The sequence below is a fragment of the Rhea pennata genome, chromosome 2, assembly GCF_028389875.1.
Source record: "Rhea pennata isolate bPtePen1 chromosome 2, bPtePen1.pri, whole genome shotgun sequence".
Taxonomy (NCBI): domain Eukaryota; kingdom Metazoa; phylum Chordata; class Aves; order Rheiformes; family Rheidae; genus Rhea; species Rhea pennata.
In genome coordinates, this window is record NC_084664.1 from 16866360 (window position 1) to 16938448 (window position 72089).

The window sequence follows — 72089 nt, forward strand, 5'->3', positions numbered from 1 at the left end:
GTCCCTCTCTGCAGAGCTGCTTCCCAGCAGCTCTTAGCTTTCTTCATTGCCTCCCTACATACTCTGACAATGTTCCCCTATTTCTCGAAGTGGCCTGTTCTTTTTTCCACATTCCCTCCTTCAGCTTGTTTTGCCAGGAGCTCCTTGCTCATACACGCAGGTCGCCTTTGCTTGATACCAAAAGACCACCAAATTAATTGCTTTGCCTAACCCCATTTCTCCCCTTTCTTCTGCTTCCACTTGCCAAGAGCTGTGACAATGCTACTTCACAGACTCTTTGTTCCAGCAGTGGTCAGGGTTCCCCCTCAGCCCCTTACTTCAGCAAAGTGTGACAGCACGACAGAACTGATATGTGGTGTGTACAGCCTTAGTGGGGGTCTGGGCATCCTGGAAGAGCACATACGAGAGAGATGGTCCTCTATTACATGATCATAGTGGAAAACAAGGTGATCCCTATGCCAATTAATCTTTGAAATCATGCAAGTCTTTTCCCCTTAGAAAGACCAGCTTTGTTGAAGAATGTGATGAAAGACTCCCTTTTTCCGTATGTGTCCTACGTTTGTGTCCTCTTACCTGTATTTCTGTATCTTCATAGCATCATTCTATACCTTTCTTCATTCTGCACCTTATCTCCCTCCCAATTCTTTTTTTCCATCTGGTCTTCTCTACAATCCCACACTACCCTATTTTTTCATCACATTTCCTTCCTCCTCCAGCGCTCTCTGACTCACTTCACATACTTCCCAGCGCTTGTAGTTCCCTCTTACCATTTCCCCCAACTCTGCCACTTCTATAAACTCCCTTTACCAACCCGCCTCCCTGAAATCCCCAATCCCATCCCACTCAAACAGTTGTTTCGGTGCAGCCTGGGGCCCAGCTCCCCACTTGCGATGGGCCACCGGGGAAGGCCTCAGGCCAAGTGTGCGCCTCGGCCCTGGCTGCCTGGGAGCCAAGGGCAAGGGCGGCTGCCGGGGCGGGTGGCGAGCGCCCGGCGTGCGGGGTGAGTAACTCGCGTGAAGCACTTGGGCCGGCGGCGGAGGCCCTGCGCCGCGCCCCGCGGCCTCAGAGCAGGGAGGGCCGGGGCGCCGCGGCGAGGCACCCGCGCAGCGGCCATTTCGGGACAGCGCCGCGGAGGCCGCGCTCGCCCGCGCGGCTGCCGCCAGCTCTGCGCCTGCGCCGCCGCCGCTCCCGCCTACGCCCACGCCCACGCCCACGCGGGCTTCCCGCGCGCTGTGACGCCACAGCGCGCCGTCGCCGTGACGCAGGCACGCAGAGGGCAGCGCTGTAAGTTCCCTTCCCCCCGCGGCGGCGGCCCCGCGGCGCGGCCGGGTGCGGAGCGGGAGCGGGGTCCGGGCGGCGCCGGGCCCGGGGCGCGGCCGCTCCTCCCCGGGGCCTGGCGGCGGGGCGGGCGCGGGAGCTGGGGCTGGGGCGGCCGCTCCGCCCGGGGCGGGGGAGGAGCCGGCGGGCAGCGGCTCGCGGCGGGGGCGGCCGGCGGGGCCCGGGCTCGCCGCAGCCCCCGGGCTCGGGCGCTTTCCCTGCCTGGCGGCCGGGATCTCGCGCCGCGGGGCCCCGGGAGCGGCGGAGCCCGGGCGCAGGCTGCGGAGCTGCGCTGTGCGCTGGCGCTGGGCAGCCGCGGCGCCTGCCTGCGGCGCGCGGAACCGAGAAACGCGGGTGCGGTTGTAGCACAAGCGGTGGCGGGCTGTAATAAAGGCGAGGGGCGGCCCTGCGTGCCGGCGCTTCCACGCATCCTGGAAGTCAGCGCTCCCGCGGTTCGTGCTGACGCCCCTGAGGTGGCCGCGGAGCACGCGCGGGGCCGCGGCGGCAGCGCTGGGCGGTGCCGAGGCGCTCGCCCGGCGGGCGGTGCCCTGCGCCCCGCGGCCTCCCTCGGCGCTGGGGCGGCAGGTGCCGCCGCCGCGTTTGCGCGTAGCCGCGGGGCCGAGGCCGGGCGGCCTCTCAGTTCCGCGGCACCGGGGATACGGTCACCGGTGCGTTAATACCAACGTGAAGCAGTTTTAAGTGCGCTGTGTGGCAGGCGTTGGGGAAACGAAGGGCTAAGCGTGAAAGCAGCGCAGGGGACAGTTTAGGAAGGACGGCCTTCGACGTCTTCGGTGCGGGGAGCTGGGGCGTGCTTTCCTGAAAGACGTCCCTAATTCTGTGCCTGGCTTAAAATTTATTCGTTACAGCTAATCTTGCCATCCTCTTGCTCATCAAGTCATTTTGTGTTTTGCTCAGTTCCGTTCTTCATGTTAAGTTTTTCACCCTGAAGCTTTTTAATGAGGATGTAGGATAGAGGTCTCTGTCAACAGCCTGGCCGTCAAATACTGGCTTAGTTTAGAAATTACTCTTGAATTTGCACGTATTGATTTATTTAACCTTGTAATATGACATTATTAGTGGTCTTTTGTATAATTATTATAATTATAAAATAATTTTTGTATAGTTATTCCATAACAGAAAAGGAAAGAGAAAGATGAAATGAGGTAAATGCACAGCTCCTTTATATCACAGGAGGTTTATATGCAGTTTTGTATGTTTTTAATAGGCCTGATCAGCAACCAAAATACTGAACTTCCTTCTTCTTTAACCTAGTCATAGGTAGTTATTTTTAGTACTAGTTTTGGGTGAAGTTTTTTTTTTTTTTTTCTTTTGTCCCCTCAATTTTTTTGGTGCAAAGTAAAATAAAAGTCTCGGGGATTGGTGCAGAGCTTCTTCTCCTTTGGTAGATAAAAGAATCAGATTTTCTTCAAAGTTAAAGTTAGTTAAAAATCCTGAAGAGTCAGGAAAAGGAAGGAAGGAGACTTACGGTTGTGGTGCACATTTAAAATATTCTTTATAATGGTCTAGTACAATCTTGTGAGTGTTAGGTTAGTGTAACTATTGAAAGATATTTCTTGGATAATGATAACTGAAAGATCAGAAGATTGAAATGGTGTAAAGTATAATCCAGATTTTTTTTAACTTCTGCACAGGATGTTATTGTAATAGATATTTAGATAACTAATTAAAAAGTTACGTAATTAAACTATTCAAAGAATTAATGAAGGAAGTGTTGTTTTCCTATGCATCCTTTATATTTTTGTGAATTTTGTAATGAGTAATGACAGTGACAGCAAATGATAATATATTTCTGACTTTACTATATGAAACTTCAGATATATGTAGTGATTTTCATATATATTTTTAATGCACAGGTTCAGTGGTTATGCTGAATTAAACCAACTGAATGTTCTCCATCTATGACTTGGGCTGTTTTGAGGAATTTTGTGTGCTGAAGGTAATATGTCATTTATGGAAGTAGTTTAATGTTTTAAATATATATATGAAAATGGTGGTAGTTTTTATTTGCATCTAATGAGATGCATGTTGTTAGGCCATGAGGATGGTGAAGAGATGGTGAAAATACCTTTCAATGAACATGGTATTTTAGCTAAAAGTGTTAGTGCACTTACAATTTTAGAAACTTAAAGATATTTTAAAAAAGCTGTCAAATCAGGAATGTGTTAACTTCATCAGTTATTTTAGCTGTATTGATTCGAATATGTATGACTGTAATTTCTAATCTAATGTACTATTAGTGTATGATAAGCTTTAAGGGAAATGTTACTGTGTTTGATCAGCTGAGAACAAACAGATATTATTAGGATTATTGCTTAAATATTTACTGTTTTTTAAAATTTATGCCTCTGTGTTTCTCATTTAATAGAATTTTTGTCCTTTCCTAAATATATTTCCTTAGATATTGGGACTTCTGTTTTTTGTTTTCCTTAAACAGGAATTAAGATGGATGAAATGTTTCTTTGGCCATAGCAGCAACAGGATGTGTAAGGTAGGTATGTTGAAAGAATACAGTTAATATCCTTGCAGAATATTCTGGTTTTTGTTTCTATAGCTCTCTGAACACAAAGAAATGGCATATGGTGAGATGAGGTTTGAAAGAGGTCTGTCTTTCAGAAATTTCATGACAGGCACCTCTTTCCAATGGTAGATCTAGGTAGCTTACCTCCTGGTTCTGGTAAACTGCCACGTTTTTATCACAGGTTAATGGAGTACAAGCAGACAGCCTTAGGTGCCTCATGCATTTCAAGTTTGCATTCTTTGAATGAAAAATTTTGAATGTGTCCTTTCTGTAAGGTTTGTGTGCATTTGCTTTTGTAAAAGTGGAAGGAGAAAATATCACAAAGCCTGTGAGTCTTGTTTTCAGTATTCTGTTTAAATGGGATCAAAGAAAAAGACTCATTCTCCATGTGTTTTAATCTATTTTCCTTCTTAAACAGACAATTTTTGTTTCTATATTTGATTTGTTTTTTTAACATTTCTCACTTTAATGTCAGTGAGGGTATATTCCAATGGGAGTGTTCCCCAGTGAAATTATTTGTGTTCAGAATTTCCATAAAAGTTATTAGCAGTTCAGCAGCAGTAAAATACTATTTTTGATGCTTATCCTCATCTGAAGTCAAGTTAAGGTTTTGTTCTTATTTTCTTAAGGTTACTGCCTCAGTTTTATCTGTATAATTGACTACTAGAGAACCATGAAATGATTTTGTGTAAAAATATTTTTAAATAAAACTTTAAATATGAATGTATGTTTGTACAAGGCTAACATTGGCAAATAACGGAACAGTTATGCTTGGATAATACTTGTTAGCTTTCTCGTGAAGTGTATTTGTATGTTGTTGTTACCAAAGTTGAAAGAAATGCGAACCTTGCATAGTGTAAATGTTAAAAATATGTATGTTGTGTATATTCAATGCTTGAAAATTTGAAAATAAATTTTGAAAATAAAAGGTTGTAATCGCTCTTGCTTCGCTACTTTATCTTGCTGGTGTAACAAACAGACTCTTACTATCAATTTAAAAGGAAGGTCATTTGTGGAATTATGTTGTCTTTGCTGTCACCCTTCTGTATCATATCGATCTTGTCACGGTTCTTGAAAATACAAAGAATAGCTGGGGGTAAGCCATCTTAGATTTCATGTGATGTTTGCTAATTGTGTCTTTGACTTACTATAGTATAGTATTTGTGGATGTTAGTTTGTCCTTAATAATATGATTAAACTGAGTGTAAGTAGTATTCAAGCTATTTTTTTTAACTGTTTTCATGGATATTTATAACATAATTAAAAATTGTAGGAAAATATTGTCACAGTTTGTGGAGCAACATCTTAACTCTTACTGACTAATACCAAAAGTGTGATCAGAACACTATAAACTTTACTGTGGTACAGTTGTTGTTATTAAGCAAGGGTACAAAACTTCAAGTTAAGGAGTGGCTATCTTTGGTTTGTCTCTTGCCTTTTTGCTAAATTAGGAAAGAACGAACTTTTCTTGGGAAAGAACCTAAACTTTAAAATATTCTTTTCATTTTTGGTTCTTTCTGAGATCTTTTTGAAGGATGTAGAGTACTGAAAGCCTTGCCTGAGGGAAGGCTAGCAAGTGTCCTGCAACCAAAACAGGTTTAGTATTGAGCAGTTAGTGTACTTCATAGCACAAATGGAAAGGAAAGAATACAATATGCAGCTCGATGCGTCTTGCAGACCAATAATGCATTGTGGTCACTTCATTTGTGGTTATACTTGTTTAAAAAACAAAAAACTCTGGTTTGCTTTATTTTTTTCAGAATAATGAATTATTTTCTCATGAGATCATATAAAGAATAAAACTATGCTGTTTTGAGGAATAAATATATATTTTTCAAAGAAGTGGCTTTCACTTTCAGTGCATATTAATTTCTGTGCAGGTCTTCTGTATTTTTATTCTCTAGCTAAAGAAATTGGTTGTTCTTCAGAACAACCAAAACCAAGATTGTTGGTTTAGGAAAAAATTATCTTGCTTAATGCCAAGAGGGAGTTATGCACTGAGATAAAGTTCAAAGCTGGAGTATCTCTGTCCTGCTGAAATGCCCCTGTTACAAGTCTCTGGAAAGAAGGGGAGTATTCTTAGGTTCTACTTGGGTGTTTGCCAAGAGCAGCAGGTGCAAATGAGATGGGAAAGCAGATGAAAAAGTATGTTTACTTCAAGTAGGTGTAATAGCTAGGGGGAAAAGAAATTCTATATGGCAGGTGTACAGGACATATCACTGAAATCAGTTTGGAATATTATGTTGCTTCTAAATTCAGGCTTCATGGAGAATTTCTGCTGTTTGGATGATGTTTGAGTAAGGAAATGTTTCTGTGACTGACCTGCCAGTCAGTCTGTCAAGTTGTAAAGTCAGATGTATCAGCAACTGAAAGTTGGAATGTCTGTGAGAGCTGCTCAGGGGTTGTACTCCCCCTCGCTCCACCAACCCCCACAAAAAAGCAGAAACCAAACCCAGCAACCTTTATTGAGGATGAGTGTGCGAATGTGAGTGTGCGAATGCTTGAGTCGTTATTCATCCACTGTAAGAGACAGTTGTAAGGGACTCTTTCCTCTGTTAAAAGAACCTTTCCTTAGGAAGAACTTTCCTCTTGAAAACTATGTATGCTTACTCCAACGTGATTAGGTACAGGTTACTCCAGTGTGATTTCTGTCACAGCTATACATTTTTGCCATTTCAGTTTTCCTGTGTATATGTTTATAGTCCTTCAGGACAAACCATGGGAACAAAGATGTTCCAGTTATTGCTTTGTGTGCTTTTGAGCATGCTTGTGTCTTCTGCGTGTATGTGATCTTAAATAATAAAGGATACAGAAGTTAATACAGGCCCTGCTTGACTAGTTAGTTTCCTCAAGTGAGGTTACAACCTGCCAATTTTTTGCAAGTACATGTAATCTCAGATTTTCATTAGCTTGGTGTTTCAATGAAGTAGCACCGTGTGTAGCAAGACACGAGGTTCTAAGAGATCTTACTGTTCTTAGCTCAATCAAAACAGATGGTGAAGAAATAAAGTAGATCCTGTGTATTTAGGAAGCATGGCAGTAAAGTTTAAATGTTGGCATTCTGTCCAACATCATTCTCTGTTAATGACATACTTCTGCCTTTAAGGGACAGCATATGAACCCCAAAATACTCTTAGAGTCAGTCTGTAAGAAGAATCAGCCTGTAAAAATTGTAGGGCTCTACTGTGTATATAAGCAAGATCTGCATATGATGAAACAAGTGCTTACCAGGCTACTAGAAAAATATCCCAAACTGATATTATAGCTGTTTAGTGGGGTTTATCGTTGTTGTCAGCAGATTTTGAGGCTTTACTGAAGAAGGAAAACAAATTGTTACAGGATTTAGGCAGAAAGCAATCTTCCATATTTAAGGACTGAAACTGAGACCACCCAAATGCCTTTAGCGCTTTTTTCTTATTTTCAAAAGCAACTTGTTCTTTTTAGCAAAGTGTTTATGAATGGAGAGGTGGGGGAATCGCTCTCTTACCTTCTTCCCAGAATTATGATTTCAAATAAATGTTATAATGCTCTTCCTGATCATCAAAGGAGAAAGTCTTAGACCTTTGATTCTCTTATTTTTAGCTTTCAGATAAAAATGGCTATAGGCTGTTATGACTGAGTATCTTCAGAGGAACGTTTTTCTTGGAAACTTTTAGCTAGTTTGCGCTGAATATTTACCCCTTTAATGTCAATAGGGTGTCTACCATATTTTAGGATATTTTAGTAGTTAATTCAGGGATGTTATATGTTTATTGTAAGTTATGTAAAGTAAATGGGATGTGGAATGTTTTTCTTTTCTGTATTTACATGTGTTATGTTATCCATTAAAATGTTAATAGATACAAACGTAGAAGCCTTAATTAAAATAAGGGTGGGTCAATTTTATTACATTACCTGCCTGCTTCTGCGCAGAAGCATACCTCCTTCCTCATTGAAGGCCCAGTGGCGAAGAGTCCACTTATCTGCTGTTTAGGGTAGTCACCTTTGTTTATTCTGCCTTTGTCTACTCCTGTAAACCAAGGGGTTTCTTCCCAGGAAGATGTCCTAATTGGCATGTTACAGAGTTGAGGACTATGCTGGGTGGGGTGTAAGCAAGGTATTATACTGAGGGAGAGGAAAGTAAGGACTACATGGCCTGAGATGATAAGAGTCTTTTAACATTCATGATGGTATATAATCAAAGCAGAGGACTCTGTTAGGAATCTTGTTTTTGAGAGCTCTGCTGATTTCTGAGATCTGTAAGAGTTTATACTTGGAATCAGGGTAAACAAAATGTTGGGTTAAATAAAAGCATGTTAGAGAATAGCACAGGAAATAAAATGCTATGGTAAAAGTAAATATCTTGCTGTCATATAGTATGCCATCAGAGTATATGTGGTGGTTAGTACCTCATGTAAAAAGTAGGGTGTAGAGTGAGAGGAGATTTGGAGAAAAGGCTAAAAGTGTGATCTATGGAGGTGGAAAATTGATAAAGAGAAATTTAAAAAGTTAGATTGTTTACCTTTTGAAAAGCAACAAATATGACGAAATGTAGCACAGATGTACAGAATGATTGACTGTTTTGGAAGAAGTGATTTAAGAGCTTTTGTTCTGTTAGTTTATGATGGGGATGATAATTCCAGTTCAATAAGGGGACATTCTGTGAAATTAAAGTGGCAAATTTACAACTTGAAAAAGGATATATCTTTAAATACATTGATAAAAACAGTTCTGCCATGTAGGGTTTTTTAATTTAAGAAAATTAAAATCAAATTAGGATAATTTGGAATGCAAGTCCATTATATGGACTCAGGTTACTTTTTTTCTAAAAGGGTATACACTTTCAGCTTTTGAGTCATTTGTTATTTTTTTTTCTGTCCATCATTTTTCTACTAGAGCTTATCTGAAAACCTTGATGACTTGTACTGAAAGTGGGAGTAGAGGAATTCATTTTTTTCCCAGCACGTTTATAGGAAAGATTCAAGGATCTAGCATTCAAGGAAAGATTATAGCATCTTACTAATTCATTTACTTCCTAGCTGTTTGTTAGGGTACACGTAGGTGAAGTATCAACTGGGTACTATGGCTAGTTTGGTGTGGGAATGTTCGCTGATGCACTTTTTCTTGTAAGTGGGGAGTTCAAAGAAAGTTTTGGGCAATATTGTTGGAGTCCTCATGAACTTGAGCAGAAAGTATGTTCAGCAGTTGTTTTTACAATTTTTGCCTTTAATCAGGCAGATTCTTCTGGTCCCTGGGTTCACATAGTAAATAGGTGTTCCCAAGCAAGTTTAATCGAAGTTAGTTCACAGGTTTGTTCTGTTTTTGCCTGTGCCTAGACTGATGGAGTGTTTATGGAGGGTGAGTTGAACGGACATTGGCCTCTGTGTCATTCAGCCAACTTCCAACAAGTTTGTAAAACGTCCTAAGAGCAGTGGGGATATCTTAATTAAATGAGTAGGCTTGTTACTCTGCCAGTCTTCTCTCTAGCATGGTTCAAGTCCTAGAAACTACATTTGTTTTCAGTCTCTCAAACTCAAATACAAATTTCTGTGATAAACAAAAGCATCAGAAGCAGTGCTCAGCAGGAAAAGATACACTAACTATACTTGGACCTACAGAATCAACTTTTGTTTATTCCCACTGAAATATTCTTTAGTATCTATTATAGTGTTTATAATATCTAGTACAGACTGCAGGTTTTAGTTTTGGTATGTTTAGCAACAGGCTGACTTAAATTTGTCATATTTGGCTGAAGAGCAACAAAGAGCAGGTGTCAGGGAGGTGCTGTGACAGGACTAAAAAGATTCAGAAAGCTTATGGAAATTCGGAGGGTGAGAGGGGAATCTTCCTCCTGTTTTTTCCCTGCTAGAAGCCATACTCTAATGTTCAGAATTGTGGTTCAGTTTGAACATGATGTTGCAAGGGTTGATGCATTGATATAGGTGTTCTTTTTCCACAATCTTTTAAACTGTGGGAGAGGATTTATTTTTAAAATAAAATATGCCTGTGCAATTTTAATTGATAACTTAATTACGGAAAGCTTGTCTGAAAGGTGGTTGCTTAGTGACCTGTGCAAGATTTTCCTGGCTTAGAATAGTCAAGATTCATAATGTAATGTTTTTTTATGTGAATCTTAAAAGTGGAATTCTCCTATTAAGAGAGGAGAAACTTCAATGGTTGAAGTGCTCTGTCAGGAATAATAGACATAAAAGTAACAGTTAAATTTAAAATATTGTTTATGGTTGGAACATCTAAATAATAAGCTTTGCTTTTCAGGGATTGTCAGTATTTCAAAAATAAGGATTTAAAAGCCACCACTAAATATTTACCCATCTTTGCATAAGCAGATGGGTGCCAGATGTATGTGGGGTCCTGGAGAATTTTGTTGCATTGGTTTATTTATGTTTAATTTTGTAGTTAGCAGAATGCTTCAGATGTTCATGGCTTTTTTTTTTAAGGCTGGAAGTACTTTATCTTTGCCTTAACTATTAAGTTATATAAGAAGCCTGAAAATTGGCCTCGTTATTAAGTTAATTACTTGTTTATCTTTCTCATGTTTTAATTTATTTTTTACTCATCATCCACCAGCACTTCAAGAATACTTATTGCCGCAGTACAGTTTGTAAATTATAAAAGTACAAAGACAATCAAATGTCTAATTTGGAGTAATTTTGATCAGAAGCTGCTAAATTTGAGAGTTGTGCCAATTCTCCACTTTATGTGTATGAGGATGTACTGATACTTTGTGAAGCCTGATGGATTTTTTTTTCTTTTGTAATGGAAGTGTTACTTGCTCCAGAATCTGAGGAGGATAGTAATAAATCTTTTCATTTTTCTCCTTGAGATGATGCTCTTTAATCTTGTGTTAGTGCTTTAGAAAACCATGCTGCCTCTTGCTTTAGTTCTGATAGGCTTGGTAGTTGTAGCAGCTCTTATTGTTTCCTACAGGGGAGATAGGATCTCAAATAGAGTGGATGTGTTTTATTGTGCACTTAATCAAAACACAATGAAAAAGTCTTTTTTTACACAAATACTGTAGTGAGATATGTTGTCAGAAGTGTCATGTGTGTAATGTACATGTTCTGTTCTCGTTGGGGCTTATAAGGTCTTGATTGGAGTATGCTGTTAGGTTTGGGAACAAATCTTCACATATTTTTTGCTGATGGGCAGTGTAAATGGAAGGCTAGAAGAAAGTAGGACAGACTAGACTGCTTGTTAGCTGTAGTGTTTTGAATTTCTATTCTAGGTAGCTACTTTCAGTGTCTTGAAAATGACGTGTCCTTGAATAATTGTGGTCAGATCTAACTTGAAGAAGATGGAGTGAAGCTGTTTTGATTCTCTAAATGTAAAGGAAGACAGTTTCTATCAGTGGTGCTATGAAGTTTATTCAGACAGTAGTAAGTCCAGTATGCTTCAGGATTTTGCACTTCTAAACGTTTGAGACTATATTCTTCTGATGCAGGTGAGATGCTGGGACTTTAATACAGTTTGGTGTTTTATTATCATCATTTGTCTGTCTTGAGCTTAATTTTGTACAGGTATTTTTCACCTGGGATTCAAATGCCTGCCTTTACTGCAGTGTCTGAAAGATTTTGTGACTGAATAAAGAACATTAAAAAAACAGATATATTAGGTGTTCTGTATTTAAAGATTTTATTCTGGATCATTTAACTGTAAACATTTCTAAAGTTTCTTTAAAAGAAATGTGAAACTGTAGATTTTATTTAGGCTAGATGAGGACCTGCAAGGATCATACCTGTTGTTCTGAATGTTCCAATTGCTGAATGGAGATTAGGTACAACTTCATAATCTAGATTGATAGGATGCTGTCCCAAGACCAGAGCTGTGGTGTGATGATATGAATCATACTCTGCAAGTATGATTCTGCAGTCCAAAGGACCCTATTTCCACCTGCCCCCAATCAGTGTTAAACCTGTCAGGTATCTCTGGTTGTGTGTTCTGACATTTCCATTGAGCTGTGAGCAATTTGCTTTCTGGTTGAATCCTAGGCAGAGTACCTGTCTGTTGAAAAGCAATTCAGTATCCTTGCATTGTAGAAGAGCAGACATGGGGAAGCTTAGATAATACTGCTGGACTTTGTAATTTGATGCAGATAAGCTCATTTCTCATGGAAGATGGAGGACGTTAGCAAAAGCATAAATAAAACATTGCCTAATGATTAGTTGGAAGTTACGTTTGGGATTACTCTTCAAATAAACAAGGGAGCGTATTTTTGCTGTAGACAATAATGTAAAACGTTCTTGTCATATTCTGCCTCCTGCGGAACGAAGGAAAAGGAAGAAGGCATTTCCAACATCTACTTTAATTGTTGTGGTTCAGGTAAATCAGAGGCAAAGTTTACAATTCTTTAGTTTCTTAGGTACTTAATTTGCCCTTGAAAATGATAATTCTGATTACTTTGGGTATAGTTCTTTGTGACTGAGATAAAATTATTTTATACATATATATATATATACATATATATATATATATATATATATATATTTTATTATTAGGGAACAAGTGAATTCCAGACAGGTGAGGCTATATATATTTATATTTTAATAGCCTTAGATTTTAGGAGGAAACTGAAATTTTTGCACTTCTTAAATCATAATTTTTTTGGTCTTGTCTTTACAAGGTATTTAGGTACAAATGATAACATTTCTTTGGGGACTTTTTGCATACTGTTATTTAGAGAAATTGCCACATCCTTTATATATTGTTGCAATACCATAATAATTGATTACATCTGGTACAAATGAATGCATAATTTTTGCTCTAACTTGGCTATATTCTGGGAGACTAAACTTCTCGGGGTCTCTGAACTTTTCGGAGACCTTTTGAACAGTAGGCAATTTTAGGGTAAAAATGTCTTAAATTTACAGGAGAGTGACCAGTTCTCCCTCTAATAATGTAAAGTCTTTTTGGTTGTGCATAGTTCTGAGGCCTAGCTTTGGTCCTTGCAAATAGTGAGCAGGACTTACAGAAATGTTAAGACTTGAAGCAGCCCATTGGTAGCTGTGTGATCTTGCTTCAGTGAAGCGGAAAAGCACATTTCATTTTAAAAGTCAGTCAATCCTGAAGCAGTAATATTCTCATACCTTCACTCTAATGTTCTTACGTCTTTGATAGGCTGATTGTTTGTAAAATCTGAATATAACAATGTTTTGTTTCTTAGGAGTTTTTTTGAAGTTAGTAGGGTAGAGGGAAAAAAAATTACACTAAAAATGTATTTTACATCTGATTTGTGTTTAGTGGTAGAAGTACGCACGAACAGCCTATATCTTAAAATGACAGACTATGCCAATAACCTAGCCTTTGGTGTAAGTATAAGCTTGATTTCAACTGTTCATTCTATTTGTCATGCAACCGTTGTTTAGAGCAATTATTAATGTGTAATTGATCTAATGGATTGTAATAAGCATTTTTGGAGTTCTGCATTTAAAAATCTTCAAACCTACAATCTGAAATACTGAAGGTCATTGGTATTTTTTTTTGATTTTTGAGTACAGAAAAACGTCTTTTCATATTTGAGATTAGAGTAGAGTGAAGTCTTTTTTTGTTTTTAATTGAAACCACTTTATAGAAATGCAGATGTCGGTGAGACATTTAGTTGATCAGGTTTTAAAAAGTGGAAAATTCCTTTGGATTAAGCATACTGCCATCTAAGTTGATGCTGATTCTACTGACTATATAGCTGATTCTGTTGACTACAGCATTGGCTTGTTTTGCATAGATTTCTTCCTGTTTCAGTTCAGAAAACGGCAGAGAAATAAAGAACTGAAAATGTTGATCTGCAGAAGTTGAGGAGTAATAGCTGTAATTAGAGTATGGAAAATGAAAGCTAAGAAAACAGAGTAGTTTCCTGATGGTGATATCTAATATTTTCTTGAGCACCTTCCTCCTTAAAAAAAAAAAAAAAAAAAATGGAGAGGAGTAGGAAAAGGATCCTTTCTTGTGTATTGGATTGTACATATCTGCTCTTGGAACCATCCTACCTTATCAGGGACATAGAATGAGCTAATTATCCCAGGTCTTTTTTTAACTCAGATTTCAGTGATGGGAGAACTAATCATCTTGAGCAGTGTAAGCTTTTCTTTGGTCTAATTGGAGTTTTTGAAACAATTTTGAAAGTGTGTGCTGTTCATCATTGAAAACAGTCAAGTTGTCAATTTATACTGTTTAGACTTTAAACTCTAAAAAGACCCATTTAATTTCTAAATTGCTGATTAAGTAGTCAAAGCTTAGTAATTAAAAGTTAACGGATAAACTTCAAAACTTTGCACAGGTTAGTATTGATTGTCACAGAATACCATCGTGGAGTATATTTACAAATAATGGTTTCAGATTTTTTTTTTTAGCAACTTTTTTCTCTGATACTCATCTGTGAATAGTATGGTTGTCCTAAGGGAAGTAATTGCTTTTACTCAGTCTTTAGTTGTATTTAGAAAGCTGCTTTACATTGTGATGGAGAAAGTGTTTAGGATACATATTTCTTTTGCTTTTGGAACAGATTAGGTAAAATCATTGACATACAGGTGCTGACTGTCCTTAGATGCCCGAAAAACAGATAATATTTTAAATTTTTATGAAGTGTCTAGTCACATTTAAAAACTTAATAACTTGGAAAGTTATTATCTTTGGAATTCACTTTTGCATTATAAACTGGATTCATGGGTCCAGAGTATGATTTGCCTTTACTTTCAGGTTTTTAAAGTTAGTTATGTTTGTATCTGGAAATAAAATGAATGCCAGTAACCTCTTCGTTAAAAAAAACACTGGTAAATTACTAGTTACCAAGTAATAAATCTAAAGAGTCCCTATCAAGAGCAGATGTAATCAGGAGGAAAATTTTGTTGATTTGCAAAAAATATCTTTTATTAATGGTGCACTCTATCGTGAGCGGCAGTGCTGCCTCGGAGTCCAACCAACAAACCAATTAAATTACCTATTGCACGCTCAGCTTCTGGTATGTTGCCTGCCCTAGGGAAGGCCGGCAATGTTTCCCTCTGCCATTGCTGTCAGTTCATTTGACTTGGGCTCATCAAGAGTCCATGTAGCCAGCTCATGCCTTCCACCTGGCTTTCAAACTGGGCAGTTAACCCTGCTAAACCACTGAAAAGCTGCAATTTTATCCACATTGAGTATTATAATTCAACTGAAAAAATGATGGCAGTATTACTGGAAGTATTTTTTGTGTTACAAGTACAAGTCCTTTGAAGACAGACTGTCTTATAACAGTACTGAAGTATTTTTCTGACTGATCTAGACGAGTGTTGTGTGCTCTGGATAGATTTGCGCTGAGTTCATGGGCATGTTGTGTGCTCTGGATAGATTTGCGCTGAGTTCATAGGCATTGCAGATTTACTGTAGTTGAAGGGTTTATCTATCATTGTACTTTCTTGGTATATTATCTTGTATGGACGTTGTACTGCTGAATAATTAATCTGCTTTGGAGCAGACCAGCTTGGAAGAAGTGACTGTAATCTCAGAAGAACGTGTGTTCCCTGGAAGAGTTATTTTGATCTGTTTTTGCAAATAACCAACCCTTAAAAGTAGAATTAAGTTTTAGTATAGCAGAAAATGGAACTTTCCCCTAGTAACCTTTTCCTCTGAAATGAGGACGCTTGTCCCTTTTCAGCCTCTGTCTCAGTAAAATGATAGAAAATATAATTGTTTCATATTTCAGTTTTGTTTCCAGAAGAATGGCAGTTAGGTATTTATGCAGGCCCTTGTGTCACCAATAACTTTTTGGCCTTGATTGTTAGCTCTTCTCTGCATCATACCTGCCCTGTTTGCATGCCCATACTTCGAAATTGCCTCATGTGCTTCTGTTGTGTCTTCATTTTTTGCTTTTTTTGTAAGTTTTTAGTTTAGTGATTCTACTAAGCTGGCAGCTGAATAGATTTCGTTCATGCAGGAGTTTGCTCTGCATGCAGAGTTAGTGATGACAAAGACAGGCATGAGGGCAAGGAAAAGGAAACAAAATGTGAATCAGAGCAAATGGTAGAAGGAAGATAAAGGAAAACAGAGGGGAAAACCTGAATGACAAGATGAGAAAAAAGAAGCTAAAGTGCTGGTACTTAAATGCCATAGGTGGTGCACTGCAAACACTTGGAATGTGTGATGCTGTTCTGATCGGTAATTTTAAGGACAGGGAAATAATCTGTTGAAGTTTTTAATCAGAAAAGTATTCTACCTCTTTTTTTGGTAAATCAGATATACACTAATACTCTTTGTAGGGGAGCATGTTATTTTTGTTTAGTATGATGAGAATATATTCATCAGTTTTTAATCAACAAATTCATAAAAACAGTATAGTGCGTGGTTGCTTTACTGCTTATTTTTTGTATGATCAAGGTTGTATTTTGCAGCATTACCTATCAGTTGTTATAAAGTCATGCAGTTTTCTCCACTGGAGAGCTTAAAAAAGTCTCATACTTAATTAAAATGATTCATAGGACTGTGTGAAGATCATGTATGTATGATCTCTTGTTCACTTTTCAAAATGCTACTTGAAAGCTTTGTAACTGAATTCAGCCACAGTCAGATTACTCAAATTCCGTTGTGTCTCTAGGGAATAGAAATCTCTTCAGTATCAAATATATAGAATAGCTTGAACCTATTCTGTTGAGTGTTGGGGTTTATTTCAGAGTTTGATTTTTATGGAATAGATAACTGAGAGTTAGCATTCTTGCTTGGATAATGTACTATTTATTTTGGAAGGAGGTTTTCCCTGGCTAAATAAGAACAAGATGTTTGACCACCTTCTAGGGAGGAGGCTGTTTGGTCAGCATAAAAAAAAAAAAAGATCTAAAGAGACTACTGACTGTTCTTACATGTTGTTTGAAATGTTTTCATATTTCTTCTGGGCTTTAATTATACAACGTATACATGGTAACAAGATCAAGGATTCTGTTCTGTTCATGGAAGTATAGCTTTATCACATCATTGTGAATTTATAGGGTAGTAATATATAGTGTTTTTTTCCATTCCTGCATATTGCAATTGGTTTGTACAGCCTCATAGTTTGGCAGCAGAGAGCTCAGTTTTTCATGATTTTTTTTTTTTTTGGCATGAAAGGGTTACTGTTCACATTTCCTGTGTAATTCCTTCTGATCTTGCTGGGCTGTAATTACTTTCTTGATGTTAAACATTCCCAGGCTCCTATAACCTTCCAGCCTGCTTGCACTGGCCAAGTTTGTCCCAGGTGATCATGTGGGCGAACCTCCTGTTTTTAAGGATAAAAATCTCTCCTTCCTGTGTAAGATAGGCTACATACTCATTCCTTTGCTGCGCAATCCCAAGAGATATCCTTTTAAAAGATAATAATAAGGTAACACATGAGTCTTTTAAAGTCAGAGTTAACAGCCAAAGAGTTGACAAATCAGCTGTGTGGGTTTAGAATTTGCTGAATCCTACTATTTCACATAAAAGATTATCTTTTTTTATATCACAATCTATTTTCCAAATGTATTAAGAAAAGTCAGATTTTGACTGTAGCATTTCACTTTTGACCAAATAATTGGCAAATTATTTTAAGCTTTCTAGAATGTACAACTACTTAGTTGAATTTGCAGGACTTTTTTTTCTTTCGAAATCCTTGCAGTAGTTGCATATCCTGTAGAAAAGGAAAGAATATTACTCAATTCTGGCTCGTCTGTGTAGTGCAATTAACTTACATTTCTTCAGATTTTTAGTTTGTGGTATATAAGCAGTAAAGACAAAGTATTATTTTCTCTTTAGCAGAAGTTACTACATACTGCTGAAAAATACTGTGTTTGGAGGTGTGGGAACTGTTCTGTTCTGCAAAGGCACGGAAAGTTTCCGCCTGCTACCTTTCAGCTGCTCTTCAACTTTAATCTGGAGGAACCAGCTGTAAGAAAGCGAGTGAAGTTCACTTTCCCTGACCTTTATGCCATTTTCTCATGGTTCCAAGAAAGATGTAAGATTGTAAAACAAGGTTTTTTTAGAATGTGAGCAGTTACTATGTGGTGCTATTGGCATTGACTTTTTGTTACTAACAGTGTCAGACAGGGTAGCTGGAGGTTCTGTGCACCATTGATTCAATAAGTACCCCAAGTTTTGATACTTCATTCAAGAGCAATGTCATTGGCTTATAATCCTGTCAAAGATGAAACATTTTTCCTAACGCTAGGTCTTACTACACGATGCTAATTGGTTGCTGTGTAAGTAATTCTGTTTTGTTTAGATACAGTTTTGTGCTTGTAACTCGGGTGCTCAAAGACTTCCCAACTGTTGCAGGGTTGACAATTTGAGACATACATGGCCTAATTTTCTGCGATCTTATTAATGTGTAACTGCATTTGAGCTCAGTGGGGTTATACATGGAAGAAAACATCAGGAAGGTAATAAATTCTAGCAGCTCCAGCCCTATTCTTAGTTTGATTCTCATGCATACCAAAGTATGTGCTTTACTATATAAATAGAAAGTTGACCAGTTGCTGTTCATGTTAACTGTACCACTATGCTGATGAAGGGTGAGAAGAATAAGTTTCAATGGAAATATGTTGTCCTAATTTTTAGCAAGAATTTTTCAATTTGATCACTTATTTGTAGTTGGAATACAGTCAGTATACTCCTTGGCCTTGATTACATTCCATGTCATATAATTACACGGAATGTGGCTGTCAAATCTGCATATTTTTATTGTTAAAACTTGAGGATCTTAGTGGCATGTTATTCAAGCAGACAGCAAACAGATTCTGGGATGAAGTATTTATTCAGTATTCATGTGAACAAAAACATGAAGCACCAAATGAGTATAAGTGAATAGACAGAGGAAGATATTGCTAAATTCGTGAAATTGAATAGTGCCTTTATCATTTATCATTGCCTTTATGTGATTTTCAGTTACCTGAGATTTTTTAGGAAAGGTCATAGAAATGTCGTATAACTTACCACTTGTGTCTGTGTTAAACACGTTGTCAAGGATTCCGGTCTTCCTGTGCAGCAAAGCAGCAGGGGTTAGAGGTTTTGGCTGAAGCTTTTTTTTCAAAATAGCTTATTTTTGACTTTGTTACAAATACACTGGTGATCTCAAAGTTGGTTGAAAGTGAGTACAGCTGTACCATTTGCCTGTTTGCCCTCTAATAGATTTCTTTTAATTTCACTACTACTCAGATGAAGGCAGTGAGGAATTACACATTGTATTGTAATTAAAGGTAACCTGTTTTGAATTTACTTTTAATTTATGAGCATCTAATGCTCAGAATGTAAGAGACTTATCTAATACAAATTTCACCTTTGCAATGAAAAATTCCCTCAGTGGTGATGAATTTTCTTCTGATGAAAAGTATGTGGTATAAGGGTGCAAATTACCTCATGCTTTTTGTATAGAACGCATGTTAAAGGATAGAGGCTGGTGCTGTTGATCTGGTGTGCTCGCATGTGTGTGTGTGTGTGTGTGTGTGTTGATCTTTTTGTGGTTTAATTTAAAATAACTCCTTTGATTCAGACATCTCTGATATGCTGTAGGCACAGTGATCCTGGTAGCCACATTGCAGGGAAGAATTGGCCCAATCAATGTTTTTAATGCAGAGAAACAAGCTTTGGTTGAAAACAATGCTGTAAAATAAGGGAATAATTTGAATTAGGTGAGTTTTTCTAAAGCTTTCAGACAATGGATACAATTCAGTATTTTTATATTCAGTGTTTTACAAGCTCTCTCCTTGAGGAGACATATAAATTGCTGTTATGACAAAATGCATAAATATGCCTAGGATTTGATAGTAATTAATTCATTTCACTTATCAAAGGCAAGATTAACTACCTCAGTTTGAAACAGGCTATAAAAAGTAACATGTAAACAAATTTAACACACATCAAGTGTAATAGCACATTTCAAAGAACTGCAGAAATTTTGTTTTTAGATGAAGTGGTTTCTCACTTTCAAAGTTCATAAACTGAAGTCTAGTCATATCAAAGAGTGCCTCTTGACTAGATTTTTAAGGGCAATTTTTATGTCACCAGGCTGTTTTGAGAGACTTCATTTTAACAGTAATTGGTTTTATATATAATAAAATATTTGGATTATTACTCTGCTAGAATACTTATTTACCACTGGAGCTCAAAAACAAAAGTTAACTTCTTCAGTTTTCTCAAATTTGCCCTAGTTCTGAGGATGCCATATACCGACTCTGGTGGGAGAATCACAGCACGTACACTCTTTGTGGCTGAATGAAATTGGAACACAGTCATTTTTTGGGATCTGTTCTCTAGATCTTGGATTCGGTGGACTACTTATATGGGAGTTCAAAATAGATTTATGTGGCACCTGGCAGCCTTTTTGCAGTATACTTTTCATTTTTGATTCTTTATACATGCACACACACACGTGCATGCGTGCACACACACAAACACGTTAGACTTTATATGGTCAGGCATGATTTGGCCTTCATAAATCTATATTGACTGTTCAATAACCTTCTTGTCCTACATGTGCCTAAATGCAGCTTTTAGTAAAACTTGCTCCATAATCTCTCTAAGGGCTGAAATATGGTTGATCAGTCTATAGTACTTTGGATCCTTCTTTTTGTGCTTAAAGGTAGGAGTGATGTTTACCTCTTTCAAGTTATTGAGAATCTCCCCGGCTTGCTGTGGCCTTTCGGAGATAACGGAGACCATCCTCACAGTTTCACTGGCCAACTCTGCAGCACTCTCGGATGCATTCCTTCTAGTCCCAGTGTGTACATCCAAGCTGCTTCCAACTCAGTCTTCGCTACCTGTGAGTAAGGCTTTGCTTCCCCGAGACCCAGCCACTAGGCTCTGGCACTTGTGAGGTCTGAGAACTGACCTTACCAGTAAAGACTGAGGCAAAGGCGGCATTGATTACCCCAGTCTTCTCTGTGTCCCCTGTGCTGCTGAGCAGCAGGCTTACGTTTTCTTCTTTTGCTTCCAGTGTATCTTCTTGTTGCCTTTCACATCTCTTGCTAGTTTCAATGCCAAATGATCTTTGGTTTTGCTAATTCTGTCTCTGCATCTCCAGGCTGTGTTTTTGTATTCCTCCTGTTAGGTGGTTCTTCCTCTGCCCTTTGTACACTTTTTGTTTGGAGCTCAGGAGTTCCCTGTTTATCGATGTTGGCCACCTTCTATGCTTGCTGCATGTCAAAATGATGGACTGTTCTTTGAAAATGTCCTTGAAGATCAACCAGTTCTTCAGGACTCCTTTACATTTTGGGGTAGTCCTCTCAAGGGGTTGTGCCAGCCAGATCTCAGAACAAGCTGAAATCTCTCCTGAAGTCCAGGACTGTAGTTTTGCTATTCATCTTTACTCACTTCTCTCAGAATCTTAAACTTCACCGTCAGCTAAGGCTGCCTAACACCCCTAACCTTTCCTTAGCTTCCCCCTGTCCCTTGCCATTTGGTTTGACATCTGTTAAGAAAAATTACCTGAGGAGAGGGAAGGTGAAGGAAGAAATCTGTTTGAACATGTGTGTTGAGCCTGGGTTTCTAAGGACAAGACTGATACAGTTTATTAATAACTAGTCCTAAATTCGCGTAGGAATTTAAGACTAATTCTCAAGAGTCATTGTCCTGTAATGCCTATGTAGATGGCAAATTGCATATCTGAGGCTATTACATTCTTTCAAAATGATTTGTTGTTTATCTGGAAATAATTGAAACTGGTGCATGTGTTCATATTTGTTACTAAATTTCAGATGGCATGGCTTTATTCTGGAATGGAGAACAAAAAGATTTGGTATTGGTGTGATAATTTTACCTTTTTTTTTTCCTTGCATGTAACAATTGCATTTTTTGTTTGAGTGGTTCATATATTTTTGGAAGCACTTCTTTTCAAACCATACTTTCAGCTTATATGACTTTGCTGGATTTAACTAAATAAAAATATTGAAGCTGGGCTTGCATGCAGTGTTTTTTGAAGGAAAAAATAAAGCTGTAAACATTCTTGCTCTCTGAAATTATTTATTCACATTTATGGTAGTGTCACTACCAATATCCCAGGTAGCTGTTATTTCTGACCATTAATGGAGAGCATGCAAGTTCAGTGACAGAAATAGCTTCTTTGCAGCTCTTATTGACTAGTTGAAGCAATTTCTGTCCTCTGCAGATAAGTATAGGAAGAAAAGATGCCTGATAGGCTTAGCTAATGTTAAATTATACTGTCAGGCTTGCCAAATTTAGGGAATGCTGTTTTGTACGTGAAAAAAGATGGATGAAGTATAGTGATAGGCATGCTGGCAGTTTTTCTGTGCCCAAGGAAAAGGAATCGTCCTGACATTTTTAACATTTGAGATGGAATACCTCTAGAATTTTTTGAAGTTCTATCAATATTTTAAGGTTTTTTAATTGTATAGTTTAGCTTCACAGTCATTGAGACAAAGAACTTGAAAGGGTATTTTACAATTTGAAAGGAGTTAGTAAATAGGAATAAACTGCTTCTTTGTTTTACATGTTTCTACTGTTTAAAAGGCATTCTATTTTTGCCACTTGGTATGATACCCAAAGTACTTTTACTTTTTTTGTGGGATCTGTTAAATGTATGTATATCTATGGTTTAAATTTGTTACTTTGTTCTAGCTTCTTTTAAAAAAAAAATCTATTCAAAAGTTTGCATTTCAAAAACTGAGTTATAGTTGATTCTTCCACCTGCATAAAATAAATTTGGTTTCTACTTTGTAGATTTTTTATTTTCTTTAACAGCAATAGGTGTTACAGTAATTGCAGAGGAGTTTTGCAAATATTTACAAATTATTGATGCATCTCAAAATATTGAAAAAAGTGAGTGGTTTTACCTGTTCACTTTTAAATGTAATTGTCATTAATGGAAATAAATATATGGATAGATAGGTTAATCAAAGGACTGGTGAAGTGAATAGAACTGTTAACGTGATTGAACTGAATTAAATTTTAAAAAAGAACATGCAGACTTGGAGCATGATCATTGATACTTTCATGCTATGGATCATGAAGCCTGCATATAGTAAATGAATTCAGAGAGGTCAGAAATATCAGTAGAGGAAAAAAGGGAATTGTCTTTGGCAGTTTTCACCATTGTGTTTTATCTCCCTTCCAGTGCTACAAAAAAGTAGTTGGGTTGGCTGAATGGCTGATGCAGAAAAAAACATATCGATTGTTGTCTTACTCCCAGTGTATATGTAAAACTATAAAGTTTACAACATGTATTTCAAGTTATTTTGCTATTAGTGAAAGGTGAGTGAAGTTAATAGAGGGGGGAAAAAAGTAAACGTGGTAGAAATAGTATGCAGGATTTTCCTGCTTTGTTGCAAGGGAAACATTGATTATTTTTCTTCCAGAAATACATTCAGTAATGTACTTTTATATTTTAAAACTCTACCTAAATCTTAACTGGATATTATATTCTTTGCCTGGAGTGGTATGCTACTGGAATTTAGTGCTAAATTTTCGAGATAAAACCAAATGATAAATTAAAAAAAAATACAAATCATAGCTTCAATATGAAAAATGGTAATGGATCCAAATAATTTCAATGTTAAAACGTTTTTAATAAATGTTTACTGGAGGGCCCCTGTGAAATGTAAAATGTCGCAAAAAAAAAACCTTCTAGACTTTCCCATAGTCTTGTATATTTAATGTTCTTGCCTACATCAACAATTCTGAAACTCAGAATACCAGTTGAATGGTACTGTCCCAATGTATTAACGGGCAAGATATAACAGAGGCTTGTTAAAAATTTAACTCAGATATTGGAAACATTAGCAGTTCTTTAAAACTTAGTAAGAAAAAGGAAAACTTGGAGAATTCAATTGTTGCATGTATATGGACCTTTTGCTGCTAAATTAATTGCCATTGATCAATTTTATGAAGGTTTTTACTTTTTTGTATTTATATATCATATATAAAGTATTTTATATTTTTTATATATAATATATATATAAATATATATACACACATGCACAGACATATATGTATTGGACAGTTTTCTTATATACAAAAGCCATGCTGTTCTGGTCAGTTCTACGTAGTATTTATTTCTGATGCACGTAGAAAAATAGTGCAGATGTGCTAGGAATTTTGATCTAATTTTGTATGTTGTGTTCTTGGCCCGTATCTTCTATTTTAATCTTCAAGATGAGGAAACATTTAAAGCAAGAAATACTTGAGCATAAAAATCTGAACGAATGTTAATTGTTTGCTGATTAGATACTCCCTGAGCAATTCTTCTGTTAGGAAATGTGATTTGTTTGGTTAAAACAAATTAAGAAGGGAAGGGAAGTTAGCAATACAGTTAAAAAATAAAAAAAGGGGGGGGGGACCTGCTGATGGCAATCACTACATAGCTGAGAGATAGTTGTTTAAAGAAGTAAAGTTACTAATAAAATCCACTGACAGGAGAGTAGAATAGGAAGGGCAAGGATGATAAGACTTGCTGGGCAGAAAAATGCGTAAATATTCAATAAATAATATGTTCTGTATGCAGAAATAGGCTAGCTCACGCATTTATGTCTTACATTTCCTCTGTTGTTAGTAATGGAAAAGTGAGTATTACGACTGTAGCAGCAACTATTAAATGTTTTTAAATCTACTGGTGTGACACCTGCAAATACCAGGAAGGCCCCAAAACAACTTTAGAAGCTGTCTGAATTATTAATTTGAGTTTCAGCAAATTGTGGGACAGTGGAGATACTCCTGAAGACTAAAGAGTAAGGGGAGCTAATGTGCCCTGATTTAAAAAGTATAACCCAAGCCATCTATAAGGTAAAAGGCAGACTGTAGTATACAATCATGAAGATTTAAGGAGTTGCATAATTAATGCTGAACAAAATAGTTTTATAAAAATAAGTCTTGTTAGATATTCTTGTTTTAATTTGAGTTAATAAAGGTAATAAAAAGTACAAAGTATTATAAAATACTGCCAATTTACAATAGGACAGAAAGTACATACTAAAAACCTTTCAGAAATTTTCTTTTCTCAGTCAGAAATCTGTATACAATGGAACTAATATTAGCAACATCTTTTTTTAAAAAAATGCACAATTAAATTTCATGCTAGAGTTCTGAAAATGTTTGGGGGATTTGATGCCCTAATGTTCAGTATCTCTGGCAGTGTTCTAGGAGAAATTAGACTACATCTGCAAATTCTAACAGCAGTGGTTAAGGTGACAGTCATGAGCCCAGAGTGATCTAGACATTGGGTAATGCTGGTTCACTTGGACCAAATCTGTTTTAACACAGCCACGTGCATCTTGGAACAGGAGTTGGGGGACCCCTTAGACAAAGGGATACTGTTTACTGGAAGTCAGTTGATCTTAAAAAGGATATGAGTCGTGTCAAAAATCAGTTGAACCTGTGCTTTTGCTGTGGCTAAAGCGGTGGGTAAGATTTGGCTGTATAAGCAGAGGAATATGTTTGTTTGCATTGTTCTAGCAGGTAGGACCCCTCGTTATAGGTTAGGGCCATTGTTCTGTGTTGCTCTAAAAGCACAGAATTAGCAAAGATCCATGACCCAAAGAGGTTAGGCAGACAGAAATGTAAAAGAAACACAAGACAGTATTGGTCAGTATGATTAACGTATTAGCATAATCATACCCTTGATAAATCTGTGGCTGGCCTGCATTTTAAATATAATCTGCAATTCTCATCCCCTATCTCAAAAAGAATATGTTAAATGTGGAAGGGGTGGTGAAGAAAAACGGGTCTGAACAGAAATATGGCTTCTGCACAACTACCAATGATTAAGCCTAGGACTCTATAACATACAGAAAAAAGGGGGGAGGGATCGGGGGGGGGGGGATAAAGTAAAGCTTCACAAACTTAAAATTGGAATGAAGAAGGTGCATAGCAGTCTACTGCTCATTCTGTCTTACATGTCAAAAACTACAAATCATCAAATGAAACAGTTCGAAGAGGCCAAATTCAAAGCAAAAAGATGGCTGTTATGACTACTTCAAAACGTTGATGTTTATAGCAGTTTAAATGTTATCAAATACTGTGTAAGCAGTCTGGAAGAAGGAAGATTGAGAAGACTTTTGGAGGAGAATAATGAGAAACCTCTGTAGATGTTTGAGAGGAATTCTGCCAAAACTCTGTTATCATGGGAGAAAAATAAAGTTTAATACAAGACAATAGAAGTAGGTATTGTGGGCTAATTGGAGGTAGAAACCAGTATTTTAATAGTGATTATAGTTGAAAATATCTGGTATGTGTAATGCTATCATGATTGTCTCTTGGCATTCAGTATTGCCAAAAGAGTAGAGAATGATTAAGCAAAAGAGAAGAGATTATCTACTAGCAGTGTTATAGAAAACAGTAATTCAGGATTATGCTTTAAGAAAAGGGGAAGGGGAGAGGAGTCTGATAGGATCTTTATAGCATGCTCTAAAAGCAACTAAAATGAGGTTAATCACAGCTTTTGTAGGCAAATATATTGTGTTATCTCTTGACTTTGTGAGGTCTCATTGGGTGCATCTGTGTTGTCAACTGGTGAAGCACAGAGAGACAAGGATCATAGGCCAAGGTTTAGTTTGCTGCAGTCTGTCTGAATCATGACTTTACTGGCAGTGAGGTTACCAACCACGTGCGAGTTCCAGGTGCACAGTGCACATGTGCAGAGCTCACCATTATGTCCATGTTGTGACTATTATGTGCTTGATCGTACTTCAATATGTGACTTCAGCTTTAGTTTCTTTACGTCATTTGTACCAGCTGACTCCAGGGAAGTGGCCTCATTTGCTTGCTTTTCTTATTATGGGCAATACAACAGATGATTTAGAAGTATCAGACAAGTGTCTTACAGTAATAATGGTCACAATTCCTAAGAGAAAAAGTGGATGATAGCTTATGGAATGATGACTTGTGGAAAATACAATAATTACGTACAAGCTGAAGTTTAAGGTGCTGATGCTAGTCACTAATATTATCTTTCAAATCTATACACTATCAGAATGTTCTACCACATATCTATCGTACTGTATTGCACAGGAGCTAGCTGCTGGCTCTGGAAAATTAGAATCATTGCAAGTACAAAGTTGTTGGCAGGCCTAAGAGTTGTACTAGGATGTTGGTAGAGTGGTAGCTGGGGTTGGGTGGAACGATGTATTCTTGTCAAAATGACTGGCTGATGGAAGAGAAATGTTCTGCTCAAATATTCAGAGATGTTTGCTATAGTGAAAAAACTTACTCTGTTTAGAAAACTCTACTCTTTGGGGCTACTCTTGATTACATCAGATGTGTTCCTTCAGGAGAGGTTACAGAGTACGTAACCCCTGATCTCACAGTGGCAGTCTGGCTGTAATGGCAAAAATTTGCCTCTGGCCAATGGGAACTTGTTCTACCAAATGCTGTACTGATTCATGCAGTGCTGGTGAGATCAGTGTATGTTACAGAAGACAATCTCTGGATGTGGTAGTTATGATCTTTCTACTGTTTAGATGTATCCAACGAGTGTCGTCAGAGGAGTCTCTTTGCCCCTTTGCCCCTCCCTTACCAGTGCCCGGTGGAGTGTATGAGGAGGACTCTTATGACCCGTAAGAGACGGAACGACAGATTTAGCTGTCGTTTTCTATATATATTATTGTGATGGAGCTCAGAATAATCTGAGGTCTGTATATTCTTCTTGCAATACATTTAAGAACAAGACAAAGATTATAGTGGTTACCATGGCACTTGTCTTGCATCACAAAACAGAGCAGTGTAAGGAAAAGAACAAATCCCCCTGTGCCAAGAATAATTTTATCTTTACTATAATACCAGATTAGGAGACAGTCTCTTAAGGAGACAATTTTTTTTCAAATCACGTGATGGGAAGTAAAAGACTAGCTGCTTTAAAACTGAAATCATCCTGTCTGTAGTTCCACTCACTGAGAAGGCTTATTGATGAAGCCATTCATCTAGGATCCATGTCTGGTGCCATTTTAACATCATAGAGTAACTGTGTTTACCCTTTTAACTTGCACATTTTTTCACAAGGTCAAACATGAGTGAAGCTTTCTGCTGTGCAGCCCTAGCTTGGCTGATACGCTCCACATCTGGACATTCTGCATGTCTCTTAGGTTCTTCGTAGTCATAATATAAGGAGAAAGGCCTGGTCATTCCTATCAGAAACTTTCCAAACACGTTTCTGACTGTCTAAGAGCAGCCTGTGAAATAGTCAAGGCAGATATTCTTAAAGCGTACTTTAAGCAGTGCTAACTAAAAACAGACAAGGTGCTTTCATAGTTGTCTCTAGAAGAGGAGCTATTTAGAGCTATATTCATAGGCTTATGAAACACTATACCAACACTTCCATGTCTTTTCCTTATAGCTGCTTTCTAGTGAGTCAGCCCCCACAGCTTGTACTGCTAGGTGGAGTTATTCCTTGCAAAAACATTTGCATTTGCCTTTGCCTTTCAGAGATTCCTGATAGCCCATTTTTCCAGGCTGTCTAGGTCCTTACGAGAAGAAGCCATGCCCTCTGGCATTTCAGCCACTTTTTCCAATTCCCTGTCACCTGCAGACTTGCTGGGAGTGTAGCCTGTTGCATTATCCAGATTGTTGATAGAGATGTTGCACAATACTGATCCCCGTATTGATCCCTGAGGTGCATAACTAGTAACTGACTGCCAGTTGAACTTTGTACCAATGATCACTGCTGTCTCAATCTGACAGTACAGCCAGTTTTCTATGCACCTTACAGACCATTTACCCAATGTATGTCTCACCAGTTGGGTTGTGAGCGTACAGTGGGAGTCTGTGTCAAAGATCTTCATAAAGTCAGAGTGAACAAGACCCCCTGCTCTCACTTAATCCGCTGTGCCAGTCTTATCATAGAAGGCAGTCAAGTTAGTCAGGTACGATTTGCCCTTGATGAATCTGTTCTGGTTGTTCCCAGTCTCCTCCCTGTCCTTCACATGACTGAAAATGGCTTCAAGAAAGATTTGCTCCATAACCTCCCTGTGCACTGAGATTAGACTGACCGACTTGTAGTTCCCCAGATGCTTCTTCTCGCCATTCTTGAGATGGATGTGCTGTTAGCCATTTTCCAGTCACTAGGCATCTCCCTTTATGCCATGGCCTTTCAAAGATGGTAGCAAGTAGCCTCACAGTGACACTGGCCAGCTCCCTCAGCACTCTTGTATACATCCTTTCTGGTCCTATGGATTTGTATGTGTCCAGTTATACTAAGTGTTTTCTAACTGAACTGCATGTTCCTCTTCTTTGGATAATGCTATTTTAGTGCCTCAGCCTTTTCCATGCCTAGGTTATTTGGTTATTTATTTACCCTAAGAGGATAGAACTTCTAGAATTCAAAGAATTGGTGTAATCTAAATAGTAGAGGTGTCCCGTAGCATGGTTTGTCTGGGAAATGAGTGAGAAGGTACTGTTTGTTAAACCACAAAAGCCTAGTCACTTTGACACCTTGGTCATTTTAAATTGCTTTTCTGTTGAAGTACTAATTCAGTTTGGATTTGCTAGGTTTGAGATTTAACTGGATGAATTAGGAATACAGATACCCTTAGGAACAGAAGGCAAAGCTGGAGGCTCATAGAGAATGAAGAATATTCCCAGGGTTAGCATAGTCTGAGAGCACCACAGCTGGTTGTTGGACAATGGCCAGGAATAATTTTGACATATTTATTTCACATTTTTTCACCATGGAAATGTTTTGAGGGCACTTCATTAGGTATGTCCGATAGTCTTTGAAACTCAGTGCCTTTAACATATCTCAAACGAGTGGTGGTAGATACAAAAATGAAAATTACATTGGCAAGGATTATTTGCGCAATAAAAACAGTATAAGAGAGTTAAGGCAGTGAAGCCGGACAAGCTAGAATTTGATTTATTCTTTCATGTGTTTAGCTGTGTGAAGGTTTTTGTAATAAGAAGTTATGTTTCATCAGTAACACAGTGCTGACACAGTAATAAATCCTGAAAAAAGATATCTTAAAGGAAATCATAGAATATGGATATACACTTTATCTTGCAGATGATGTCCTGTATACTGTATGGAAAATAGCTTACCATTTTGATAAAAAGAAACTATTTTATATTTTTTCTGAATGCTAACCAATCAAGCAATGTCACCAACACTAGATATACCTGTGGGATATTCTTGTCTATCTAAATTTTAAGATTGGTATTAAAAAAATAGTCTGGGTGCATCAGGAGTGGGGAAGAGGAGGAGATGCTGCCTTCTGCACATGTGCTCAGCACACAGCTGGGTGATTACCTCTCCTGCTGCAACCTTCACAGTGGCTCTGTGGTCCAGTTCTTCAGCTGTGGAAGTTAACTGCCCTTAATTTTGCAAGATAATTTTGACCAGATTGATTAGGTACTGGGAATTCTTTCCATATACAGTGCTAAAATTTATACAGTAGTCTTTAACGCTTAAGGTACTTCCTGTTACAATACTTAGTAAAATAGGATCTTTTAATTTTTGCTTTAAACTTAGAACTCTGAAATTTATTTCAAATGAGATTATATTCTAAATTTCAAGTTTAATATTTGATGTTTTTTCCTCTTTAGAACAGTTTGTTATATGCTGAGGGAACAGTAAAGTGGAATTCATACAGGATTACGTTGCTAAAGCCAGTCATTAGTGGGTTTTTCATTTGTTTGGTGGTTTTCTCCTTGTTTTGGGCTTGTTTGATTTTTTTTTAATTTGTTTATTTTTTAAAAAATTATTTGTTAAATCTGTATTTCTTTCTGTTGAGTGACCATAGGGCCACGTTTGGGGAATATAAGATATAATTCACAGTTGGACATGTTTTTAATGTTAAACATCACTTAAACTTTCAAAACCAGAGTTTTTTTTTTTATATGTTTTGAAAGTGTACTAGGCAATCAGGTCTCCAGAAAAGTCCTTAACCCTGAAATGAAATACTTACAGCCTAGGTTAGATGCAAAATAGAGAAGGTCTAGGGGAAAAATCAGTGTAGCACAAAAGCAGTGAAGGCAATTCTTAGTCCAACATCTGATTAGTTATCTGGTTTATTTTTTAAGTACAGTGTAGTCTTCAAGGACCAGCTGTGCCTTACAGCAGTTGCACATTTTCTGTTTAATTGTACTTGTTTTGTAGACATTAGAGATTTTTTGTTGAGTTCAACTAAAGAAAATAGTTATTATTTCAATTTAAGAAACTAAAATTTTCAGTAGATGGTTTTTATTAACAGCATTTTTATTGAGGAAAATTAGACCTGAGAATCTAGCATCATTTGCTGGATCTTAAGCTTTGGACAGTTATTTTTTTTTCTCCTCTTCTTTGTTCCTTTAATTTCTGCCTTGTAAATGTGTGTGTTGTGAGTGAGTCCATTTTTGGAATCTTGTACAACTAAACATCTTAAAAGTCGTTAGTTGATAGGCAGCTTGAATTTTAACATGCTGGAAATACTTACTGCCCTGGTTGACTAATTTTTGATCAGACACAATGTTAGGTTTACCTTCCCATTTTCCTCTACACGATATATTAGTGTGCACCTTTTTCTGAGTCCTTAATGCTTGTTTTGCTTATATCTCCTAATAAGACACATTGGAGTCACTTTTTAAAATGTACTATTTTTTTTGTATGGAGGGATGTTGTTACGCACACGTTATAAATGCATTTTTTGAGTAGCTTTCTGACTGAAGTTGTCTAGCTGACTTTTTAAGAAACCCTGTAAAGAAAATTCTTAAAGAAACACTATAATTGATGTTCATTTTACGTACGTAGTACAGTGGCAAAATTTAGTACTATGCTCAATAGTACTGTAGTATGCTTCAAGCTGTGAAGTCAATGAGTCAGAGTTCTTGCAAAGGCAATTCACCTTGCAAAGTTGGGAGTGGTTTTGTGCTTGCTAAATTTTTGACAGCTATTGATTATCTGTTTCCTTAGGAGGATGTTAAAAACATATCCAGACTTTACTAAATAACAGGAATCTTGTACAAAATCCTGTGTGAATGGTAAAAGAAGTTTTATCTTTTTTTCCATCCCCTGAGAGATCCAAGTTAGTGTCCAAATAACCTAAAGTGCCATTGTCAAACAGAAGAAGTGATTCATGCTTTTTTGTTGCTTGCTTAGTCTTTGCATAATTTGAGGACCAACTATGCTTCTGCTAAGCCATTTCAAACTGAAGTAACATCAGCTGCATGGTAAAGGTGAATGTGTCATACTCATGCCTTAATCCTTACGTTATTAACAGAACTTTATGGCTGTGTTAACTGAACCATACTGAGATGCATTTTCACCATGCGTTTATATTGTAATACTATATATATTAAAAACCACTAACATGTGAGTAAATTCTGAGATATCTCTAAAATATACTTGGACTCCTAAGTTAAGAAAACAACAACTCTCCTTTCAGCATTTTGGTCCTGGTTGGTTATTTCTGTAGTCTAAATTGTTAATTAACAGAATCCTAAAACTTCATTTCCATGAGAAAATTGTCTTTATGCTACCAGTAATAGCTTATTCTTGAACTGGCAAAATTGAGAAAGATGGCAAAAGCAAACAGTATATAAGTAATTGTTTCTTGGCCTTTATCTAGTAATCTTTGTTTTTGTTCATACATCTGTCATGTGCCATGTAACATCATATGTTAACCTCATTTTACTCTTTGAAATACTCTGTTTAATATAAGAGCAAGTAAATGCAAAAGGATATAGAGCAATTTAATATAAATATTCTCTTTGTCTGCCACTCGTAAGGGCAATTGTATTTAATCCTTCAGCATAGCGTGATATATGGGATTTTTCCACAGGTTTTTAGAGTAACTCTTCAGCTAATTCTGAAGTGTGGTAAAAGCATTGGAATAATAATTGCAGGAACAATCTGTCTTGCATGCATAGGTCTGATGTTACTGTGATTTTGGGGTTATTTCTTTTGTCAAGTGATAAATACCATCTGACTTTTTTTGAAAGGCATTTGCTGAGGTTGAAAGTTTCCAAGACCCAACTGGGCAAAGACGTAAGCAACCTAGTCTCAGCTCAGTGTTGACCCTGCTTTGAGCAGGAAGATTGAACTGAATGACTTGCAGAGGTCTCAGCCAACCTGAATGATTGTGTGAATATGGGTACACAATTATGGATATGCATCTAATGTTATGTAACTTTTAGCATAACTGTAATGAAATTGCTGATTTGTATCTGTGATGTTTATTTGAAAAGAAAGCTAATGTGTTATAACAGATGTAGAGAAAAGGATAAATTCTGTATTCTGTGCAGTCATTAATTATGAACAGCAACAAAGTCGAAAAGTCTCACAATTTAATCAGGTATTGCAAGCTGCTTTCCTGGCTCAAAACCATGATAGTACACTGCAGTTCCACTATGAATGTCATTCCATATGGCTAACAGAACAGTAAGATATATAGATTCTGTCTCATGAAACTACAGTATTGTAGATCCTCACAAAACTTCTTAGGAGTTTGGATCCAAACAGTGAATTAATGCTTAATTTGTGACTGGGGTAAGAGGAGAAGAAACAAGAGTAAATGGAATTGTGCCATTTTGAATTTTAGACTAGTCATTGCCAGCTAAACATGTAAGATGTCTCATATCTCTTGATTTTTTAAATATTAAATTAATTTAAATTTAAATTGTTAGAACTATTGATAGCATATATTTTATATAGTATCTTATAAAAAGAATGAGTGGATTATACTTCCAGAACTGTTGTTTCCAGCTGTCCTCAGAATCAAGAACAAAATGCAGGCATCTGTACTGATTCAGCTTTTCACAGCTGTTTCCACAACTGTAAGGTCCTGACCTGTATTCTAAAATGAGAAGCTTTGACTTTGTAGAACAGTAAAATGGCAAAGGTGTCTCTCTAATACAGAATTGGAGCATACGCAGGACTCTGGTTAGTGGCATTCAAAACAGTATTACCAAGAGGGTATTTACTAAGGAAAATATGAAAGTGAATATCTGTGGAATTATGGAAAAAGTATTAGTTTTTGACATTTTATTAAATGTCTAATACTAGCCATAACAACAGCTTTGCTGTTCTTTGCTCTCCTTTTTTAGCTTTTCAGAATAGAAGCAGTATAAATATTTGTGCGTGTGTATGTATATATATATGTGTATATATATGTGTCTGTGTGTATAGCAATATATATAAGAGTAGAGGCTGTTATATAATTCCTCACAGATTCTTGAGCTCTCTAACTTGGAGATAGTTACAACTGTAAAACAAGAATTGCTGAGATTGTATGCTGATCTATCTGGAATGGTAGAAAATTTTTGGAGCATTCGGATTTCTCGCAGTGTATGTGCTAGTCTTTATTCATATAATTGAAAAAATTTAGAAGTTGGGTTCAAAAGATTTATCTCCTCAAGAAAAGCAATCCTCTTTAATTTGCTTTCTCTGTTAAGCAAAACAAAGCAGTTGAAATACTGTATATTGTTCCATAAATAAGCTTTTGTTATCAACAAAAGGTTATTGAAAGTAGCAGAGAACCTGCCTTGCAGGCACAGTTCCATGCTGACAGATGGCCATGTAGGCGTGCCAGGGAACCATTATACAGATCACGTAACAGAGTATGAAGTGAAGGATTTTTACCCAGGATTGCCACGGTGGCAGTCAGTGTGTGTGCGGCTTCAAGGAAGTGTGCTCTGACTGGTCCATTTAATGGGATGACCAAAAATTTAAAAATAGCCTGGGCTGGCATACGGTATGTTTTAGGTTCTGATGGGTCTTTACTGGGAGAAGTGACCAGTTGCAAATGAGGCTTCTGTTTCTTTCTGGCTGTCTACTGAAGTTACCAAATGGACTCAGCCAAAAGGTGTCTGCTATAGACACACATTTCTCCCTGAGTAATTACCTATGGATGGAAACATAAGCAATGTATAATTTCTCTTCTAAGAAAGCTGTACTTCATTGGTATGTTTGCATATATAATGGAAGGATGAGGATCTGCTGATAAAAGATGAGATCATAATATGAAAATACCATTTAAAATAGAAAGATCTTAATTCAATTGGCCAGACTCTTGAAATTGAAGATTTGGATATTGAAATACAGAATATTTTTCTTATTTTCAGAAATGCAGGTCAGCTATTGCTTGATTGTTGGGTATTATTTTTTATTTTTTAAAACAAATTGGCTTAATGCCTTGTGCTTGATTTATAAAGTAGCCAAGTACTGCAGGGTTTTGGCAGATACACTTGCTCGAACAAATGCTTTTGTTTGTCACACCAGTCAGTCTTTAGGTTTGTCACTTTTACCTTCCTCAGGATTTTTGTTACATTTCATAGCTTCAGTGTTTTAATCCTTTGTTTTGAGTCTAATTCAGCCTTAAAATATTTACAGATTTCACTGTTTTTTCTGGGAGTTAAAATGATTATATTGGTAAATTCCATTCATTCACACTTTTTGAAGAATATAATTTTTGTTGAAGGATTTCTAAATTTCAGGCAAGAACAGTTGCATGACACCCTCATTTTTGAGGTGGCACAGTATGTAAAAGGACAGTTGTGAAAAATTAAGTGACTGAAATTGCTTTTGAAATATAAATGGATACTTATGGGCCTCTATTAGGAGAACATATTTTCTAAATTGGAGCAAGTCCTTAATGTTTCTTTTTAGCTGAATGTTTTGCTTCTGAAATGAAATTATATAATATTATTTAATAGTTCTTTACATGTCTAGCTTTTAGTCACAATTTGTAATTAACTATAATATGAAATTACAAGATTTGATTTAATGCCTTCTTCCAGTACCTGAGCTAATGTTCTCTGTATTTGAAGATACAGTCGTTGTCTTTGAGAAGCTTTGTTCTTCTAACAAAAGGCACCAAAAATAAATTCTGTTAGGGTCATAGTGGTTTAGTTTAATACTATTATGATAATAAGTACTATAATTACTTTCAGATAGTTCTTCCTTCCCAGAGGATGAGATTTTTAGTTCTGAGCCTGCTTAAAGCATGAGAATGACAGTAAAATTAATGTCATAACCTTTGCAGCCTATTTATCGTTTTTTGTGTAGTATCCTGAAGAATTTTGTGTAACATCTAAAATAAATGTCTTAGTATGGCCAAGTATCAAATTAGGTTAATTGGGTTCACCTGATAGACATGCTGAATCTGAGTATCAGGACACCAATTTCATGTAAAAGACTGTGGATATCTTTCTGTGAAAATTGCTTTTGAATTATTGCATGTATATGCTCTGCTTTCTTTGATTGTGTGTTAAAGACCATTTTACAGTACACTTTTAAGATTATTTTCAGTTTATTTGATTTTTTTGGAACTTTTTTTGTGTAGTAACATAAGGATCCATAAAAGCATGAAAGAACACATTTGTGGCTTTGAGATAAATTATATTTTTTAATTTCTGTCCAAGACAACTTTAACTCCACTTTATTGTAATCCTGGTAATAGATTTCTTTTCATCTCTGATCAGTCAACAGTAGATTTCTAGAGAAGTAGTTTGACTTCAGGAGTAATTCATCCTGAATGATTTATTTATTGTTCTGTATTAGTATTACAAGCTGAGTAAAACAGATCTAAAGATTATATAGAATTTTAAAAGCCTTGTCATTAGGATAGACTTGCTGGTAGATAAAGTGAAATTGATGATAAGGCTACATCAGAATAATCAGTGTCATCTTTTGTATTTGAAAAGAACCTGTACTGAAATCATATGCAAGTGCTATGAAATCCATTCGTAATTAAGGAAGATGCTATATCAAGCCAGATTTTTTTTCATTTGATTATGAATTCTGCTGAGGCAAGTGTAGGAAGCTGCATAGATGTTATAACCTTGAACTTCTATACTTCTGTACTGTGCACTGTCGGAATTTCAGAATTTTTTGATAAAACGTCAGTATACTTTGAGGACATGCATCAAATGTATGTAGATATTAAGTATCCATTAAATATGTTACAACCTGGCTGAAAGATCTCAGCAGCTCTCAATAGTGCATTAACATGAATCATTTTATTTTTAGTATGGTTGGGGTGGGACTGGTTCCAAGCCTAGCACTGGTCAATGATCAGAAAGATAGACTAACCACCAACAAAGTTTGAAAATAGTGTGTAAACGCACAGGGCAGTTGCACAGAGTTATGCAGTTTGCTTTGTGAATTGTGTTCATATACAATGAAAACATGCTGTAGGATAAAATTCTTCAATTTGAAAGAAATTTTGCAATAGAGTGATCTGTAGATAGCCTTTAAAATGGCTGAGATACATTTAAGAGTAAGGAGCTCAACATGAATTTCTAATGCAGCACTGCAGCAAATGCAACTAATACAGTCTTTGGAAATATGTGAACAAGATTAGCTTTATCTTGCTGCGTATTATCACTACAACTGTGTGAAATACTGCGAGCATACATTTAATAACAGAAAAGTTTTAAGGGGTGGAAGAAAGAATCTTGCTTTGACTTCAAGCTCTTGGGCTGTTCCATTTTTCTGAGGGAAGGTTACATGATGAAACATCTGTAAAAAATGAAGAGAAATGAAAGACTCTGCAGTCTAACAAAATCATTCATGAATGGCTAAAAGATGAAAAGTTAATTTGAAAAAGCTTTTTTTTTTTTTTTTTTTTTTTTTTTCATTGACAGTAGCTGATCAATGAACTGAACAGTCAAATGAGTGCATTTTCTAGGTCAAGAGAGATACCTTTCTGCAATTAGGGTTGGATTCCAAACAGGGATGTCTGTACAAAATGTTTGGTTTTTTATAGCCCCTCGTTTTAGTGTTAGGATTTGTGAATGCTTGGAAGAAGATGTACAGCTTGTATTTCCATGCAGTGTTGTAAGAATTATTGATCTGTATTCTTAAATCTGGTTTATTTGTTATAATCCTAAGAGGAACTAGTAACTGTGAGTTAGACGTCCTCTTAAGTGGTTTAATGTGCCATACAACTGAGAAGGCATGTGAAAATCTATGAAAATACTACTTTGAAATAGTAATTTTGAGAACCTTAGTTTGAACACCTATTTCCTAAAAAGTTTTTCACAAGAATATGTTATTATAACTTCTTTCTCTGTGTTTTCAAGTATTGGCAGCCCTAAAATAGAATGAAAGCTTTTGGCCTTGGTTGGTTCTGTAAAAAGAAGGCCTTTGAGCCTTAAAATTGAGCAATACGGCCTTAAAAAAGAAAAAGTGGGGGGGGGGGGAGCGTAATAGTCTAGGTGACAAGTTGAAAATCCACACTGGTTCCTGGAAGTGTTTTGCCATTCCAAATTAACATCAGTTTGGTCTGTTCCATTCTTGTAGTTGAAAAGGAAGTTGCATATATGTTAGCCTGATGCGAAACGTGAGTTTAGATGACGTGAAGTACTCTTGTACACTGTCTGACTCATCAGGCATTGGCTGCATAAGCACCACGGACAGAGGCCTTGTGAGCCACACCAGTATATGCTGATACACACCAGGAAACCTATGCCACTAGGCACGGCTTGAAGTACAAGAGGTGTGGTGCGTGTTGCAGGTGGCTCAACACAGAAGGTAGGGCTACCAAAGGTGATTAATCTGTTTGCTGTGCAAGTGCCCTCATTGCTGCAGCCATGACCTGCTTCCTTTTGTCCTTGATGTTGGACTTCCTGGAAGAGTTCTCGATTTTTCTTTTTTGTACACTACTACAACCCACAGAGCCTTTACCTGCCTGGAAGCTTGCTGTTGCTTTTTCAGAGTCATGAGTTGCAAGAGTGACAAGAAATGTATTCTAGACTTACATTTATGTTTGGTAATTGTAACAGAAATTGTCCTAAATACTTTTATATTTAAAAACCTGTCTTTTCCTTCTTATGTGCTTAGAAGGAGGCTCTTGAGCTCACATCTCGAATGTTCTTTGTTTATGATTCTGCTAACTGTTATAACCAGGAAAATAAATAAAATTCACATCCTCACATTTGGCTCTGCTCATGGAAGGTTTTTGTAGATACACAATGGTAGGGACTGCTTGTTCCAAGTAAACTTCCAAGTAGTTGGAGTTTCAGCTGTATCACGTCAGTGGACTTGTCTGTTGCCTTCCTGAAGTTTCCAACCACATCAAGAATTTTGTACCCTGAGTGACTTGTGACTCTTACTTTATATGTTAGTGAAATTGAGCAAAACCAAGCTATAAGGCAGACTTCCAAAAGCCAGACTCTCTTATGACAATGAACATCTAAGTGAATAACACGACAATGTAACATAATAATAATATTAAATGATGATTATGTAAGATTATGTCTTACATAATTGACTGCCAAGTCATGCTTGACCAAAGCTCAAATGACACACTCTGACTACACTGGAGGGAAATATGCCAACTTCTAAGTCACTAGGTGACCCCTTGATAAAATGCTAGTTTATGTCAAACATTGTGCATCAAATACTGTGTAGAAACAATAGCAATTCTGGAGAGATGGCAGTATAACGTCTGTTTTGCATACGTGAGCTAATACTCTTCAGCTTAGGTTCTATGGAAGATTCTGCTCATCAGTCAGCTACATGGGATCCATGCAGGCAAATGTTTGAAGGAAAAGGATTGTCTGTGGTTCTTCAGAATGCATTATCACTTTGGAATTATCCCCCTTTTTTGCTTTGAAAGGGGTTTTGAATTACAAGAAAGCTAAGTTAGTTGTACCCACTATTGAACTATGAAGAGTACGTATGAGCATATATGTAACTGAGGAACACTTCATGTAAAACTCTAGTGTTATTCATATGAGATATGGGCATCCTGGGATCCATACAAAGAACAGAATTTTGAAAAATTATTGCTGTAGTAGGGTTGCTATTCTATTTTTACGGGTCATAGTCTTTTCTCAAAAGGAGAAAAAGATAGTACTTTTTTCATAGGAAACATAGCTTTTTTATATATAAATCAATAAAATGTTTAAATCAATAAAATCACTAACCATAAGGTTAAAATTTGGAAGTGAGTTATTACTGTATAGCAATACTGATATTAGTGGGCTGATGAATGCTGTCTCGGTACATATGTTGACTAAAATTGAAGACTGAATTGGTATACAACTGATGTACATGTTGATACTTAATTTGTTGTAGGTTTGTTGAATTGGATAGGTCAGAGTATGATATGATAATCATGTTGGTTGCTTGAGACCTATGCACTTCAGCAAAAGTTGTTAATGACCAAAATTACCATCATGTAAATAAAGTTCTAGAGCTATAAGACATTTATTTTTCAATATGAGCGTGTTACACTACAGCTTGAAATTCTTAGGTGATAAAGTTATGTTTGCATTGTGCCTTATAGGATGATAACAGTAAGTAAAAAAATTGTCACAGGATCTGTGAACAGTCATAGAAGAAGTGCATACTGAGTTAATAGTGTGATCAGGTGGTTCTGCGACGTTCTTTTGGAATTGAATTGTGTTGTCTTCATGGTTTTCTTCTGTCATGCTGTGTAAAGCTAGAACAACACCTACTATAATATTGACTATACCATTTGATAAAGCAACAATTAAATGGGCTAAATTACCACCGGCAAAGATCGGCCTTTCATGCCAAGTTTGAAATAGATTTGCTGGGACATGTGGAAGTTTTTGGTTTTGCATTGATCAATGCTTGTACTGTGTGTGCTGGAATTAATTAGAGTTGTTCACATTTTTTTCAATTACTAAATTGAGTTGAAGTATCAATATGTTAAGAAAAAGTATGATAAGATAAAAAAAAGATCGTGTATTTTAGAAAAAGATTTACTTACCATGACAAATTTTGTCCAGTTCTTACAAAATAGTTTGAGATATGTCAAAATATGAACATAACACAAGATTTTATTTTATTCTTTTACCAATATAACCATGAAGTTAATTAAATAGCACATAAAAATATTTGGCTTGTGCGTGTGAAAATAAATAGCCTTCTTAATTGTGATTCTTCTCTTAAATCATACTGAAGTTTTCAAATATAAAGGATTTATTTTTTGGTCTGGTCATACTTTAACATACTTTATTGCTAACTTAGTTTCTGAAAAAGTGTTAAAACGTCTCAGTATCTGTATTTCTTCTTTCCAGGAACATTGTCATACCTATTAGAGGGCATAATGCAGAATCCTTTAACTTTACCTGCAGGTACAGTATACTTTCTGTCCTTCTGTGAGAAACGAGAGATTTGTGACTTGTAATGTTGTTGTTGTTAATAAATCACTGTATTACTCATGTCTTTTACTCTAACCTAGTTTGGTTAAAAAAACCAACAATTATACTGGAGCAGTTATTACTTAAAACAATTGTGATAGCTAATATTGCTTTCTTTAGGACATTACTAATAACTGTTACCACCTATAGTTGAAACAGTAAATATATAGCTCTGCTTCTTAATTGCTTCAACAGAATTAAATATCCAGGGTTAAATGAAATTTATTTTATCCTAATATATTTGAAAATCATTGTCGTATTTGATCACCATGTAATTGGAGGTCAAATAATATATCAGTTTTCAAGTTATATTAAAAGATTAGCACAAACCAGAAAATATATAATTTCTAAATATAAGTTTATATTTACTTTTTTCCAGCAATTTTTTTTGTATTTACCTATATTTTTACTCTGTTTTGTCTCTTTGCTAGTCTTTTGTTGATTTTCAGTAGCTAATGTCTGAGTTTTTCCCTCCATTATTAGTAAGGATGTTTGTGCTGTAACTGTGTATACCCAAGCCTCAGCATGTTCGTCCATAACTTTAATTTCTTTTCACCATTGATCTGTGTCACAATGCTTGTGTTTAAATGTGATTTTTAGCTTGAATTTCAGCTTGAATGATAATTCTTAAATGTGAGGGAATGTTTGATGTGTATGACAAAAGTCGTAATGGACTTTTCAGAACCGTTGTAGGTTGCAAATTCAGTGTCCATTTTTAGTACTTACATTAATGAAGAAAAAAAAAGTACTATGTATTACTTAACTAGAAGCTTTTACTGTCATGAAAGTTTATATTTTACCTGTTTTGGAACACTGAATATTTTTTATGGCACTGTAATAATTCTGAGGAAGCTCTTCCAGGATGATGTGCGAATTATCTTAGCTGATGAGTTCTGTGCCTGAGGGGACCATTCTTTCAAGGGAAATGCTTCTGACTGTGGTGTGAAGCCATCCACCTTGCAGTGTACTACTCATCTGTGTATTTATGACTAAAATAGTGAATTTTAATACTTAAAAACTTTAACTTTTCCTTTAAATGATAGGAATTTGAGAAGTTTGTAGTCAAATTCAATATAGAGTTTTTGTTAAAGCCATTTTGAGTAATAAGAGGAAAAATGTAGTCTGTGAAGGTGTTTGCAAAGTTAAAACTGAGGAATCATTTGCTTTGGGATTTTTTCTCTTAAAGAGAAATCTTGCCAGTTAGTATTCTATTATCAACATTCACCCAGAGTGAATTCTAAACTTTGGAAGTAGGAGCATCGTGCTGGAAGCTGTAACCAGATCCTGACTAAGATCTATATCACCATGGAATCATGATATTCTACAAATATACTAGTCTTAGTATACTTGGTTTTGAATTCTTCTCTCATCACTCTTATTTTGCCCTTGTATCAAGTATCATTTTTGTTTTTAAATGTATTATTGCACTTTGAAAATGCTGAGACTATTAACAATTTTTGATAATTCATGTGCAATTTTAAGTTGGTACATTTCTTACAAAGAAGAGTTTTGAAGATAAATGGTATTGACAGTAGAGCCTGTCAGTCAGTTATGCACAAGATAGTGTTTCTGTCAGCCTTGCTGTGCTGTGAAAGTGCCTGTTATTTTTCAGTGGAGTATGGAAGTAATGATTAGTGCAAATTTTTTGATTGACAGCATAAACCCTTTTCTCCTATCATTTGTCATGTAATAGCAGGAGTTCTGTAATTTAATATGTACTCCTTCAGGACATGGGCATTTTTCTCAAATTAAAATGTTTTGTATGAAAAGTGATTCTGTCATTTATGCAACAATCCATTGATAACCTCTGTTTAAAAAGTTGCATTTTCCTGAATAGTAATACATATTTAATTTCTGATATTTTAATTGTTTCCTAGGAATTATGAAATCACCACTGAATCATTATATTCTGTAATTCACATTCATATTGATATTTGCTGTATAGCAAGTTTTTTTAGCATTCCATAATTGCACAAAATATCATTGTGGGTTATTGGCTTGTTAGAGGACTAAAATAGCTTTAGATGAGTGGTATTGTCAGATTTATAAAAACCTTTTTGTTAAATGGCTCAGACATAAAATAATTGTGTAGGTAAGGCTGTCTAGGTTTACCTAGAAAATCATTTAATCTTCTTTTGTGATTTTATGATGTATATTGGAAAAGCATATTCGTGTAAGCTGGAATCATAGTTTCACTCCTTGGGCATATTTATTTTAATGAAAAAAATCATTGTATAGTTTAAAAAATCATTTTATATAGTTTAGTAAATCGTGTATCAATGTTACTGTGGTTATTTGGTGCAAGGAGATCTCAAACTTCAATTAACCATGTAAATGTGTTTCTTAGCATCAACTCTCACTTCGTCGGAAACCCTGCTGCCTTTATGTCATTAACATAAATGCAGGTGCAAATAGCATTTATGCACTTTGATAGAAAGCAGTTGGAGACATTTCACTGTGGGACACGACACTTTCAGATTGTGTACATCTGTTCAAATAATGTATCCAAGCCAGTGACATGAGTGCAAGGATAAAAACATCTGCCCCTGAGACCATTTGCTGTACAGCAGATGCTTACATCTCTATTTATGCAGATGGTTTGTGTGATGAGCTGAGCAATGATGAAAGCAAAATGTTTGATAAAGATTTCAGAGTATTTCTTGGGATAGGAAAATGTGTTGGTAATTGTGCTTAATTTTCAGCCTATCAGAAGAGAGCATCTATTTCAATTTATTGATATTTTCTGTAATACAGACATATTATTCCTGATATTAACATGATAAGCACAAAATCAATAAGCAGATTTGTAGATATAAAAAAAAAATGCACAAAATCTCTACTGTGGATACAGAAGGATCCTAAATAATCTAAGTAATTACTTTTTAATAGGAAGACTTAACTACTTTGCTTCAAAATTTCACCTGTACTCAAGATTATACAAAATGTTGAATTGATTGAAAAATTTGAAAAGATGATTTGAAATAGTAGCTTTGCTTCAAACAACTTAGAAAAGTTGTTTAAAGGTTATGTGTGATGGTATAAAAGATTTTAGGACATCAGGGATTTTTCAAGAGCTGTATTTAGCATTACAGAATCATTACACCTGTGGTTTGGCCTTTCTGTTATTTTGAAGTTACCGCAGGAATAGTTCACTTGAGCTGCATATCTAAACTGAGTTGGCACTTTAAAAAAAAATAAACATACCCAATGATTTGCCCTTCACTGCTTGAGCAGGACTTGCCCGGTTCCCAGGGATGGACTCAGCTGTATTTTCCGTGCATTTTCCTGCTGGAGGCCTGCGCCGTGGGCTGTCTTTGTCCCCAGAGGACGGACCCTCCCTGCTGGGGCGCCGTTGCTTTCAACAGAATAAGCACTCCAGATAAACGTGAATTTAGTTTGAAATTTAATGATGTGTCTGCACAGGGCAACTCTTAAGGATGTTATCTTTGGCTTGCATTCCCGTTGACTATATTTCTGGTTTAATTCCATCTTATGTTGGCGTGCATTACAAGTGTTTGCTTGTATATTATCAGTTATCATCAGTGTATGCAATAGATTCCCTTTTAGCACCCCCACTGCCTTCTTTTGAGAACTAATGCTGCCTCTAAGCAGTACAGTAGCTAGTTTGAGCAGTTGAGCAATGTCAATGAACGTTGCAAATAACTGGAATTATGCACAGGGGGAAAAAGCATTTGGATGCTTGTTTAAATTATTCTCTTCTGCATCCTAATGCCAGGGTGGCCTAGATATGTTCAGGTTCAGCAGAAAGTGGTAATTTTTATATGTTCTAAAAAGTCATGTTGCCTTAGGACCATAGTCTTTCTGAAGATGTTTAAGCCTTTATGTGCTTTACAGGAGCTGTGTCTGTCTTTGAAAAAATACATCTGTTTGAAGTACTGAGTAGATCCTCTAATCTTTATTTTTGTTTTAATCCTTTTGTGCAATTGACTACAGGTGACAATGTTTTGCACATCTCAACCAGAGCTGTGTGGTCTTTTTCCAAAGAATTTTTCATCATGAAAAAGGAAAAGGGGAGCCACTAAGGAAACACAAGAGCCCTGGGTAGAGAATTCCACATTTGAAAGTTAAATCACCCAGGTGACTTTCAGAAGAAATGAACTATTTACAGAATCTCTCAGAAATACTCTCCAAGGAATCTAAATTTAACAGTGTGTTATGTAGTCTACGCTTTCTTTGCAGTTGATAAACTGTGTGCTCATACAGAAAACTTTCACAATAGGACAAGCAAAGTCTGACCATTAAGTCTTCTCATCCTCTGCTCATCTTTAATGAGGGAGCACTTCCCTAGGTTTGTAGTACAAAAGTCACCTTAAAGGTGTTTTTAATGCCTTGGATTATATAAATTTGCTCTGTTAAGAGTCCATAAGTCAAAGTGGTCTATGAATTGTTTGTTTTTTCCTGTGTTTCCTCTTCAGAAACAAGTGCGTTGATTTTCACATAAAAAGGGAAACTTCATAAAATGACTTACAGTTTCACTCTTCTTCCCATAATGCTCTATATTTTTATATCTCTATTTGTAAAAAAAAATAAATTTTGGGAGTAAGAGGCATAATTCCCTTACTGTAATCAAAGGCAGAGATTTTCTATCCCGAGGAGTGGGACTGGATTCCCAGGAAAACAAAGATTGATTTTATTCTCAGCTTATTTGAAAGGGGAGCAAGATTCTAGTCAGAAAGTATTTCATGACTTATTCATATAATGGTTCTACTTGACCTTTCTGTGCTGCATATTTTCTGAAGAATTCTGCCTTCATTTTCATAGCTGACCTGGCCATTGTTTCCTGCACCTCAAGAAAAAATAGGTTTATTAATTAGCACCAATATTAGATGTATAAAGAACTTGTCCAGGCTGTTGTGATCTTCATAGGCATTTTTAAAAGAGTTTTACATTTGCATCAAGTTTACAAGGAATGAATTACTGTTTAGGTCTGTTTCTTTCCTGAAGGTCATTTTAAGACATTTCAGCTGGGAATTCTCTCAGAAAATAATTTTTTAAAGACTAGTTTCAGTCTTTTCTTTCAAATCTTCTGTTGGTACCCACCTTCCAAAGTATCAGTCATATACACAATGCCACTGCAAGCTTGTGAATTCAGGGACCATCGCTTGCATCACCTCCCTTTAGCTATTTTCTGAACAATTAGTTCCCCCAAGTGGTTGTGTCACTAAAGCTGAGCTTTGCAAATCTCCAGGGATGGCATTCTGCTTTGGGTAGAATGACGAGGCAAAAAACCCCAAAGATAGAACACAGGAACTGCAGTGCTACCAGAATTGTTTCTTTTCTGCTCAGCCGAGGCCTGTGGGAGCATCGTAGTTTCTAAATAAGGTGCACTTGAAGTCTTATATGGTTGATTGTTGAAACTAGTATTGGTACATCGAAGCTGAAACACACTGTCTTTGATCGTGTGTATAATAGTTTATCTCTCGGACAGAAATTCTCAAACAGCAAAGAAGAAGCAGTGCTTTTTCCTTTGAGAGTGACTTCTCTGATTGCAGAGGCTATGCACTGTCCCCTACCCATAGATTTATCTGTATAAAACCTTTTTCCCAAATTCTTTTACTGTCAGAGTAGTGACAAAAATCTGAGCATCAGTGTACATATTCTTTATAAAGATGGAAAATGGTACTGATAATTACAGATGCTTTATCTAGCTCTTTTCACAACAATTTTCATTTCTTGATTTTAAAATATTTTGATTAGCTTAAAACCTTTTAATTATTTTAATCTTGATATGAAACGAGTGGCTTATAACTTGAGAAGCTGTGCCTTCAATAGCATGAAATGCTTTGAAAGTTCTCGAGTATGTGAGAAGTGCTAAAAGAATAGGTGGATCTGCTAATAAATGTATTCCAAATTCATTGCAAAGGAGTATTTAAAAATTTCTTATGTAGACATTCTGACTGCTAGGAAAGATTCTTCAGGACTTTCCCCCCCTTTATGCAGGAGCACAGAGATGGCCTTTCTGTACAAGGTTGTGTTAAGCCTTGCATTGCCACATGCTTTATGTAAGATGTTGCTTTAGAATATTGATTTACTCAGGTGTGGCTAATAGCATACTTGATATAAAATCCTTAAAGTTTACCCCAGAGCTGTTGGCTGCTTGTTATCCTACACAGAAATAGCATTTTGTATGTATTTGAAAAGTTATTTGTGTTGGGAACAATACAGAGAGGTAAAAGTTGAAGACTGCTACAAAGCCTTTAAGTATTTAAAATCTACAGTAAAGCTTTTTTCCTTGGATGGGAAATACAGAATGGTGTGTTAGACTATTGGTTTTTCTAATATTGGTAATATAGCATCTAAATACAGTAATTTCTTGATGTGTTAACTTTTGATTCACAGAGGTACTCTTGTGTGGATATAGTTTGGCAGAACAATTTTCTCTGAGAGCAGAGAGGTTGTATTTGCAGAAAGAATTCTGAACTGCAGAAAGAAACTAAGTAATGAAGCAACTTCTGTGTATTCAAAAAAACTTTCAAAAAACAGAGGAAAGCATTTCTGCAAACTAAGAAAGTAGAGTTATCTAACAGTATAGATTTTTAATATTTTTTTTCCTTTTTTTCATAGAAGTTATATTGGATAGTATTTTTTGAAATTCAGATATGTATAAACTTTGGCATGTGTTATTATATGGTTAGTAGTGCAAAAAGGATCTATGCAGGAAAAAAGGAACTGGATTAGACAGGAAATTGAAAAACTTCCCTAAATATGAACTGTGTACGCATGATCTTGGATTACTGTATGAGTTATCCCTCCAAAGTGACTACCACTGTGCATGCCAAAAATAGACTTAGTTTATTCCCACACTGAAAAATGTCATTAAAAATTTTAAGGTTGAGTGTCTGCTTTAATGGAGTCCAGTTAATGTTCAAAACATTTTTACTTTCTAACTTTTTCTGTTGAAATGTTCTCTTTTGCTAAGAAGAGACTGTTGAAGACTATTTATGGAATCTAGTAAGTATCCCACTGCTCATAGAATTTCTTGCAAATCACTATAATCCTAATCCCTTCACATAATAAACATGCGCAGACTTTAAAACACGGAAGGCCTTTCTAAAAGGTAAAATGCTGAGTGCACAACGAGCAAATTACACTGATTCTTAAATCAGAATTAATTATGTGTAAATTTAAAGAGGTCTAGTTTCCTATTTAGAATTTTAACAACTTGATCTTTTTCCTCCTGTGATATACAGAACACATTGTTTTCTAAGCATATTTGTACATTTTGTATCTTAGAATGTGTGCGAATGATGTACTGTGGTTTTCTAATCTTGTATTGGAACACTTTATTACATTGTTGATTTTTCTAATCTATTACATTGCATAAAAGAATGCCTGCGTAGAAATGATTTTATTACTCATAAAAAATCTAGCACTAAAAAGGTAAGAAATGCCAAGATGTAAGGTTCCCCCGGTGGCTTAAATACTGCTTTCAAATACATGCAATAGTAATGTTCCTTACCCATCTTAATAGTCTTCCTTTAGTACTCATAACCTACCCTGAGTATTTTTCCAAGATGTTTTCCAAATCTCATTTTTAATTTTCTTTTTCCTGTTCACTCTGTGAGCCCTAGTTTCCCTTTAACACCCTTTAATACCCTAGTTTCTCTTTAACACTATCTGAGCCTAGCAGTTAAGAGCTAAGGAGAGGCCATTTCCCTGTTTCAGCTTGGATGTTTGGACTTAATGGTTGTAGTTTTAGGAAAAATCCAGCTCGTTCTGAGGCAAGAGCATGTTCAATAGAAAGTAATCATTGGAAAAATTAGTTACTTAAAGTACACATGAACACATTGAACACATGCCAAGAGCTTACAGCTTTGCCAAATTTGGGCAGCTTTTTAGAGAAACAAGATGCTGCTGTGTCAAATATCAAGGTCTTCCTCTAATGCACAGATGTATTACTAGATTATTCTTGGTTTAAATGGAGACATACCTGGGACAGCTGACGTGATCTGGTAAAATTTATTTTAGAAAATTGTCTAAGGCAGATACCTAATATAGAATATACCATCCAGATGGTTAATATTTGACAAGGTTATAAACAGCCAAAAATAGATTCTTATAATGTCTAGTTTTGGACAATTCTAATCTATAGGCTTTGCTACTGATTTTTATAGGTGTGCAACAAAACCAGTTTTGAACATAGAAGGCCAAATTTAATTTCCATATTGTGGAAAGTGTAAATTGGCATAGAATTTAGTTCCTATAAAAATCTTATTAAAGCTACTTGAAACTTCATTTTTTTGAGCTTATTGTTTTGGTACTGTTGTCTGTCTGCCATGACAGTGAAGTTAAAACATCCCATCTGTTTACTGCATTAACCAGCTTTATTCCTTTTTTTAAAGTATCATCCTGTATTTGGCATGTAATATATTAGATTTTAAAATGATTTTTAAGAAGAGAAAAATTCAAAGAGCAAGAAGCATTAACTTTCTTAACGCATTAGCTAGAAGACAATGTTGGGTTTGGGGGGTTTTGTTTGCTTGTTTTGTTTTGTTTTTGTCCTGAATTCTATTTATAACTGACTGAAGCACTTTTGCAGGTGGTGTTTTTTTGCATGCTAATCCTGCAGAGAAACATTGTGTCCAACAAAGAATGCTGGGTCAGCAAAAACAAGAAACTTGTGCTGGAAAGACAGTATCCACAGGTATTTAGTGTGTATGGAGATCTGGCAGAATGTAACAATTAATTAGCATCGACCCAAATTGATTTAGTATTGTCTATTAGAGAATTGTTACACATTTTTTTTGTTTCCCAGAGAATGTATTTTTCCTTTCAAGCTAGCAAATGACTCAACAACATAAAAATGTATTTTATAAAATATTTCATTAATCTTTCTTGTTTGTATTCTGCCTTTCCCTTCAAAACAAGATGATCATTCTTTTATATTATTTTCTGTCATTTGTCTGGTTGTACACATTAAGTATACACCTGGACAAGCAAGGTAGGCTTACAAAGTGTATTAAAAATTTAACACCAGTTCACATTGGTTTTTGGCATCTTGGTGTTTCCTTTAGGTTTGAAATAGGTCGTATTAGTGGGGAAAATGGTATCTTTTCACACATTTCCTACAATATCTGAGTTCACCGATGAAACATGCTTTACATAAAGGCAGAATAAATTGAGAGAGATACAAAAAGAAGCAGAATAGGCTAGACTGGACTAGAGTGACTCTCGTGAAGGAAAGGGGATCACAGATGAACAGCAGTCCTGTGCAAGACTTTCATTCCGCCAGAGGACTCTTTCCAACATGGCTATATCATGGCTTCTCAGGAACTTTGATTTTTGTTGGTGTATCATTGGCCAGTCCTATGCAATTCTAAGACAGTTTAGAAATGGGGAAAACTTAGCACATTCTGCAGTATCAGACTGAGCTGATACTTTGATGTAGTGGTGTGGTAATGGTTAATCATTCGGCAGACACTTTTAAAATAAATGGGTTGGTTAGTATTTGGTTTAACCTTGTGCTTAATTAGAGGTGTCCGCCTGTTGCTCTGATTGCATTCATACTTGAAATATTAAAAACATCAGTTAAAAGTGAGCCTCAAACCATTCAGAGATTAAATCTAATGAGTTCATCATTTCCTTTATTTTTAATGAGAGTTTTGGAGAAGCTATAAAAATTGTTGCTTTCCAGTAAGGGACTATGGCTTATAAAAAGACAGTGGCCTAAAACCAAGGGTCATCCTCAAGAATGCCATTGCAGTGCCTTGACTGAAAATCCCCCTTCTTGGATATAAAAACTTCATGTGTTTGCACAGGTGTGAAAGCTGTTCTTCAGGTCACGACTGAAGCCACAAGTAGAATGTCCCTGAAAGATGCAGATTAAGTTTCCTTTTGGCCTTCTGCTCTAGTGCCAGCCAGAGTCTGTTCAAATCATCCAGTGTTAAGGGGGCAAAGATAGGAATTACTATAGTGATCTCTATATCGAATTGAAATTCTTAGCCAAGTGTAAATGGAAGAAATATTCGTGGTCACAGATCATCGGATGTTGTGGATAGGAACCTGTAGGACCTCCAAACTGTGAATCTGTTGGGTGTCTTCCCTGATTCAGAAAGCTAAATAATCTTTTATTACTTCTTCTAGTTAACTTTCCCAAATCTACAAGCAAAATCATAGTGGATCTGAAGGATCCTCAGAAAACTAGTCTGCATCTAGCTCATCTCTATATTTAGACACCGGCTAAGCTGCTTAACTACTGCAGATGTGTTAGATGAGAGGGAAATACAGAGCTGAGTGTCCTTTGCATACCAGAGACACTCCAATGAATATTTCTTCATTAAACTGTCTAATGTAAACTTGGCAAAAAAAAAAAAAAAAAAAAAAGAAAAGTCAAGGCGGAGACCAAAGATAACTTGCCTGGAAGAAATATTTATGATAAAATTACACACATTGAAAAATAGAGTGTTTGTATAAAAATCCATTTTCAAATAGCTATATCAGTGCTTAATATTATAATAACTACATAAAAGGAATGTTGATTTAAAAGGACCTTGTTTCAAAGAGCATTTTGTGGTTGATACTCTAGAAGGTCTTAGCTTCTAAAATGCTAATTTCTTGTGGAGTACTCAGGATTTATGTAGAGAGATTGTCTATAAATAAAAGTGATTTTAGTGCCTAAATTTGCAATGGCGAGTTCATGAATTTGAGAAACATGTGCATTTTTAAAGCTGTTGTAATGCATTATTTGTACAAATGTTTCTCCTAATCTCGAATTAACCATTCCTTGGTAGTACTTCAACTACCATTTCTAGACTTCTGTAGAAGACATGTGAGTTGAGGAGGCAATGGAATTTTTGCTGTGGATGCATCATTTGCTGTCTTTGTTTGGAGACCAGGTGCCTTGTAACTTGGAATATAAAGAAACAAGGGTAGCAGTCTTCTGAAGTACTGACTTTCCTGATGAGTTTGTGTAAATCATTGAATGAGATTTTGAGGCAAAAAGGGAGTGGTACAACCCAAACATGAAGAGAGGGTGGAAGCTACTTTGTCTTGAGTATTGTGACAAGCTGAATATTTGCTGTTTTGGAAAAAGTCTTTAACATCGGTGTTATGGCAAGGATAATCTGGAAAGCCCTAAAACCAAAATATATTTATGTTATCTGCTGTATGTAAGCTGTACAGTTTGACCTGTTGCTAGCTTTGAAGTTCAGGGTCCGGTTTGGTAATGACTTTATTATTATACATCATTATATTATACTTCTCAGAAACTCCTGAAATGTTTCCTTAAAAGTGGTAACAAGAAGATAGAAAACAAAAGATCTGGATGTTATAAACAATGTTAGCAGTTGAAAAAAAATTTTTTTATAGTGTTTGAAAATTGGAAGATACTAGTTATTAGTGAAAAATACTGGATACTCCTAGCTTTTGTAGAACAAAAATGATTGTAGTGAGAAAAACTAACACAATTTTAAAGTTGCCGTACCTCCTGCTTTTTCCAGATTGTGCAAACTTGCTAGACTTGGTTTTATCCCTATTTATAGGTATCTCTGTTTGTGCAGAATTTCCAAAGGTACAATAATCTGCATAGGATATCTGAAAATTCTAGACATCTCTACAGGTCTGAGAATACAAAAAGTATAGTTAGTACCCGATAGTTTCATTTAATTGGATCAAGAAGATGCATGATAGATTGATGCTGCAGGTAGCAATAAAGGGATCTAAGGTTTATGCTGTGCATAGTTACTCCTGAAGCATGTAGTAGGTCAGCTATGAGAAGCTTCAGACCTATTACATATGAAATGTATGGTTTATATATGCTTCTCAGTAGATCTAGCCTGTCCCCAAAGCCGTGGATTTGCAGTACTTGTGCATATGATGTGTGTACACATATTTCTGTCTGGGACTTCTCATCACAAAATGTGGTAGCTCTGTAACTTAACAGTGTGTTTTGCAAAGTGTATAATGTCTGTGAAGAACATCCAGTATCAGGATAAAGCTATTTTAGTTTGCAGTGTTGATAATAATTCACAGTTATCTCTATAGGTCTGTAAAAATGTATAAATGCATTTGTAATCCAAGGCTTTTAATTGATAAGGAACAAAAATTTCTACTGAATTACCTGTTTGCAATATTTTGGATTTTGAGCATTTATTTTTAAATTTTCCATTCAAATATAATTCCTCTCTTTAAAATGATTTTTTCATAAATATGTTGTTGCTTCCTCAAATTGTCTGTATGGTGAAATCTTTGTGGTTATGAACTTTCAGTGATTGAGGTAGATTTTCTGGAAAAAAAAAAAGATCCCAGTTGAAGCATCAGAGTCTATTTAACAATGGATAATTAGGCTGTTATATGAAATGGTAGTAGTACTATTAAACTGTATATCAAATTTTTTTATGCAGTTTATGAAAGGACAACATATACCCTTGCCACGTGATGCAGATTATATTTTACATATTTTACAGTTTTCTCTTTCCTTAATTATCCTCACATTTTTCTTCTCTATTAAAAATGTTTGTGATATTTACCAACACAAGTAGAAACAGCAAAAAACTATAGTATAACTTAGATAAATTGCATCTTTCAGGAAAATAGTTGAATAACTTATTACAACAACAATCCTATTGTGCAGTCAAAACACATGACACTCAAATACAGTGATGTGCATGATTTACTTTTTTTAATAACAGTTCTTCTTCTCTTAAGACCTCTCTGATTTTATTACAAGTTTTCATACTCTATAGCGATATTTTTAAAGACTTCATCAGGTAAGCTTTAGTCTATAATAAGAAGTGCAAATCATAAATGTTATAGAAATTCTCTGCAAAATACAATGACTCTGGTAGAAAGATTGGTCAGAGCAGGTTGCTTAGAAAAATTCTGCATCATAAAAAGTTTAAATCTTGTCCATGCTAGTTCTTCCAACTGAATTTTGACAGCGTGCTGGTACAGATTTTCCAGGTCAGAAGAAGATAAAGGTGTACATGTTCTGAAATGTCGCTAGGTATATAACCTAGAATGGAAATGTCCTTTTAAGATTAGCTTAAACAACTGTTTGTTTGCATATGTATATTTAAGCATGTTGCTTCAGGGTTTGTTTTTGCTCTGTCCATGAGAAGCTTGCAATTCTAAACTTAATTTAGTAGTGGTTTAAATACCTAAATATTTTGATAAGTGTGTATGTAATAGTACCCTTTGTAAGCAGTTTCATTTTTGAATCAGTGATTTTTCAAAAAGAAATACTATACATTATATTACATATCTGCGGATTTTATTTTATTATTACAGATGAACACAAATCCCCTTCTGATATCATACAAACTTTTCAGAAGAAAAGTCAGTTTAGGACCATCGCTCCAAAAATGGTACCGAAAATTTTAACATCTGGAGTGGTTTCTTGTCTTCAGTCAGCTTTACCTGAACAAAATACACCTATTTCGGCTGCAGTTTCTAAACCGTTGGTAGTACCAACACAAAGCTATGCTGTGATGCAGGTTGCTGGTCATGAAGGGACTTTTTCTGTTTTGGCCTTGCCATATGTTACCCCTGCACTAACGCAGCAAATCCAGCAATCAAACAGGACCCCTTCTGAAAATCTCAAGCTGCCTATTCCTAGGTACCAGTCTGTAAGAAATAAATTGCTGGGTGAGAGAAAAACAACTCAAATCTCTGTTCTGCCTGCAAATAACAAGATTCCTACCAAATCCCAGATCTTGTCACAGACTCCCGCTATGACTGCATTAACTGAAGACTATCCTGAAACTTGTAGTAATTCAGATACATCTGAGCAAGTGATATCAATAGACCATGGATCACCTGAAATTAAAGTTGCCGCATTACTAAATGAAAACAAATGTATGGAATTGGGATCTTTACTAAACAAAACAGACATTGATGAAGGTAATGTTTCTGGACTGTCTGAAGTTAAAGATTCTTTAACCAAGCCAGCAAGTACAAGTAATCCCATGAAACTAAGTCTACACTCTGTGAAGACAGCCTTTGAAACCACAAAAAGTTCGCTCACAATGTCCGAGAAACTAAAAGAAAAACCCACAAATTCTGTCGCTGTACTGTCACCAGCAGTTTTTGGCAGTGCAATACAACTGACTCCATCTGCACCAAAAGGAAAACTTCCTATTCTGCCTTACTCAAGAGTGAAAAATACAATGTTTTCTAAATCTAAGCAAAATTCTAATGTTATGGATGTATCTGGTGCTTCACTAAGATCTGAATGTGAAAAGATACCACCTTTGGTGAAAACCTTCCATGTTCCTACCAAAGCATCTGATAAACGATTATCTGTGTCATTTACACAAGTTCAAAGACAAACCATTCGAGAAAATACCTTTTGTCCATCCAATAAAGTGGATGTTGATAGTCTTAAAAAATTGAATGGTCTGTCCTCTAAAAGAAGAAGCAGAAAAAGAAGAACTCCAGATGATTTGTTGGCTTTTCAGTCCAAGCGAAGGAAATGCATTGTTAATAAGTTTAGAGAAGGAAGAGAGAGGGCGAAAGTTGATCTTCAGCAACCTCAAGACAAAAAAACAGAGGCAGTAAAAAAATACCGTAGTATTAGACCAAAGCCTGTGGTAGTTGTACAGGCTTTTGCACCACTGACTCCTGCAGCAATAGTGGAGACAAAATCTCCTGGTCGTTTAGAGCAAGGCATTTTTTTAAATAGCTCACTTCCCAATAAATATTTAAGTTACAAGCATAATGATACCACCTCTGCTAAATCAGGTGATTTAAGTAGAAATGTATATTCAGCTGTACCTAAGCCATGGCATAAGTGTCATGTCTGTAACCACAACTTCCAGTTTAAACACCATCTTCAGGACCATATGAATACACATACCAACAAAAGGCCTTACAGTTGTCGGATTTGCCGGAAAGCATATATTCATTCTGGAAGCCTGAGTACGCATATGAAACTTCATCACAACGAAGGCAGACCCAAAAAGCTTGTGTGTTGTGAGTTCTGTGCGAAAGTTTTTGGCCATGCAAAAGTATACTTTGGCCATCTAAAGGAAGTTCACAGGGTTGTTATCAGCACAGAACCCTCTACAAGTGAGCAACAGCTGCAAGATGCTTTAAAGAACAGAGGTACAAATTTGAAAGAGACAGAAGAAGCAACAGAGAGGTGAGTATTTTCACTAATTAGATGTTCATAAAACCAAGATTTCAGTAGAAGTAAGGAAAATCAGAAACAGGTTGTCAGTAGAAATTCAGAAATGTCACCATTATGAAAACTGTTGGGTGTTTTTCAGCTGTTTTTTCCCAAGTGGATTTCCTAATGATTTCCATATTTTGTTAGGACAGGTAGTCAATCCACTAGACACAGTATATTTTAGTTGATATATTGGTTGTAAATTATCACTAAAACCTGAATATCCGAATTAATTTTGCCTATATTTCAGTAATACCTAAACTGCCAATGGCTCTATTTTTCTTAGTTGATTTCTAATGGCTGATATTTTTTCTATTAACCTGAACTGTATTTTTACAGTAAATATTCCACTTCTCCAGTGGAAAAGTGAACCAAATGTCAGAAATGAAAAGCAATTCATATTTCAGTATTAGCTTTAGTTTGTTTACCCTATTAAGTATCATTATCCCATTTCCTTCTTTGGAGTGAGTGAGCTAGTTGTATGCATTGATTACTGCTTCTTTTTGTGACCACTTAGCTAAGTAAAAAAGCTAATATATACCACAAAGATGGATAGGACATTCTTTCATCTCTCTCCAGTAGGATTTTGAGGTGAATTTTCTTGACACAGTAGAAATGCTGTGATAGTAGAAAAGCTTTTTTTTGGCTTCACTGTGCATCTGTTTTCATTGAAATATGCTTTATTAAGCTCAGTACAACTCAGTATCTCAGTTTTATACAGTTTGCTTGCATAGTTCCATTTGCTGGGACATGCTCAGAAATATTTAAGGTATTAAACCTAAAAAGCAGGGATGCTTTTATTTCAGTCAGCCTTATCCATTTTGCCTGTCTGATCTGTGTTAGTGGACCTTAATGTGATCCTTTTTCTAGATTTTATGAGAAGGTGTTCTGTGGAGTTCTTTTAACTTAAACTAGCAATATGCCAGCTTTATGGATATGCTTCCTGCAGAGTTGCCTTGAACCAATGAAGGCAGGCTGTGCAGTTGTGAATTGCACGTATATATACACACACACATACATATATACACACACACAGTTAAATATATATATATTTAAAAAATATTTATGTTTTTAAACTTAAATATATATTTATTTTTTAAACTGTATTAGTAACTTCTAGAAAAAAGGAGTCCTTGAGATTTTATTGTTGCTGTCTTGGAGTGGGAGGTAGTATCCATTTTAATGTAAACAGCCTTTAGATCAGTCCATGCAAACAGATCAATCAATTTCTCTTCATAGATTCTAGTAAGATTCATTTTTACTTTTCTAGCACACAGGCAGAAGTATTTGAATCGACTTCACTAACACAGGAACTAAAAATGTTATTTAACCTTTTAATAAAAGTTTATGTTGTTAAAATTTTTTTTGTTTGTTTTTTTACAAAGACTAAGTTTGGAAGGATTTTTTTTAACTTCATGGTATTAAATAACATTTGATTTCATTTATTTCCTAACTAGGATTAATGTTGTTTTATTTCTCTTTTTCTCTGGTCCTAATAAGTTAGGTATTGTATGAATAATGCCTATTTTTAACTGAAAATAGGTTTAAATACCATCTCTTCTCAAAACTTAGGTGGATAGAAATTGTCATCTCTGTTCTGTGCGTGGCTAATACTGAAGCAGTTTGCATTTCCTCTTTTTTTTTTAACAGAGGAAATAAATGCAATTTTGAAGATCTTTTCCATAATCCAGGAGAAGTAAAACTACAGATCAAATGTGGTCGATGCCAGTTTATTGCGCAGTCTTTTGCTGAAATGAAGTTTCATTTATTGTGCTCTCATGGAGAAGAGATCCAGGGAAGAGTAAAGGAAGGTATTTTGCAAGGAACTAGAGGATCTAAGGGGGAATTGGTCAAACACACAACTCACTTCTGGAAACAGCGCAGTGAGAGAAGATGTTTAGCAAAGTCCAGTGCTTATGAGGAGGAGTTTTATACTTTTCCAAAATTGAAAAGGCAGATATACTTTCACCATCAAAATAATGTTGATGTGTTATCTAAAAGCGAAATGACTCAGTCAGGAAACAGTGAAGACGCCAAGGAGATGCAGAGTGTAGGTTGTGGGGCACAGAGCAAAAAACCTGAAATTTGGTCTAAGGCTGGGTATAACTGCATTTTGTGCAAACAGCTCTTTGGAAGAAAAGAAGATCTTTGTAATCATTGGCAGAGTCATCATAACTGTGAAGACCCTTCCATTTTATGGACAATTTTTAATTTGTTCTCAAAACAAGGAATTATTGACCTTTCTAATAATGGTGGATATTAAAGCTCAATTTTGTAGTGCCATGAAAAACATGAACATTCCTGAATTATTGTATGCTTTTGCTGTGTTGCAAAACTGACTCAAGAAAAATATCAGTTAAGAGGTTTGTTTGTTTGTTTATTTTGCTTGGTTGATGGGGAGGGTGTTTTTAGTTACCATTTGCAATCTTTGCTCACCTTTATTTTGTTAAATAGAAAATGTATTCACCCGTTATTTTTCTAGATGGGCAGATGTAAGCCTGTTAGGAAACACTGTGCTTAATTTTCATGCATTAGGAAGTTAGCAGCAAATATGCAATGCAAATGGTTGAAATTAAGGAAAGAGATGCTCAAGATACGTTATACTATACACACAGAAATGAATCAGTTTATGTGAAGTAATCCTGATCTTGAGTGGAATGACAAACTAGACTGAAAGTGTAATTTGAGTTTCAACGCTGCTTCCAGATTTTGTGATAAATACATATTTGCATACAGTTCTCTAGATCATTTGGATGTGCTTACAAGCCTGTATTTGGAGTTTCATAGTTTAAGAGCTTTTAAATCTTATTTTTTTCATTTCAGTGTCTTCAACCTTGTTTGTTGCTTGCAGGTTTGTTGTTGGCAAGCCTTTCAGGTGTTATGTTCTGCCCTGATAACAGCAGAGATCTTTAAGGTTTTTTTTAAACTGAAAAAAATCACATACATTCTTTTTTGCTTGTAGCCTACTTTGGGATCAAGACAAGAGTTTAATTGTCACCTGTGAAGATGGGACTATCAAAGTTTGACTGTTTAAAAAAATTTTTTGTTTTAAAAATAGTAATCTGAATTTATTACTTCTAGGAAGTTTGACATTCTAGGAAGTATTGACATGCAATAAATTGCATGATTCACCGTGCATATTTCTTGGACCTCCTGTGACAGCAGCACTACTGATGACACCTTTAGCACTCTGCTGTTAGCATTCTTGCTGTATATCTCATGTACCTGTGCAGTTGGCCCAGTCTGTGGCTTTAAAGGGAAATTGTCCCTCTAAATATTTGGTATAGGTCATAAGTTTTTTCCCTTGTGTTGCCAAATTTACTATTCTGCAGAAATTGCATGCAGCACCTTAGCTTTACAATAGATATCATCTTAAGCATAGGAGCAAATGATAACACGTATTTTCATAGAATCTGTGTGGTTTTACAACTAAATATAATCTTTTATAGAATGGTAAGGTTGGAAGGGACCTCTGGAGATCATCTAGTCCAACCCTCGGCATAGCCCATACGGGGATTGAACCTGCAAGTTTGGCATTAGTAGCACCACGCTCTAACCAACTGAGCTAAACCCTTTTTAATTTTATGAGGATGCAAACCCATAATAGCCTGTAGGGCAGGAATAGTGCATGCTCTATCCTCCAGCACGGAACAGAACCAGTAAATTACCATTTCAGCACATCTCCAAGGGGCAAAGTCAGACCTGACCGCAAGGAGAAAACCTGTATACATACCCTGGGGTTTTTCTTTAAAACTGAAGCACAGTTTTACACTGAGGTACTGCAAAACAATAGAAAAGAACTATTGATGAATACTAAGGAGTTCCTGTGAAGTTATACAGAATTTTTCAAAATTTGAGTTTTCATTTTTTAAATAAAAATAATTCTTCCTATTGCAAAGTAGAAGCTTACATTGCTGTATCACATTTTTTTGTGTTGATAGTCTAGTTAGTCATTTAAAAATGTTTTTCAAATTGTTGCAACAAGATAAAGTTCTGGAACTCAGTTTTGATGAAAAGTTCATTGAAGCCATTGAAACTAGCTTAAAATTTGTGTTTAAACTGCTCTTACTTAAAGCCTAGTGTACATCTGAATTATTTTGGGAGCAATAATGGAGACAATGTGGGAAGTCACTATATTGTTTGAGAGAAGTGAGAGTATGTTAGATGACAAACTGAAAAATACTCCAATTTCATATCTGCACGATGACTTCATTCATTTCTTATTGTGGTCAAGCTGTAATTGGGGGATTGCAGTGATGAAAGAGTCATTCTCAAAATGTCCAGGATGGCCGTGTGCTACTCTGCAAAAATTGTGTTGAAAACATGAAGAAATCTAAGAGTGTTGGGTATTCAGATAGGGATTCCAGAAACTGTTGCAATATTGTGTGTGTGTGCCTGTTGTTTTTAAATCATAAATGCAACTTTGATCCGGTAGTTTTAAATGACATTTCTTGTCTTATGGTACTTTGCCTGGTGTTGAACTGTGAGACTGGAGCCAAGTAAAATAAAAGACGAAAGGAGATTTCTCATTGAACTGTGCAGGTGTTTGATAAGGTGGAAGATTCCTGTGGGTTTTCGCTGCTTCCTTTTTAGTATCTGTTGCTTTAAAAAAAAAAACAATTGTGGTTGTTTCATTGCTCTAGTGTATTATTTTCACATGCTGAACTATTTGAAGCATATTGTTTTGTTCTGTTATTTTTCCATGGCACATCCATCTTTAATATCTGTAATATACTTGTATTCCCTTTTTCTCATCATGCAAATGGAGTAGAATATATAGACCATTTGGAAAGGAATAGTCAGTCTTACAGTCACTGTTTCATATCAAACTGAGACTGTATTTAACTTAATAGAATATATTTACATTTAGAAGTCTCCCCCCCCCGCCACAGCTTAGTCCCTTAGCTTTCAAAATCAAACAACTTGGTGTTTTCCCTGAAAAAGAAATGGGAGAATAGTCCCTCCTTCACATAGTTAAAATATCAACTATCAAAGGAAAGTTCATTCCCAGCCTAAAGCACACGTTTTAAGGTTAGACAAAAACTTAATGAACGTGATCAAACCTTTTTTGTTTTTATTTAGAACAGACTTTAAATCACTTTTCCTGCAAGATCGTCAGTCGCTCAGTGTTCAGGAGAAGCACCAATGATGACAGAGTAGTCCTTCAAAAATCAAACTGTATTTGCTAAGAATACTGGTTAATAAGAGCCAGTGATCATAGAATCATAGAATCGGTAAGGTTGGAAGGGACCTCTGGAGATCATCTAGTCCAACCCCTCTGCTCAGGCAGGGTCACCTAGAGCATGTTGCACAGGATTGTGTCCAGGCAGGTTTTGAATATCTCTAGAGGAGGAGATTTCACAACTTTTCTGGGCAACCTGTTCCAGTGCTCAGCTACCCCTACAGTATCCTTATCCTCAGATGAAAGTTCCTGTGTTTCAGTTTGTACCCGTTGCTTTTCATCCTGTTGCTGGGCATCACTGATAATAATTCAGCCCATCCTTTTTACACCCTCCCTTCAGCTATTTAAACACATTGATAAGATCCCCCATCAGTCTTCTCTTGGCTGAATAATCCCAGCTCTCTCAGCCTTTCCTTGTAAGAGAGGGAGGCTTCAGTCCTCTGATCATCTTTGGAGCCCTTCACTGGACTTGTTCCAGTAGCTGCATATCTTTCTTATACAAGTGAGCTCAGCACTGGACATGGGACTCCAGATGTGGCCATGGCTCAGTAGAGGGGCAAGATCACCTCCCTCGACCTGCTGGCAGCACTCTTCCTCATGCACCCCAGGATACCATTGGCCTTCTTGGCCACAAGGGCACATTGCTGGCTCGTGGTGAACTTGTCCACCAACACTTCCAGGTCCTCCTTCATAGATGAAGACAACTAAATGAGTTGTCTAGTGTTGTTTATCAAACAAGAACAGTTGCTCATTTTCATTTCATGTAAGAAAGAGGGTTGCAGTGATGGGGGCAGTGAGGGTTGGGATGAGAAGGCGTTGCTTATTTAGCTGGGAATTTTCACGTGCACTGATTTTTTTTTCCACTATATTTTTGAGCTTTTCATTCTTTCTCTAGTGCAGATCAAACAGGTAAAGGAGTCTCACACTTCAGCAATTTAAAGTATGTTAAAGCATGGTTCTAAGCTACTACTTAGTATTCTCGTAAAAGTTTAAAATTAGAAGCCTTTTGTTATCAAGCCTGAAAACGTTCTTACATTTCAGGCTATTATGATTATAGTAGATTATTCAAGGTTGGAATTTTTTAAAATAGCTTAGCATTAAATACAGATGTATCCTTTGTTTAACGTGTGTTTGCTTTGAATTTCTGTTTATTTCGATAACATTTTTAGGTATGAAGTAAGCCTTATTTACAGCAACATTAAATAGTGCATGTTTGCTGTTCAGCAAATGGTTGTCATGAATACAGTTTGCTGTTTACCTTAAAAGCTGGATAAGTTAACATCTGGTTTTGCACATAAATTATATTTTTAAATTGTTGAAATGAATGTTATTGTTTTTGTAGCTGTAGTTTTGTTCCCTTCAGATTTTTCATTAAATCTGTGTTTTAGCTTCACTGTTTAACTTTAAAGCTATTCCTCATGTGGAAAGTTGTTTCTTCATCATCACACCATAAATAATCAAAGCTGGATGAGTTCCATTGCTTCTCTGGCTTGCAGAATATTGCCTTTCTCCAGCTGCAGGTTTCCTATCGTTAACTTGACATGGTTGCTGGCAGTAAATGCTTACTTCATTTATTTATTAGAATTTAGATCTCTGCTCTTCAGCTTCATCAGAGTTTCTGTCATACCTCATTAGATACTTATTTTATCTACTATTCACTGAGCTCTTTAGAATAAGTGTTACAAGGAAGATGAACGAGTATTTAGGTGAGCAGATTTCTACCCTAAATTTGCGCAGATGACGCTGATGTTTGAGAATCACCAGCTTATCTCAACTAAGCCACGTAAAATATATATTTCTACAACACACTCAGCTACATACGCATCTAGTTTGGAAGAAAATATATACCTTGAATTCAGCTGATGTCAGTTACTGTTGTCAAACCTGTACAATGTAGGTTTGTGCTCTATATGGATAAAGATTAAAATACCATTAACTGTAGCAAGTTTATGTATCAAATTCCTTATTGCTCTGAAATGTGAAAATGTTGGTGCACTGAATCTGATACAGAAAAAAGTCTAGTCTCCTGAAGAAAATTGATCGCTTAAAAAGGATGGCAAAGGTTGTCCTCATTTTAATGAGTGGTTTTACAGCTGATTTCATTTCATTTTAGGATTTCCTTTTTTTTTTTTTTTTTTTAATTGTCATTATTTTGCTTGGTCAGTACTAATGAGGAAGACTTGAGCCTGCAACCAAGCTCCGTGAACAAATTAGTTTACTTCCTTCCTCCACACAGACAGGCACTTACATGAAATCAAAATCATCTTGGTGACATTATGTATACATGAGGTGGGGCAACATGTGGGATTTGGGCTACAATGTATGACTTTGTGGCTGACATTCCGAAGTAGAAATTGCAAATTTGGGGTAAAAATGAGTTGTTTCATGGACTTGAGTGAATTTCGAACACTTTACTGGCAAACCTTTAAGAAATGCTAGAAGATACCAATAGTGTACCTTTCTACCTGTGCTATGTTTGGTAGTTTTATTGAAGTAGTAGTAGTAGTATAAAATATGGTGGTTCTGGTGCTTTCAAATGTTTCAAGGAAGCTTTCATTGTTTCATTTTTTCTTACTTGGCTTTTACATGCAAGCATTAGAAGAGACAGGGAAGAGTATGATTTCTGCTGCTGACCAATCGAGAAATATTATGAAGTTATTTTACAGAAATTTCCAGTTTAATCTAGAACTGATTAAATCAGTCAAGAATTTCCATTTGTACTAAAGATTTACAGCTAAGTTACTGTCTGAGACAAAACTCTTCTTGAAGGAAATATGTCCTTTATGCATGGTGTTCTGTGTGCAGTTCTGCTGTTCAGATGCAATTTATAGAAAGTAGAGCTTCAGCTGACTGCTACAGGCAGGTCTTTCTTAAAATTCCCTTACTTTCTCTCTGACTTGAATTTTGTTGAGTATTTCTACTATTGTGCCACTCCAGATCGTGGTCCAAGGACTTTAGATATTCAAACACTAAGGAACACTAAGGGACTTGCGCCATGCAATAATTCAGTGGATGAAAGGAGAAGAAATACGCAAAGCAAGAAGGAATGATGGAGGTTGGCAAAAACTATTGAATGCAAAGTCAGGTTCCCAGTATGACTAGCCTTTCATGGCCTGTATGCTTGGAAGTTTCTTAAAGTCTTATTCTGAACTCCTTTCCATCACTTCTAGGTACATGATTCCAGAGTCTGCCCTCACTTGGGGCATGTGACTGGAGCACCCTAGGTTTTCTTTTCATAGCCGGTGAAGGAGCTTAGCTCTTCAGGTGTCATAGTTCACTTTCTGCATGTGCTATTCTTTTAATGTCTCAGTTACATGCTTATAGTTAGGTCAGCCACATCCTGGCTGCTGAGACCAGCTGCTGCTATACCTGAAATGTGATCTTTCAGTTTCCTGGAGAAAGCATCTTTTAGTTTTATGTCGTGAAAGTGAAATCAAATGCTACAGCTATACTTAGCAAAGTAGGACAATGGCTTACTCAGTTTCCTGCAGATACAGACACTGAGAAATAGTAGGAAAGAAGTGAATGTAGAAGGAAAAAAGAAGAAGAAAAAGCAGCAGAAGAAAAAGAAACAGTTGAAGGAAATTTGAAGACTTTATGTGCAATTCAAAAAGGCTAGAATGTCCCATCACTAAGCTCCCTAGAAATGTCTCACACAGATCAAATACTGTCCGGCAGCATTGCAGAGACAGCAGCTGACTTTGGTTTTGTCTCCCTGCTTTTTCTGCATCCTCTGTGAACTGTTTTGTCCAAACAGACTTTTTAAATGCGTGACTCACCAAAGTCAGCATTGTATCTGACATCTTTTGCTAATGAAAGTCTAGGAATGAGTAGTTGGGAATGCTATTCTTTAGCATCCCTGAAACGCTGGTTGCAGGGCACCCCGGGAGGCCAGGCAGCCCAGCCTGCCGCTCGAAGCAGGGCTCCGTGCAGCGCCGGCTCGCTCACGGGGAGTGTGGCTTTCTGCCACACGTTTCTGCAGTTGTTGCGCTGCTTCAACTCCAGGCAAGCAGTTGCTAGCATAAACACCGTTTCGGTATGGTAACCGATACTTTAATACTGTCATAAGCAACGTCATGACGTTTGTGCCAAGAAAGCACAAAACTTAGGACCAAAAAATAACTGCCAAAACCAAATGAAGTAATGGTTTCAACTGGTGATGCTTCAGTAGCGTGAGCTTTTTTTGGCACAAAAGCACGCCCGCCTTTTGCTGCAGACATGGCCCTTTGTACCCTCAAACGAAGAAGCTTGCGCTCCTTTGACTGCTCTGTGCTTTCTCTGGGACTTCAGGCTCTGTGCCTTTCACACACAATGAAGATACTGCTTTTTCTGCAGTTGATTTAGGATAACAGTAAAGCACTTCTATATGCTAAGTAATTTTGCGCTGCTTCAGGTTTAGTTTGACTCTTGATCATATACCTGATCAAGGAGATCAATATACCTTCCCATTGCTTGAAGCAATAAATGACATAGTGAGGGATGAAAGTAATAAATATCCCTGTAACCATACTTCTGAAGCAATACAGTTGCTTTGGAGTGGAAGTTTAATTTTTCCATCTTTTTAGTTAAAAGCTTTTCTTAATTTTTACTGAAGTAAATATGCTATACTTTGCTATTCAAATAAATCCTCTTACTGTTCTCAGTCCTTGGAGTTGAATCCTATCCAGCCATTTTCTGCTATCTGCCAATATTTTCCTAAGTGCAAACCTGACACTGTTGCCAGTAAATCCACCTTCATGCCATTTAAAGTATTCTGCCATATTTTCTGTCAGGCTCATCAAAGTTTGCGAGAAGACATTTTTTAAAGGGAACAGGCTCTTAAAATTCAGGCCATTTCAATTAAGCAAGTTAATTAAAATTAATTGCATCCTGGCAATGAGCTATAAAATAGAAAAGTGGTACAGATATTTTGAAAGCTCAATTATTTTTATTCTGTTTTGTGAATAGTTGGAGAGGAAATTTTCCAGGGAAGAAAAGCTTTTTCATTTTGTTTTATGTGGTGCTCTCCTAACCCATTTTTTAGACTCTTCTGAATACAGCGAACCAGAGCTCATGCTTTGGAAGTTGATTGCATTCTGTTAAATTCAAAGTACCACTTTATTTTTATCTAGTGAGACTGCTAGTCTGGTAAATGGATAATGTACCCACACCCCCACAACAACCACGGTGTCTACGTAGGTTAATAGTCTCTCAGTGAAATGTCTTTCAAGAGCAGAATTTCCAGTGTCTTTAACATGCATGTTCACAAACACACAAAAGTATAAAAGGATTAAGTATATGGAACATTTTTTAACTTCTTAGTGGTAGTTAAAATAATGACTATGCCATACTGTGTACAATGTATTCCAGGGTTCGTTCTTTTATTAAAATGAGGTAACACTAATTACTGTAGTACCAGTGTATTTATGGCTGATCTGAGTCCTGAAGTACACAGCGGCCATCTGGGTTCTTCCAGGAAACTGGATTAATTGCTGGATTGTTTGAATTTATTATAAAAAGTGTGTTGCTCTTGATGGCTAACACCACATGTAGGGTTTAAACAATATTTCTGAGAGTGATTTATTGGTGCAGCAAAAAAGTCTGGTACTAAATTTTCCACTGGGATTTGCTTACATTAGGAGGCAATGCAGGTGGCAGTCTATTTCAACAGTGAATGGATTTTTCTCTTTTCTTTCTGATAAATGAAGTGCTTATGTAAGGTGAGGGATAGAAAAAAATCAGAAGCCTGAAGCCCTTAGAGGACTTCTGTGAAAGCTCTACACAGGTAGAAAACTGCAGGGTAAATTTGATACAGTTTCTCTATCAATTCTCCTCAACCATGGACTGTGCTTCCAGGCTGGTTGTAGAATATGAAGAATTGGCCACTTCTGAACGCAAAATACTAATTGCATCTAATTGCATTTAGAAGCATTTAGTGACCTGCAGCATAAGAGCATATTTTAACCCCAAGCTCATTTCACCTATCACCAGAAAGTAAATGGTTTCTCTATCTTCGTTGTAGGAAGATTTCCTTTATTCTTTGAACTTTTATGTTTTCATTTGGTGTGTAATAGGTGGGATCTAGTTATTAATTCTCAAATTGTTTATGTTGAACCTTTATCGCAAGTGGGACTGCTCATTTTGATTATTATTAGTGTATATTGTCTTTCTCCTAAATAATTCATTCTGTATCAGTTAACAACAAACACTTGATATTTTTCACTATAAAATCTTGTATTTGTAACACCTGATAATGTTAATTTTAATGATTTCAGAGTTTTATTAGATTAGCTCTTTTTAAAAGGATCCAGGTTCTGCAGTGTGCACCTCTAGCAAAGACTGAGATTTGATTTCTATAGTCCGAACCAATTAGACTCAACTTTTTTTTCCCCGCTCTTCTCTCTGCAGCATTTAGATGAATCACATATTTTAGGCACAGTTCAAGCTGACTGTCAGGTCTCTTGGGCTGTGTGCCTCCTGGACTCAGCATTCCCACTGTCAGCTGTGGAAAGTAATTCCCCTTTTGCAGTTGTGTCCAAGAAAAGTAAGATGATAAATCCACAAGTTAGATCTAAGGGGGAAAAGTGCAATATTGTTTACTCAGTATTGAATAGGGTTTTGTTCTAGTAAGATTTGTCTGCTGTAAGGTATGGGAAAGCATTCTGATATTTAAAGCCTTCTTGCTCATGAAATTATTAGGCTTCATTCTCACTTAAAACTTAGCATTTTGTTCTTAGAATCTTTTAGGAGTACCCAAAATGTGGCAGTAGATTTTAAGATTCCCAATTTGAATAAAATGAAAAATGAAAAAATGAGTGAACTGTAAGCACAGCATAATGAAACCTTTAGAAAAACAGCAACAATAAACCTCCAACACAGGTAAAGGCTATTTGACTGTAAATAGCTTCTTTCAGGTAAAATTCATGATAGTTTAGACTTCTTCAACAGCTCTAATGAAACTACAGTATAATAAAGAAATCCTTTAGAATCAGAAAAAAATATTGAATTTATAAGAGAAGTTTTCACTGACAAGGAGGGAAAAAGAGTAAATACGGAATTTGTCGCTTGGAATTGTTGCTCAGTTCTGCACCCAGCATTTGTTTTCAATATTCTTTCCCTGATGTAATACGATAGTAGTGCTTTGATGTGGAAAGTAGATGCTAGAATTTTAATCATTGCCAAGTCTGTGGAGCAATTGAAGCTTCAGTTTGCAGTGACAGAAGTCTCTGGTAAAATAAATAAATAGTAGCCATTATTTTGAAGTCTTAAATACCTTGCCATTCACCTTCCAGATTTCCTGCCATTTTAGATTTAATACACGTAGATATCAGTTCAGTGCAGCCATTCCTCTGTAACAGGGAAACTGTGTCAGTATTTTAACAAACCTTTAAACGCATCCAAATCCTTCTAAAGGCTTTCAGATGGTGTAGCACATAGTGCTTAGCTGGCTGTCAAATTGAAGTGATTAGTTTATTTCTAAATACCAAGCTTCTGGGAAATAAAGCAGCATGGTAAATGCAGCCCTCATACTTTTTTAACTTGGTTTTCTAGCAGCTTGCTGTACTAATGGCCAGAATTGCAATTGCTTGGTACCGCTTTGAGCTGCGATCTATTTGAGCCGGTGGAATATTGATTTTGTCTGTTAGAAATGCTGCCGTGGACAGCGCATGCCTCGGAAGCGCGATTCCTCGGCGGGCCGCAGCCGCCGCGCGCCCCCGCCGGCCTGGCCTCGGGTGAGGCGCGAGCGCCTGCCGCAGGCGACCCCGCGCTGCCTCGCGGCCGGTCCCCTGTCTCCGGGCCGGGGGCCGCGCTGCTCCGCGCGCCGTACCCGCCGCCGTCGCTCCGCGCCCTCGGCACGGGACGGGAGCGGCGGTCGGTGCCGCACGGCCCGGGGCAGCCGCACAGCGAGACGCCCGCCCACGGCACCACTTCTTGAAAGCAAAGCCTGTTTTCTTTCTAATTTGGGATGCTTTTTTACATAGGCATCCTGCTAACTGCACACGTGTGTGTATAAATATGTATGTCTACATCCATCCACACGTACCTCTTGCCCCCTTGCAAAGGCTCCATCTCTAGGCACCTGGGGCTTTCCTGTGGCGGCTCCTGGGAATCTCCCTGTAAGTTTTTGCAGGACTGAAGCCTGTAACCTGCTGAGCCCCTTCTGCCATGGGCAGATAGCTCACAGCCGTGCAGGGGGCAAGTTTACGGGAGTGTATGACCAAAAGGGAAATTCATTGGAATTATGGATCTATCTATAAGATCTGTGGGTCTTATCTGTTCTAATTAATGAGAAAAGTGCGTGTGTAACAAGAAAAACCCTGTTCCTTGCACTGACTACAGTGATCAGAGCAACAGGTCAAGAAATCCTAGTGCAATAACTTTTTTTTTGGACTTCGGTGAATAGAACCTCTTCCCCATCACTGCTGAGCCACGGTGTTCATGGCAAACGTGCTAAAACGCTGGAGCTGTTTGCAGACTCCCACAGTGTCTGAATAAGAAAACCGTGACTCATTGTTGGTGAGAATATAATACTTTTTGCCCCCTATAAAACGCTTTGCTCGTGAAACCTGATACAGGCTTTATGTTAAAATAATCAATGCAAAGTTCAGTTTGCTGCACTTTGATACTTAAAACACTTGAAACACTCGGGTTTAGTTAATGAGAGGAAGTGGGGAGTAAATACTGCTGCACTTTCTCGCCTGAGCGTTCAGCACCTGCGAGGCTTGGCGGCAGAGGAGGAGGAGGAGGATTTTCGAGGTGGTGGTGGGTCAGTGACAGCAGCCTCTGCTTTCACTGCCCGCCAAGGCTGCAAGGATCGCTTTCTGAGTCAGCGCGCTTCAGAGGCCGTTCAGCGAGTTCACGTGTGTTTCTCTCCTTGTCACTCTTTTTCTCTGTTACGTGAAAGTACCTTTAGCTGGAGGGGAGCCAAGCAAGGGGGCTCAGTGCTTAGAGGAGATGCAGCAGGGAGAAAAGGCCTCCACGTAAGTGCGTTGTATAAGAAAGCCAGAGCAATTGCAGGTTAGGCCCAGAGCAATATGAAGAAACATCTTGGTTTGTAATGTTTGATCCCCTTTATTACTGCTTTGTTGCACTGGTAGCTTGTAATTGCCTTGCGATCTAATAGTCCTCCTCTTGCTCTGTCAAAGCCAGATGGCAATTCCCTGTGTTAAAGCTAAAGTTCTCCTTACACGTATCTAGGTGCGTGATTTAGAGTTTGGAACCAAATTCAATACACAGTCATTTAAATCTTCAGACATATCATTTCAGTGTTCCCATTACACTTATAATACCTACTGACTTTGTCAGATCCACAAATTTCATTAGGATTCTCCTACTTATTTAACCAGTCATTAATAAAAACATTAAGTAAAATATCTCAAAATGCTGTGGTTTCAGGTGTTGATACCCATCTTTATCTTGATGGTTTCCATCTCTGTACCTCATCTTCCTCCTCTTGGCCAATTTTAACCCACTTTAAATCTGCTTCATTAAATAACTGTTTTACATATGGCAGTATTTCTCTGGCAGTCCAGAGAGCTTATGTTTAACATGTCAGACCTGTGCATAAGGTCAGTTATCTTAGTAAAGGATGATACAGGAGCAGTTTGAGGGTAAACAACTTTTGGAATTGTATGCTGACCTCCGGGTCTTTAATTACCTGGTGACTTCAAAAATATTTTCAAATCCTTGTTCAGTATTGAGGAGCGACTAGAAGTGCTACAGTTGTTCAGAGCGGTCTTTACTAAACATTGAGGCAAAGTGTCACACCTAGATCACCTTTAATCTTTACCCCATGCTCACTGCATAGCGGCTCTACTTCGTCGTTCGTTGTTCACTTTGTGTGCTTACGGCAGCGTAGAGCCTGTGCACTTTGCTCTGATCTCCCTTGCAAGGTTTCACTGCTGCCTGTAAATCTGCTTTGCTGATCAGTTTTATTTTCAAGCGCTCATTCAGTACTTACTCCTAAAACTCGTTCTGAGATGCCAGGTTAGGGAGACACCCTTACTGGCTTTTACCTCGTTTGTGTTTAGGATACTGGTTTTTAGAAAGCATTTTTATGTTTATTTACAGAAATTTCCTGTCTGTCCCACATTTATGTACTTGGTTTTTTCACTTGATTTCATTAACCTATTTCACTAATTTCTTAAAGCTTGCCATTAGAAATCGAAAATTTGAGGAACATGCTCCAGCACTTGAGAGTGCCCAACAGTACATTTTTCTAGGGCTCATCTCTGTGGGCATCTGTATCATGCTCACCACCCACCTTGCATTTGCCTTCTGCTACATTTCCTGTGTATATTTAACAACTTCTGGCTTGAATCTCATTCTTTGTGCCATTGGTGGGAAAGGCAAAACGTGGAGGAAGGGTTTGGTAGCGCTCTGACACACTGGAGCCTCTGTGGGGATTTCATGCTTTCCTGGCCAGAGCATGTCGCGCTGCATTTCTCACCGGTAGCTGAAGCATGTACACCGAACCTAAATATCCCTCTTGGGGTTCAGAGTTGCGAGCACCTGTGTTACTTCAGGAAACCTGTATTTGCCCAAACGGAGCAGGTATCACAGAGATTATTGCAGAGGGGTAGGTGAGGCTTGTATAAAGGGGATTTTTGAAGGAGTGTGTTTTCTGAATCACAAAACTGAGCAAATGAGACTTGAACAAAGAGCTATTTGGTGACTTGCATTATAACCTGCCCACCAGATAAATATATTATCTGATTGTGAAGAGGTTGCTCTAGCTGTGCTCCAAGGGCCATACCTGAATGTAATTATTTCTTTGGGGTTTTTCTCTCCTCTCAGGCTGATAGCTGGGGAGCATGCTTTCTCATCATACTTTGGTCTTACTTTTGATTCATTTTCCCCATCTTAAAGTATTCATCAGCTGCTATAACCTGTTGTTTCAGACAGCTGTTAAATCCGAGCTGATGGAGTTTATTGATTTCTGGCTCTGA

At 36.8% G+C, this 72089-nt stretch overlaps 1 protein-coding gene across 8 annotated transcripts; it reads left to right on the plus strand.

Annotated features, from left to right (window-relative positions):
- Window positions 1-1255: 1255 nt before the first annotated feature.
- Window positions 1256-60615, plus strand: ZNF438 (zinc finger protein 438). Of its 8 annotated transcripts, none has more exons than XM_062568949.1 (7): window positions 1256-1284; window positions 3192-3274; window positions 3773-3826; window positions 40730-40786; window positions 49413-49517; window positions 54101-55952; window positions 57630-60615. In XM_062568949.1, the coding sequence occupies exons 4-7, from the start codon at window positions 40759-40761 to the stop codon at window positions 58240-58242; spliced, it is 2598 nt and encodes an 865-aa protein (XP_062424933.1). In that variant the 5' UTR covers window positions 1256-1284; window positions 3192-3274; window positions 3773-3826; window positions 40730-40758; the 3' UTR covers window positions 58243-60615. The 8 variants fall into 8 exon arrangements, with proteins under 8 accessions (XP_062424933.1, XP_062424936.1, XP_062424935.1 ...); XM_062568952.1 differs by lacking the exon at window positions 1256-1284 and adding an exon at window positions 1307-1329; XM_062568951.1 differs by lacking the exon at window positions 1256-1284 and adding an exon at window positions 1577-1671.
- The last annotated feature ends 11474 nt before the right edge of the window (window positions 60616-72089 follow it).

Excerpts from the sequence above, each read along its gene's own strand:
- ZNF438 (XM_062568949.1), top strand. The coding sequence starts at position 40,759 with ATGCAGAATCCTTTAACTTTACCTGCAG. Across the intron at positions 40,787-49,412 it reads TCCTTTAACTTTACCTGCAG|GTGGTGTTTTTTTGCATGCT; the intron begins GTACAGTATACT and ends GCACTTTTGCAG. Across the intron at positions 55,953-57,629 it reads ACAGAAGAAGCAACAGAGAG|AGGAAATAAATGCAATTTTG; the intron begins GTGAGTATTTTC and ends TTTTTTTAACAG.